The sequence below is a fragment of the Carcharodon carcharias genome, chromosome 18 (assembly GCF_017639515.1).
Source record: "Carcharodon carcharias isolate sCarCar2 chromosome 18, sCarCar2.pri, whole genome shotgun sequence".
NCBI lineage: Eukaryota > Metazoa > Chordata > Chondrichthyes > Lamniformes > Lamnidae > Carcharodon > Carcharodon carcharias.
This window is the reverse complement of record NC_054484.1, coordinates 75,612,957-75,685,045: the sequence shown is the minus strand read 5'-3', so window position 1 is coordinate 75,685,045 and position 72,089 is coordinate 75,612,957. Positions and strand designations below refer to the sequence as shown.

Below are 72,089 nucleotides of genomic sequence, written 5' to 3'. Positions count from 1 at the left end.
CTCTCTACAGGAGGCATATCTGCCCAGGGTATTCAGGGAGCAATTCCCATACCTCAACCTCAGCAAGGAATAGTGCATCTGCTGTCTCCACTTTATCAAGGAGGTGCTCATTGACATCTGCCACCTGTCACAGCCTGAACTGCAGACACAGAGCAGGACAAGGATAACCTTGCCAATGGGAAGGTGACCTTGGCCATGAACTTTTATGTGTCAGGCTTCTCCCAGGTTGGCGCACCTCTCGGTTCGCCATTCAAGAGGCTCTCTATATAAAGAGAGCTTTGCAAACATTTATTTTTTCTGGCTGGAGAGAGGCAGGAGGAGTGAGCACATGGCTTCATCATGATTTCAAACCTCCCCATGGTGCAGGGTGCTATCATTGACTGAACACGTATCATTTTGCAAGTGCTGCAATGTAAACTTTGAGATGTATCACAACTGGAAGGGATTCCACTCCCTCAATGTCTAGCTGGTGTGTGACCAAACTCAATGCATCATGCAATATCCTGCCAAAAGTCAAGGTGCCTTGGTTCTGTGGCAGTCCACTATACCGTCAGTAGTGACTATTGGGTGACAAGGGCATTTCACTGACTTGTGACTCCAATGGGCAGCATGCATATAACAAACACCAAGCTCCCACCTGAAATGTCATTGAGCCCGACCACCAAGATGCTCAAACAATAATTCTGCTGTTTGGACCTCTCTGGAGGAGCTCTGCAGTACTTGGCAGAGCACGTGTCAATGTGTGAGTGTGTGCTGCACAACCTCCCCATTTAAAGGCACAGTCCTAGCCATTAGGGGATGAGGAGGAGGAGGAGCAAGAGAAGGAGGAGGAAGAATGGAGGAGGAAATCAACATATTCCCTTTCTGGCTGAGCTGTCTATGCTTAACTTATTCAGCTGCGGTGACAGTGAATAGAACCCCCATTCCATATTCACCAACAGTGCCACAATACCTTCCCTGTGTTACAGATCATGGTAGCATCTGTTTGATCACAATGCTGAAATAAAAGCTACCAAAAAACAAACATCCCAAATTAACATTATAAATCAAACCATCTAATATTTCATACAAAAATCAACCAATCATCCTTATGCTTTGCTTAGTGCATGTCTTCCCAATGCCTTACTGGCCTCAGGCTCTTATGCAGTTCTGCCCCAGTGATTACAGCATGTTGGTGGCAGGCTGTTGATTCTCAGTGGAGGAAAATGCACATCGACTTGCAGGATGAACTTGAGCAGTTCTGGCCCCAAAAGTGTCACCATATACACCAGCTGGGCATGGATGGCAGCAGTCTAGACCGGTTGTCAGACAGGCAACAGCATGATTGCTGGCAAAGGGACAATTCTAGGAGCACAAATGTTGTTTTCCAGAGAGAGGGCAGAAGCTTTGTACTCCATGGTGCCACTGACACACCCCAGGGTGGCGCCTCAGGAATCCTAGCAATGCACTAGAGAACAGATTGTTGGACTTCTGCAAGACCCTGCAAACCTCTTTGAACATTGGCATCAACAACTGTGATGGCAGCAGTCTGAGCTTGGATGGTTTCAGCTCTCAGGCCTTGGGTGTTTTCTGCTGGGACCACAAATGTGTTGGTGCAGCTGGCCACCAATTCCATGCTGGACATGGTGTGTTCCATGGTCTAAGCAAAATCTTCTGCCGAGTTGGAATTGGACTCCTCCAGGCTCCTTGACATTGACCGCATGCTTTCTGGCAGGCCTACCAAATGAACCAAGTATTTCAGTGTGTGTAATCAACAGCCTTTTGGCTGTAGGCTGCTCCATCAAAGTTCTCATCTGTATCCTCAGCAGCAAAACATGTATGAAATCTTGTCTTTCAGTGTGTGGGTGTCTCTGTTACCCTTGTCCCCTGCCCTAGCTGCAGTCCACTCATGCCCAATGTTTCATCACATGCAGATCCTGCCTCTAAACTATCATCTAGAGTATGTTAGTGTCAGTATCTCAGTGTGAGAGTGAGTAATTGTGTTTCCTCATCATCACTGTCTTCCTTCTATTCCACCTTATCCTCTTCCCCCATTGCCTGGCCATGTTTACAGTTCTTGGGTACCTGAGAAGAGAAAAGCGAAAGGCTAGGGGAGTGGTGAGAGAAGGTGAGAAAGCAAGGTGTGCTTCTACCATCGGCAGCTAGTAAATCAGAGGAGATTGTGGGATAAGGGGCAAGTGGGATGTGAGAAGAGAGATCATGTGGAACATACCATTATCTTCAATCCTTTCAGTCCCAGTCATGGTTACTTCAATAGTAGCAAGCACCCACTCCTTCTTAGAGGTGAAGACACGCAGGCATAGAGTCAAAGAGGTCATAGACGTCTACAGCACAGAAAAAGGCCCTTCGGCCCATCCAGTCTGCACCGGTCAAACAAGTACCTAACTATTCTAATCCCATTTCCCAGCACTAGACCCATAGCCTTGTATGCCATGGCATCGCAAGTGCACATCCAAATACTTCTTAAGTATGCTCGTCCCCATCCTCTTCCCGCTGCTAGTTGGATGCTGCTGCAGCTTATTGTGAGTCACTTTCACCTACAAGAGAGAGGAAAGTGCATCAGTAAGTGTGGTGCAATGTGCTTGAGCGATGTGGCTGAGGCCGTTGAATACTTGGCAGCATGTGCAAGCCGCAAGGTCAAGTTGTGAAGTTTGCAATAATGCAATGTGTGGAGGTGAGGTGAAGTTATGAATGTTAAGTATGAGGAACGATTGATAGAGATTTTTGGTAGGTGAGTTATCAGTGGTGGTGCATTGGGCATTGTTTGAGGATTTTGGCCAGTTGATGGAATATTGCATTTGAAGATGCAATCACTAACCTTGGCCAATCGTGTGAGCTTTTTGCTGCACTGCATTCAGGTCCTTGGAGCTATATTCCTAACATTGACTGTGACAGCCAGCAGCTCCCATTGCCAACTAAGAAATTGTCTAGAGCGCAGATTGGTGCTTTGTCTCTTGCCTGGCAGATCCTGCATCAAGGGCTCCAGTGTAGCATCAGAGAACCTTGGTACCTGCTGTTTGCCATGTGGTGCCATAATTCAGTGTCCTTCTTGATCACACTCTGTTCTGCATCTCTGGCCTGGATTTTAGCAGTCTCCTAGGGTTGTGCTAAGTTATGGGGAGGACAGAGAAAACAGCTTAGGAAGGCGGAGGTACCATAATGTTGTCTTTCCATTGCAATGCCATGTTACCAAGGGAATGTGGGTGAATGGCTGTCCTGCCCAGAGGCAAATTGAAACATTTAAGTGGCCAATTAAGGGACTCTTCCTGCCTCCACTGGCATTTAGCCAGTGTCGGGTAGGTCCTCTGCCACGTTGGAAATCACCACGCGAACGCTGTGATTAGCCAACTACTCTTGGGGGTGGGCAGTCACCTCTGGCTGCCACTGACAAGATGCATGCCCGAGTCCTGCTGGCCACCAGAGGGTGGCACCTCATGCCCCCCCCCCCACCCCCCCCACCTGCTTTTGAGTTGGTTGGTGGGATCCAACCACCAGCACTAAATTCACCCTCTATTCTGAGCTCAAACCCAACTACAGAAGTTTGCGGAATTTAAATAAGATTTGAAAAATCTGGAATTAAAAAGTTGGTATCAGCATTGGTGACCCTGAAACCACCGGCTTATCATCTAGTTCACTAACGTCCTTTAGGGAAAGAAATCTGATTTCCTTACAGGATCTGGCCTACAAGTGACTCCAGGTCCACAATAACGACTCTTTACTGGTCTCTGAAATTGCTTAACCAACCATTCAGTTGTAACAAACTGCTACAAAAATGTCTAATAAGATAAAACCACATGGACCAACCGACTACGACAGGCACTAGAAAAGTCAAAGGCACACCTCCTTCAACTGATGAATCAGCAATCTTCCATGCTTAACACCACTTAGAAGAAACGCTGACAGTAGACAGGGCACAGAAGGTATCCTGGGTGTGGCACTTCAATGTCCATCACCAAGAGTGGCCACTTGGCTCCATACCATATTTCAGTCTTGGTCCAAACATAGACAAAATTTCAGAATTCCAGGGGTGAGGTGAAAATGACTCCAAGATAGCATTTGACCATGTGTGGCATCAAGGAGCCCTAATAAAATGGCAGTCCATGGGAATCAAGGAAAAACTCTTTACTGGTTATAGTCATACCTAACACAAAGGAAGGTAGTTGTGTTTGTTGGATGTTAATCATCTCACTCACAGGACATCCCTGCAGGAGTTATTCAGGGTGGTATCCTAGGCCCAACTGTCTTCATCTGCATCATCAATGATCTTCCCACCATCTCAAGGCCAGAAGCATGTTCATATCCATTCAAACCCACTTGATATGGAAACAGCTCTTGTCTGCACGCAGCAAGACCTGTACAACATTCAGGTTGGGCTGATAAGTGGCAAGTAACATTCATGCCACACAGGTGTCAGGCAATGACCATCTCCTACATGAGAGAATCTAACCCCCTCTCCTGACATTCAATGATACCTCTATCGGAATACTCTCCACTTGCCTGGGTGAATGCAGCCCCAATAACACTCAAGAAGCTCGACACCATCCAGGGCAATACACTTGATGGGCAGCATCCCATCCACCAACTTAAACATTACCCCCCTCCACCACAAGTGCCACGTGGCTGTAGTGTGTACCATCTTCAAGACACACAGCAGCAGCTCACCAAGGCTGCTTCAAAAGCAGCTTCCAAACCAATGGCTCAACCACCTCGAAGAACAAGGGAAGCAGACACATGGGAACACCACCAACTGGGAGTTCCCCTCCAAGTCACACACCATCCTGACTTGGAAATATATTGCTGTTCCTTCACTGTTGTTGGGTCAAAATCTTGGAACTCTATACCAACACCACATGGATGGAGGGGCTAAAGAAGACAACTTACCTCCATCTTCTCAAAGGCAATTATAGATGGACAATGAATGCTGGTCTTACCAATGATTCTCGCATCCCCTGAACAAACAAAAAAAAATCCCAGTTCCAGCGTCTGCACCAGCCAGAATGTACCTCCCCTTCATGAGATGCAGGTTAGCTTTAAGTGATGTTAACCTCTCATAGTTTTGTGCTCCAGCTTAGGCGTGCAACCCTCAATGCTATCCTTAGCACTTGCTGCACACTACAATCATTTAAATGATTGGAAGAGACAGTGTGGGTTAACTGCACTATGCAATTCCCCTGCCCGTTTTTGGGCCTTATTGAATTTCACAGCCTTCCTTTCTGGAAAAAAACCGGTGTGTGGATTATCTCAATGTGCAAGTGTTCCTGCTGGAATCATGTTCTGAGTAGCATGAGTGTGAACATCACCAATACTGATAATGTAGCAGGCTCAGCCTCCCTTTAAAAATGGAGTCAGGCTTCCAACACTATTAGTGCTGTCTGTTTGGAACTCGCCTCTGGGATGTGGATCCAGGGTTGCTGCAGTTTTTAAATAAATGCAGCAGTTTAAATCTGAGAGCAAACAAAACTGAATTGTGGCACACAGGATCATAAGTGAGAGAGGAGCAATAGGTCCTATGACCCCAGGTTTTCTTCTTCCTCCTTTGAGGTTTCATTAGCCCCAATATGGGGAAGTAATGAGGAGTTGTTTGAGTTTTATAATAGCCTTTCTGGGAACATGTATCAAAAGAGCTTTGGAAGTCGAAGCTAAGCCATGTCATAGAATTTACCACTTCCTCAAAGAAATCAAGGAAATTGTTCACGCAGGATCTTTCTTTACTGAATCCACACCGAGTGGTGTTTACTTTGCTACCACTGTTGTATAGGTGATCCTCAACTTCTATTAATTGGTTCCATTATTCTACATTTAGTTGAAGTATGACCAAAGGGTCTGTAGTTGCTGTGTCTGTTTTTTCATCATTTTGAGTATTAGCCTGTTTTTGGTGTACTGATACCTTATATTAGCCTGTTTTCAATGTACCTCCCAAAGTCCATTGATTCCCTCAGAATGGTTGGCAATGCTTTACAGATCTCCTCTCTAGTCTCACAGCAGTATGGGATAAATACAATCTGTCCCTGTGGTTCTAATTGTTTTAATTGCACTTCTACTTCATTTGTAATGAAGTCATTGACTTTACAATAACTTGGATATCTTTGTGGAGGGCATGATGTACATGTTTTTTTTTTATGAATACTTGGAGTAATCATTCTAAATGTTATCTATTTTGTGCTCATACCGTTTCACTCATGATTGTGTCTTTAGTTTCCATTTAATGACAAGGGAAAGAAAGAACCAAAAAATAAAACTGAGAGAAGATAATTATATATTCAGAAATTGTGAAGCTTTGCTGCTCATACAACATTCAGTACAATTTCTGGGTAGTTCGCAGGATCAAGACTGCACTGCGATGGCCCTACGCCTCTGGTCAGCACTTGTATTTAGCAAAGCCCTGCACTGGCAGCAGAACCTCACAGTTTCCATTACATTCGTAATAGCCTTGCTTGTGCATCAGTGAAACCGATTGGTTCAGGTTGACGGGTCTTTTAGGCAACTCAATGCTTCCCTCTGGTGGTTACGATAGAAACTAACATTGAAATTTAACAGTAACCATGAGCTGGATTCCAGACTCGCCCCCCCACCCCCTGGGGATAGAAGAGGGGGGCAGGAAACAGACGTTGGATTGTTTCCACACCAGGGTTGGGGGGGGTGGGTGGGTGCAGTCACTGACCTGGAATTTTGACTGTGGTGACCCCTTAATTGGCGGGCTCTGTGTGCAGAGTTGGTTCCTGAGTAAGAGAAGTAGCATTCAAACTAAGATGTGGTTAGAACCAACTAATCGACTGATCAGTGGTTACAGCAACAGGCTTACGATCAGTAGCTGCAGGATAAGTTGATTCAAGAGTGGGAAAGGTCGCTGTCTAAGACCTTTCTGCCATGGTGTATCTGAGGGGCTGGGAAAGGTATAGACCCCTCAGGCTGTACGGCTCACAATATATGCATTGAGTACTAACTGTATTATAATTGTAGTGAAGCACCTCAGAGTGTAACATAATGTATGCTGATAATTCCAATACCACTGCACAGTCTGACTGTCTGTAATGACCATATTGAAATGATTGTAATATTCATTGATTGTATTGAAGCACCTCGTGATCCATGTGTAAAAGTTGAATCTGATTGCACTTTTTGTGATGGCCATTTAGAAATGTTTTGTAATGTTCTTCCAGATATTTTATGAATAAAGTGTATTTTTCAAAAAAGAGCTTTACTGTTTGCAAGTTTTTGTATACATTCATGTCCTTTCAGGTTGAAAGGCTTGGGTGGATTGTTCCACACAAAATGAGCCAGTTGTATCAGTTTCTGACATATATTTTATCTATTACCACCAGAATGTCAGAACGTATGATGTAATGATATACACTAGTGCTATGTTCCACCATGTGACCTGTGCATTCACGCTACCCCCAGACATTTACTGCTAATGGCATTTCATAATCATGGGCAGAATTTTCTGCTTGTTGGGCAGGCAGGTGTGCGGGCAGGTGCAGGAACGGGCTGGCTCAGACCTGATTGCCACCCGCGATTGGGTCCGTGCCACCGTGAATCACAGCACCCGAGGACAGCGGGAGTGAACGGGCGGCGGTGGGACTGCAATGACCACCGGGTTCAATGGTGACCCAGCAGCCTGTTTAAAAAAGCTGCTGCAGCCTTTCAAATGCTGTAAATCATGGCTACCGGAAGGAGTCCCCAGAGCACTGCTGGTGAGCAGGCCAGGCAGGGGGGCACTGTGCACACCATTTTTCAGATGATTGCCTTGCTGCCCTCCTCGAGGAGGTGTCAGCACAGCGGGAGGTCCTCATACCCCATGATGGGAGGACAAGGACCCCCCCCCCCCGCTACACATGACCAAACGTGCCTGGGAGGAGGTGGTGGAGGTGGTGAGCTCCCGCGACGTGGTGCGGTGCACATGGATCCCGTGTCACAAGCGCTTCAATGACCTGTTGCGCTCAGGAAGGGTGAGTACCATGTTGGCATTGGTCACTTAACCCAGCAGGTCGGCTTTCCCCCCGGCACCCCCTCGCTCCCCCAAGTCTGAGTGTAGTGACTGCATTGAATTATTGACGGCATGTGTCCTTTGCTGGATGAGCCAGCAGATATTGCCCATGCTGAGGTCACCCTGAGAGGGTGGTGAAGAAATGGGTTCTGCACCCGCAGCATGTGGTACCCTGAGACCCACATGACTGTTTTGGGGACACCTGGAGGAGCTGCACCTAGGCGCAGTGCTGGAACTCCAGGGCATGTCCAAGTCAGGGTGATGCTGGAAGGGAGCTTCAAGGTGGTGTCAGCACTGATCAATCTGCTGTCCTTTGCGCTCCACGTGCTTGTGCCTCCTTGCTATAGAAGGTTAGACCATGTGGTGCCTAATATGATGTAGGCAGCATTTGGCCAAGGGGCCGGGGTGGTGGTGGGCAGGCCTAGCATCTTTGTGTGAGTGTTTGGCAGCAGTGGGGTGAAGAGGCTCTGGAGCCCTGCAATGTCCCACTCTGGTTGAGGTGGGCCGTTCACAAAGAGGGTCCAGGTACAAGTAGCACTAATCAATGCTCGTCTCTCCATTTCAGGAGAAGAATGCTCATAATACCGCCGAGCGGGTGAGGACTGGAGGGCCAGCCCAGTTGGAGATTCTCAGGCACTTAGACCGGGAGGCCCTAGATTTGGAGAGGCGCCATACACCTAGGTCCACCGGTGTCAGCGAGGCTGGGGCGCCACGGGCATGTATGTTTGCCCAGCAGCCATGGTAACGCTGAATGTTCAGTGATTGAAGTTTACAACATGCCTTGACCATTGCTTATGGAAGGGTGAGCACATAATGATCCAGGGGACAGGGATGCATATTGACATTGTCTCCACGTTAACTGATCCAATGTCCTTATTCTTCTTTTCAGCATCATCGGAGCAGGGCCAGGAGGAGGAGGAGCAGAAGGCCCCTCTCACACCTGAGGGGCCTGAAGTCTCACTAGCGTCACACCATCTCTGCCAGGCAGGCACCAGCACAGATACTAGCATGTCAATGGGAATTAGAACATAGGCTAGTGTCCCGGGACACAGTGGTGAGGGCACTTCATAGTCGCCGGAGGAGCTGGCAGAGACAGAGAGTACCCATGGCACCAGCAGTCAGGGGACCAGGCACATGCTCAGTCGGTGCCTGATGATGTGCCTCTGGAGTCGTCTGCGACACAGCAAACGCATGAAATGCGGCCGGGTGTACGGGAGGATCTGGAGGAGATACATGAGGCTATGTTTGCCTTGGTGTCCGTGGTGGAGGAGTCTACGTGGACTATCACCGAAGCAATGAGCCTCGTGGCCGAGCGCCATGCTCCCTCCGTGGAGAAAGTGGCGACTCTCGTAGAGAGGATCCTCCAGGAGACCAATCAGGGTTTCCTGGGGATGCACTCGGACTAGCAAGCCCTCACATCAGCATTGACCTCAGCTGGTCAGTGCCAGTGTGGGAGATGGTCTGGGCACCAAGTTTCCCAGCTCGGTGCCCATCCATCCACGGTGAGCAGGGAAGTCTGAAGCGACCTCATGTCGGCGCAGCAGCTGCCTGTTGTCTCTGCGGGCTCCTCTCAGGGTGCTCTGGATGAGGGCGGCAGCTCCTCTGCCCCTCTGCCAGTGACCATTGCATCCAGTGAGGCTGCGATGACTGGGGAGATGCCAGCTGTGGAACTGGCAGCTCCCTCCCAGGCGGGGCCAGCACAGGCTCCACAGGCCAGAGGACGACCACCAAGGTCATCGAGGCCATCAGGACAGCAGAGTCAGCAGGCTGGCTCAGATGCCACTCCCAGCGAGGGGTCAGCACCAAGACGTAGCCCCCGAAAACATAAACATAGGCACCTTAGGCACATCACGGGTTTATCACTGGTGCTTTTGTGTTGGCTCAGAATGAGGTCTTTATGAGTTGGTATGATTTTTAACACATTTGTCATTTTGTTTTCTTAAGATCCTTTGGTTGTAATATTAAATTCAGACGTGTCACCATGGCTGAGGGTGCCTCTGTTCTTCTGCAGATGGATGGCTTCAAATAATAATGAGTGATTTGTGGGACATTCAGCTTTATTAACAAGGCCCTTAGTTAATGTTCCTATCCAGGCAGATTTTGCACTTAGGTATCAAGTATGGAGCCTGCAGTACAGGCTTGTCCTGAAGGTCCATAAGTGGTGTGCTAGCTGAAGATTTGTTGGATTAAAGCCTCGTGGGTGTCCCTGCCTCCCTGGTGTATGCCCGGGTCAGCGTCTACCCCCTCAGCATTTCTCTGTGCGAGCTCATCCTCGGACTCACTGCTGGACTCATCGTGTGCAGCCACAGACACTGCGTCTACATCTTCAACGTCCACTGTGTCCCCCCTTTCCAGCGCAAGATTGTGGAGAGTGCAGCATGCACCCACTATCAGTAACATATGATCTGGGGGGTACTGGAGTGCATCCCCTGAGCGGTCCAGGCAATGGAAGCGCATCTTGAGAAGACCGATGGTTCTCTCCACCACAGCCCTTGTGGTTCCGTGTCTCCTATCGTACCGCTGCTCAGCTTCTGTTCTTGGGTGGCGGAGAGGCGTCATGAGCCACCTTCTGACAGGATAGCCCTTGTCACCCAGCAGCCATCCTTCCAGCCGAGCTGGAGCTCTGAAGAGTCTCGGCACCTGGGAATGTCTGAGGATGTAGGCATCATGGGAGCTGCCTGGGTACCTTGTACAGACTTGCAGAATCTGCATCCTGTGATCACACACTATCTGCACGTTCATGGAGTGGAAGCCCTTCCTGTTGACGATGGCACTGGGCTCACCTGCTGACGCCTTGATGGCCACATGTGTACAGTCTATTGCACCCTGGACACGGGGGAAGCCAGCAATGGCCGCAAAGCCTCTGGCTCACTGTGTCTGGCTTGCCTGGTCCCAACAGTAGTGGATGAAGGTCAATGCACGTCTGAACAGAGCATCTGTAACCTGCTTGACACAAGTATAGATAGCTGATTGGGAGACACCTCAAAGATCACCCACTGACCCCTGAGAGGAGCCAGAGACATAGAAGTTGAGGGCAGCTGTGACCTTTAGAGCCACTGGCAATGGGGTGTCCACCCACACAGTTAGCGGAGATCTCAGACCCAATCATCTGACAGATATAGTTGACTGTCTCCCTTGAGAGGCGGAGCCTCCTTCAACACTGCACCTCAGACATATTGAGGTAGCTGCTTCGCCGCCTGTCAGCAGGATAGTGGAGTCTTCTGCGGCCCTTCCAGCTTGGACTACCTCTTGGCCCTGCACCCCTTGCGCCAGCGCCTGTACTCCCAAAGGTGGCTCCCCTAGAGGCTGAATGTGCACTCCTGGCCTCCTCCCCCTTCTCGCCTTCCCTTCCTCCTCAGAGGTGGTGCCTCCAGTGGAGAGTTCAGCTCTCATTCCCAGGCTAAGGGAAGGCTTCCTGAAACCGCAGGCACAAAAAAGAATTCTCAATGCAGAATGCTGACCTGAAGGTTGTGAGTCCAGATCAAGCAGCTGGTATGCGCTTGGAAGTATTTCTGCTCACACAGGCAAGTATCAGTAACTTTGAAACATCATTATTTGACACTCACCACCCCACTGAGCCCTCTTATCCTGCCCGTGGATGAGTTTTATACAAATGTGTCCTACCCGCCTGCCCGTTGCACCCATGCGCCGACCTGAAGATTGCACAGACGCCAAAAAATCAGCATCGATTGGCACCTCAAGGACCTTAAGTGGCCCGTTAATTAGTGGCAGGCGCGAGTTGGACATCATTGTGTGCCCGCCCAGCGAAATGTCGTGATGGCGAACGGAGACGTTGGGACGATCGCCCGACATCACCGCGCATCATTTTACGCTGAGGCGTGTGGGGCCCACCCCGGCATGCCAACGGGAAAATTCTGGCCCATGTCACTGACATCCAGGTGTCAAGTGAGCTGGTAAAGTCGGCCATGTGGAGCACGGAATCAGCTTCATTTGCCTCTGAGCATATATAAAAGTGGGCACATTGGGCGAGGTTAATTCCAGTTGCTCCCTATCAGGAAATGGTAAAGATTATTTTAGCAGAAAAGAATGTAAAAAAAAAACGCAATCTAAAGTTCCTAAATAAAATTCTATTCAATTTCACACCGACTGTTCCATGCAGATTTGTCAGGTTGGGGGATTGACAAAAGTAAAATTTTATTCTGGTGATTTATCAAGGTCAGGATTTTGACCTCGTCAGATGGGCACAGCTGGCAGGCCTGGGAACAGTTGTGAAACTGATCACTGCCTGCGATCGGGCCCTGATTGTGATTTCATGCTGCTAGCCAATTAACAGCCAGTGTGAATTGCACACTGGGAACCTCAGCATTGCCTGGGTAGGGTGGGGGGTGAGGGTGAGCACGGACGTTTGCATTCTGAAAGCTCTCTGATGGCACAGTGCTGACTCAGGGAGCTGAAGATTTTTAAAAACATAAATAAAGATTTAAAAAATGTTAAAAACGTGTCTCCTCGTGTGACTCTGTCACATGAGCAGGGACAAGTTATAAATGATATTTCAACATTTTTATTTTATTTTTAATTCCCGTTGGAACCCTCATCTGCCCATGGATGGGGTTTCATAAAAAATCCAAAGGCCGCTTGGCCTTTTCACCCATCTGCCAACTGAACGGTTGGACGGGTAGCGCAAAATCAGATTTAATTAATTGATTAAGGGTCTTAATAAGCCTCTTAATTGTAACCGAGAGTGTGCGATGATGTAGGGATGCTCGCCCGATGTCATCGCGCACTATTTTTCTCTCGTTCAGGTCAGGCGCCTGCCCAATGAAAGCAAAATTCTGCCCCAAGAGATTCTTTCATTGGCCCCACACTAAGGAGAATGGTCATTGCTTCTTAATGCATTATCCAATGTTGCTCATGAAATTTGCTGATAAGCTATGCGCATGCGTACTGAGACATTAAGCAGAATTTTGGCTGGCATGAGGGATGGATTCAAGTGCAGATATGGAGAATGAAATCCCTAAAAAATGGCAGAGATCAGAAACTGACATGATCCCAATCATTTACAGCTTTTACTGGGGCGTAATTGGAGGCACACAGGAAACCTGAGTGGATATGTCGGGGTCTCTAATTTAAATATGTAAAAACCAATTCACTCTGGCTTGAACCCTGAATGCTGGTTTTAACAAGTTTCCCAAGTTCTGTGGAACTTGCCAAGTTCAACAAGGTAAGAGCATGGCAGGGTGATTGCTCTGAAATTGACAGCTTTAAAGAGTGAAACTGCACAATTGCTTCTTAGCTAAGTGTAAGTCTTTTGCCCACAATACTTGTTCTGAGAATGGGATTTCACTGCTTTACAGGCAATTTTCAATGTTTTCAAAGTCACCTCTGTTATCCTGGTCTCTTTCAACTTTAATCCGCATTCCCCTGATGTCAGCATTCACTACAACGTTGGAGGAACTAATGCAACTCTACTTTGGACCTCTGATGAGGAAGTAAGGGGAGATTGTGACATACTGGTAATGTTACTGGACTAGTAATCCAGAGACAAAAACAGAAAATGCTGGAACAATTCAGCATGTCTAGCAGCATCGGTGGAGAGAAAAACAGAGTTAACGTTTCAAATCCGTATGACCCTTCTTCAGAGCTCCACAGATGCTGAGTTTTTCCAGCATCCTGGAGGTTACCATTCACAAGAAACTGAACTGGACTAGTTACATAAATATTGTGGGGTGCAGTATGTGGAAATCAGCAGGAGGTTTCCTTGCTAAGTTTGAGCTGATGTCATGAGACTTCATGGGGTCCAGGATCGATGTTGAGGACTCCCAGGGCGACCCCCTCCTGACTGAGTGGCTTGCTAGGCCATTTCAGAGGGCAGTTAAGAATCAACCAAGAGTCAAAGGTTATTGAGAAAATGAAAGCTCATGGTATGGGGGGTAACATATTGGGATAGAAGATTGGCTGGCTAACAGGAAGCAGAGAGTAGGTATAAATGGGTCTTCTTCAGGTTGGCAAGACATAATGAAGAGCATGCCACAGGGATCAGTGCTGGAACCTCAACTGTTTACACTTGGATAAAGGGATTGAAGGGATGGTTGCCAAATTTGTTGATGACACAAAGGTAGGTAGGAAAGTAAGTTGTGAAGAGGACATAAGGAGGCTATAAAAAGTTATAGATAGGTTAAGTGAGTGGGTAAAGATCTGGCAGATAGCGTATAATGTGGGAAAATGTGAAATTGTCCATTTTGGCAGGAAGAATTAAAGAGAAGCATATTATCTAAATGGTGAGAGATTGCAGAGCTCTGAGGTGCAGAGGGACTTGGGTATCCTAGTGCATGAAACACAAAAGGCTACTATGCAAGTACAGCAAATAATTAGGAAAGTGAATAGAATGTTATCATTTATTGCGAGGGGAATTGAACACAGAAGCAGGGGGGGGGTTATGCTTCAGTCGTACCACATTTGGAGTACTAGGTACAGTACGGCTCACTTTATTTAAGGAAGAATGTAAATGCATTGGAAGCCTTTCAGAGAAGGTTTACCAGACTAATACCAGGAATGGGTGTGCTGTCTTATGAGAAAAAGGTTGGACAGACTAGGCTTGTATCTACTGGAGTTTAGAAGAGTAAGAGGTGGCTTGATTGAAACATATAAGATCCTGAGGGGTCTTGACAGGGTGGATGTGGAGAGGAAGTTTTCTCCTGTAGAAGGATCTAGAACTAGGGGCCACTGTTTAAAAATAAGGAATTGCCCATTTAAAACAGAGATAAGATGAAATTGTTTCACGCAGATGGTCATGAGTCTTTGGAACTCTTTTCCTGAAAAGCTGGTGGAAGCAGGGTCTTTGAATATTTTTAAGGCAGAGGTGGATAGATTCTTGGTAAGCAAGAGGGTGGTAGGTGGGATGTAGATTTTGGATGATCAGCCATGACCTTATTAAGTGTTGGAGCAGGCTTGAGCAGCTGAATGGCCTAATCCTGCTACTTGTTCATATGTACATTGCTGTGGGTCTGGAGTCACATGTCGGCCAGACTGGGTAAGGGGGGCAGGTTTCCTTCCCTAAAAGGGATTAGTGAACCAGATGAATTTTTATGACAATCTACAATGGTTTCATGGTCATTAGATTTTTAATTCCAGATTTCTAGCGAATTCAAATTTGACCATTTGCATTGGTGGAATTTGAACCAGGATCCCCAAAGCATTACCCTGGGTATCTGGATTACTAGTATAGTGACAATGCTACTTTGGTACCGCTGCTGCTGCTGCTTGTCGATACTCCTACCAAGAGGTCTGCTATCATGGCATGTCATGCTCACCTGTCTTGTGCCATCCTCCCACATTCACTGCAGCTCATCTGCAACCACTTTGTCATCCAATTACGCCTAGGTCGACACCTCTTTTTGCCGCCCTCCACTTTGTCCTCCAGAAGAGATCTCCAACTTTTTAGCTCTGATCAAATGGCCAAAGTACTGATGATTTATTTTCCAGATATCATTTTATTTACAAAGCATAGAATATATAGGCTGAGGATCCGCTTTCTCAACATGATGAAGCAACAGTGTCTCAGGAGGCTCAGGCTTTGATGGCAGTTGATTGCTGACATCTTGAGCCTCCCGCAACAAGGCATCCTTTCCAATGGGCCAGGTGAACATGCATTGCTAGCAGCCTTTAAAGGTCACCACAGCACCAAAGGACTTCATCTCTGGCTCCTTCCAGGGATCTACAGGTGACATCTATAGGATTTCACAAACCGCTGCACACAACTACATCTCCCAGGTTTGCCAGGGCTGTCACATGTGTTCACGTAGCTCCTGATGAGGATAGACAGAACCAGAGAGCTTTCAGATTTGTTGCAGTATCTGGATTCTCACAGATACAGGGAGTAATAGACCACACACACGTAGTAATCAAGATGGCCTCAAATCAATAACAATAGGGTAATTATATTAGGTGATTTCAACTTTTCCAACATTAATTGGGTTAGACATAGTGTTAAAGGCTTAGATGGAGTGGATTTCTTGAAATGTGTACAGGAGAACTTTTTAGGTCAATGTGTAAAGGGTCCAACAAGGGGCCACGCATTACTGGACCTAATTCTGGGGAATGAAGGCGGACAGAAGGCTGAGGTGGTGGTGGGGGAGCATTTTAGTGATAGCGACCACAACATGGTACAATTTAAGCTTGTTATGGACAAAGAAATAGACAAGTTGCAAAAAAATGTTTTGGATTGGGGGAGAGCAGATTTTAGTAAAGTAAGGCAGGATCTGGCCAAGGTAGACTGGGAACAGTTACTTGTGGGGGAATCTCCAGAAGAGCAGTGGGGGGTGTTCAAAAAGGAAATTGGGAGTGTGCAGGCTAAACATGTTCCTTCTAGGGTGACAGGAAGGAGTAACAAGCCCAGAGAACCACGGATGACCAGAGATATTCAGGTTACGATGAGAAGGAAAAGAGAGGCTTTTAGCAGGTACAAAGGGAGCAAACCAGCACAGGCATTAGTGGAGTACAGAAAGTGCAGGGTGGAGTTTAAGAAAGCAATTAGCAGAGCAAAGAGGGGATGTGAGAAAGCTCTGGCTGGTAAAAGTAGGGAAAATCCCAAGATATTCTGGGAAGAGGATATTATGGGAACAGGATAACCAGGGAAAGAGTAGGGCCCAAAGGAGCAATCTATGGGTGGGGCCAGAGGACTTCGGTAGGGTATTGAACGAATATTTCACATCCGTCCTCACCCAAGAGAATGAGGATGAAGGTATGGAACTTGAGGAGAGGGACTGCGAGGTTCTTAAGCAAATTGATATAGGGAGTGACAAGGTATTGCAGGTGTTGGCAGGATTAAAAGTGGACAAATCTCCAGGTCCGGATGATTTGTGTCCCAGACTGCTGAGGGAGGCAAGGGAGGAGATCGCAGGGGCTCTGACCCAAATTTTTAATTCCTCTCTGGCCACGGTGGAGGTGCCAGAGGACTGGAGAACAGCTAATGTGGTTCCACTATTTAAGAAGGGTTGTAGAGATAGTCCAGGGAACTACAGGCCAGTGAGTCTCACATCAGTGGTCGGGAAACTATTGGAGAAAATTCTGAAGGAGAGAATCTATCTCCACTTGGAGAGGCAAGGTTTGATCAGGGATAGTCAGCATGGCTTTGTCAGAGGGAGGTCATGCCTAACAAATTTGATTGAATTTATTGAGGTGACCAGGTGTGTAGATGAGGGTAGTGCAGTTGATGTAGTTTATATGGATTTCAGCAAAGCCTTTGACAAGGTCTCCCATGGGAGACTTATAAAGAAGGCAAATGCACATGGGATACAGGGTAATTTGATGAGATGGATTCAAAATTGGTTTAGTTGTAGGAGGCAGAGGGTGATGACAGAAGGCTGCTTTAGTGACTAGAAGCCCATGTCCAGTGGCATACCACAGGGATCTGTGCTCGGTCCCCTATTATTCGTTATTTATATAAACAACATAGATGACTATGTGGGGGGTAGGATTAGTAAGTTTGCGGTGACACAAAGATTGGCTGGGTGGTTAACAGTGAGGTTGAGTACCTTGGGCTACAGGAAGATATAGACGGGATGGCCAAATGGGCAGATAAGTAGCAGATGGAATTTAACCCTGAAAAGTGAGAGGTGATACACTTTGGAAGGAGTAATTTGACAAGGAAGTATTCAATGAATGGCATGACACTAGGAAGTTCTGAGGAACAAAGTGACCTTGGCGTGTGTGTCCATAGATCTCTGAAGACAGAGGGGCATGTTAGTGGGGTGGTGAAAAAGGCATATGGAACACTTGCCTTTATCAATCGAGGCATAGGTTACAAAAGTAGGGAGGTCATGTTGGAGTTGTATAGAACCTTGGTGAGGCCACAGCTGGAGTACTGTGTGCAGTTCTGGTCACCACATTATAGGGAGGATGTGATTGCACTCGAGGCGTGCAGAGGAGATTCACCAGGATGTTGCCTGGGATGAAACATTTAAGTTATGAAGAGAGGTTGGAAAGACTTAGCACATTTGTTTAGATAATATCACCAACTTTAACACCTATGTGTTCTTTTGTTCTATTGTTGTTGACATCTTTTGATGATCTGCTTCTATCACTGCTTGCTTGTCCTTACAACCACACCACCCCCCCCTCCACTTCTCTCTCTCTCTCTCTCCGCTCCCCCCCCCCACCCCACACACACACACACCTTAAACCATCTTATATTTCAACTCTTTCTTGGACTCGAACTCAAGTTCTGTCGAAGGGTCATGAGAACTCGAAACGTCAACTCTTTTCTTCTCCGCCGATGCTGCCAGACCTGCTGAGTTTTTCCAGGTAATTCTGTTTTTGTTTTGGATTTCCAGCATCCGCAGTTTTTTTGTTTTTATCTGTGTTTAATTGACTGCCACTGTTCTTCAAGAAATACCGACCTCCTTGAAGAAGTTTTGTTCTTTTCTGCGACAAGATTTCCGTACCTCTCTTTTGCCTTGCTCACCTTCATTGCTTTCCATTTCCCTCCTGGTGTTTGACAAGGTGTTTACTAAAACCCGCTTTCACAGCCATATCTCCTTTCTCAGTGACTGTCTCCGTCTCCGACTTACCCCACGTGGATTTCAACTGAAATTCCACCCCTCATGTTTTGAACCCGCCCAGGATTACAGGTATCTCTGGGACATAAAACGTTTCTCGGACTGCTGTTCCCATCACATTCTGAAATCTACACTCAGTGCCATGCGCCGCCATATGAACACACTCGACCTCTCCCTCCAGCAGCACCGCCGTACCCTTTTTCAAAGCTGCGCGTGCCCCCAGTTTCATTTTATTCTTTGGCTCATCCGACGCCTTAACAAGAAACTTTTTCTCTTTCTCTCAAGTGCTAAGGAACGCAAGCTCCAACAACTCATCGACACCAACACCCATCTAGGACCGTCCACCCCTGCCCGTCCCTCCGTCCCCACCCCATCTTCCAATCCCAGCCCCAGCCGTGTATTCACTATACCCCCTGACCGTTCAGTGCTCAGCAAAGGACTTAGTTTCATACCCTTACGCCCTCACCTCAATGAATTTCGGGCTCAGCATGATGCTGAACTCTTCTTCCGCCATCTTCGTCTCCGGGCTCACTTCTTTGGGCAGGAGTCCTCTCCCAGTTCAACGGATCCTTTTACCCATCTCCAATATTCTCCCTCCACCTGGACCCCTCCCTCTGGATTCTTACCTTCTCTTGATCTTTTCATTGAGAACTGTCGGCGCGACATTAGTCGTCTCAATTTCTCTGCTCCTCTCACCAATTCTAACCTGTCTCTCTCTGAACTTACTGCACTCCATTCTCTCAGGTCCAATCCTAACATTGTCATCAAACCCGCTGACAAGGGTGGTGCTGTTGTTGTCTGGCGCACTGACCTCTACCTCGCGGAGGCTTAGCGTCAACTCGCAGACAATTCCTCCTACCTCTCCCTGGACAATGACCCCACCACTGAACATCAAGCCATTGTTTCCAGGACTGTCACTAACCTCATCTCCTCTGGGGATCTTCCTCCCACAGCTTCCAACCTGATAGTCGCCCAACCTCGGACGGCCCGCTTCTATCTCCTACCCAAAATCCACAAACAGAACTGCCCCGGTAGACCGATCGTCTCAGATTGCTCCTGCCCCACAGAACTCATTTCTCGTTATCTTGACTCCCTTCTCTCTCCCCTTGTCCAGTCCCTTCCCACCTACATCCGTGATTCCTCTGACACCTTACGTCACATCAACAATTTCCAGTTCCCTGGCCCCAACCGCTTCCTCTTCACCATGGACGTCCAATCCCTCTACACTCCATCCCCCACCAGGATAGTCTGAGGGTCTTTAGCTTCTTCCTCGAACAGAGGCCCGAACAATCCGCATCCACCACTACTCTCTTCCGTCTGGCTGACCTTGTTCTCACGCTGAACAATTTCTCCTTCAACTCATCTCACTTCCTCCAAATAAAAGGTGTGGCTATGGGTACCCGCATGGGCCCCAGCTATGCCTATCTCTTTATGGGGTATGTGGAACATTCCTTGTTCCAGTCCTACTCCGGCCCCCTTCCACAACTCTTTCTCCGGTACATCGATGATTACTTCGGTGCTGCTTCATGCTCTCGTCGGGACTTAGAAAAATTTATTAATTTTGCTTCCAATCTCCACCCCTTCATCATTTTCACGTGGTCCATCTCTGACACTTCCCTTCCCTTCCTTGACCTCTCTGTCTCAATCTCTGGTGATAGACTGTCCACCAATATCCATTACAAACCCACCGACTCCCACAGCTACCTCGACTACAGCTCCTCACGCCCCGCTTCCTGTAAGCACTCCATCCCATTCTCTCAGTTCCTTCACCTCCGTCGCATCTGTTCTGATGATGCTACCTTCAAAAACAGTTCCTCTCACATGTCCTCCTAGTTCCTTAACCGAGGTTTTCCAGGTTGACAGGGCCCTCAACTGTGTCCGGCCCATCTCCCGCGCATCCGCCCTCATGCCTTCTCCTCCCTCCCAGAAACATGATAGGGTCCCCCTTGTCCTCACTTATCACCCCACCAGCCTCCGCATTCAAAGGATCATCCTCCGCCATTTCTGCCAACTCCAGCAAGATGCCACCACCAAACACATCTTCCCTTCACCCCCACTATCGGCATTCCGTAGGGATCGCTCCCTCCGGGACACCCTGGTCCACTCCTCCATCACCCCCTACTCCTCAACCCCCTCCTATGGCACCACCCCATGCCCACGCAAAAGATGCAACACCTGCCCCTTCACTTCCTCTCTCCTCACCGTCCAAGGGCCCAAACACTCCTTTCAAGTGAAGCAGCATTTCACTTGCATTTCCCCCAACTTAGTCTACTGCATTCGTTGCTCCCAATGTGGTCTCCTCTACATTGGAGAGACCAAACGTAAACTGGGCAACCGCTTTGCAGAACACCTGCGGTCTGTCCGCAAGAATGACCCAAACCTCCCTGTCACTTGCCATTTTAACACTCCACCCTGCTCTCTTGCCCACATGTCTGTCCTTGGCTTGCTGCATTGTTCCAGTGAAGCCCAACGCAAACTGGAGGAACAATACCTCATCTTCCGACTAGGCACTTTACAGCCTTCCGGACTGAATATTGAATTCAACAACTTTAGGTCTTGAGCTCCCTCCTCCATCCCCACCCCCTTTCTGTTTCCCCCTTCCTTTTTTTTCCAATAAATTATATAGATTTTTCTTTTCCCACTATTTTTAAATATTTTAAAATCTTTTATGCTCCCTCCACCCCCACTAGAGCTATACCTTGAGTGCCCTACCATCCATTCTTAATTAGCACATTCGTTTAGATAATATCACCAACTTTAACACCTGTGTTCTTTTGTTCTATTGTTGTTGACATCTTTTGATGATCTGCTTCTATCACTGCTTGTTTGTCCCTACAACCACACCCCCCTCCACTTCTCTCTCTCTCTCTCTCTCCGCCCCCCCAACGCCCCCCACACCTTAAACCATCTTATATTTCAACTCTTTCTTGGACTCGAACTCAAGTTCTGTCGAAGGGTCATGAGGACTCGAAACGTCAACTCTTTTCTTCTCCGCCGATGCTGCCAGACCTGCTGAGTTTTTCCAGGTAATTCTGTTTTTGTTTTGTAAAGACTTGGGTTGTTTTTGTTGGAGCAGAGAAAACTGAGGGGCGACCTGATCGAGGTGTACAAGATTATGAGGGGCACTGACAGGGTGGATAGGGAGCAGCTGTTCCCCTTAGTTGAAGGGTCAGTCACAAGGGGACAGGAGGCTTAGGGGGGATTGAGGAAAAACTTATTTACGCAGAGAGTGGAATGTGCTGCCTGGGAGGGTGATGGAGGTGGGTTGCCTCACGTCCTTTAAAAAGTACCTGGATGAGCACATGGCACGTCATAACATTCAAGGCTATGGGCCAAGTGCTGGTAAATGGGGATTCTCCCCAGTTCTCACCTATGGCTCGTTTGCTGCTCCAGCCTGAGAGCAGGGAGAGTAGGGTGCTGGTGTGGACTGCTCCTGCTGGTCAATACTACTGCTGACTGCTGGATTATTCCTACTCTTCTGACTGCCTGCCTGCTTCAAGAGGTCTGCTTTTTTTTTCATCATCCTTCATCGTCCTCCATTGATTGGGGACTTGTAGCCAGAAAGGCCTTCTGTGAGGCCTGCAGAGGGAAGGAGAGAGGAAGAGCTGCTGCTGCTGTTTGCTGTTGCTACAGGACAGGGAGGCCAGTACTGAGTTTGAAACATCTTAGGTGGGCATCTGGATTTGCATTTGTTCAGGTCGGGGCTGAACAAGAACTGTGTTTTGTGGGGTGGGCAGAAATCTTCCCCAGAGGCTTGGGGGAGAAAAAGGGTGTGTGTGTGCGACTGTGTGTAAAATCTTGCCACCCCTACCCCCACTATTCCATCACTGCTCATCAGGCCTAAGCCCAGGTAGCTGGTGCTGCCTGGTGAAGAGGGACAGGCCTCACTCCTGTGTTCCAGGTAGTACCGGCTGCCTTAAGACGTCACCCTTCCCCCACCGGAAGATCATCAAAGCCCCCACCCATCATCCATTTCCCATCAAGGCACCCACTTACACCTTTCCCTTTCTCTCCTGTGCCTCCCTGTCCTCTACCCCTATCCCTCCTCTCCTCTAACATCTGGGGGGAGATTAATCCACGTTTCTCCCCCTCTCCCTCATGGAGGAGATTAAATAAATATTAAAAACCATATTTCTTGGGGTGGGTGTGGCTCAGCCCCTATGGCAATTACAACTGGGTCACCTGTAGCCGGGCCTTCCCGGACAGATGTGGAGGCGATGCTGTCACTGGTGGCGGGGCCCCCCAGAAAAACCCAAGCAGGGGTAGCTGATTCTGCGGCTTCTGCTGCCCCGTCACCTTTCCGCCCCGTCACCAAGGCCTTGGGGGTGAAGAGCTATACTCACCCCGAGGTGATGATTGAGGCCTGCGTCAGGGCTATGGCTGGGGTTGTTGGCCCCTCAGCCATAGTCGCCACCTCAAAAATGTTTGGCAAAGCCATCTTTTTTCTGAGGTCCAAGCGAGCAGTGCACCTGGTCCTGGAACCTTTCTGGCAGTGGACACCCTTGAGGCCACCACCCAGAGACCTATAATTTCCAACGTCCCGTCCTTTGTCCCTGGAGAGCTCCTCCTCCCCCACCTCCATCAACTGGGGGAGGTCAAGTCCGGGGCTGCGCCAATCTCGCTTGGCTTCAATGATGCGGCCCTCCGCCACATGTACTCCTTCCGGCACCAGGTTTTCGTCCACCTGGCCCAGGATGAGTGCCTGGAGGGGGCCTTTTCCATTGATTTTGAGGGGGCCACCTACTGGGTCTTTTGGATCGCGGATGGCATGCGGTGCCAAGTCTGTAAGGAGGGGTGGCATGTGCAGAAGAATTGCCCCGCCTCCAAGTCCGCCAACACCAACCAAGCGGCCACGGCTGGCACCGCTGCTCCTTTCCCTGCCACTACTCCATCTCCCTCCCCGCAAGGGGAGGCGTCACTGGCAGCCACTGCTATCTTGGCTGCCGGTGAGGCGGGGGGGACAGCCGTCGCGCCTTAAGAAGGCGGGGAGGAAGACCTGCAACCCGGGGATGGTCCCGAGACTCCCCAGACCCCCCAATCCACCCAGGTCCACCAAACCCCTGAAGACACTGGTTTGGGGGAAATACAAACATCCGGCCCTGGTGTCATCTCCGCGTGTGGTCCCGGGCCCGTGTGCGCCTCATCGCCATGTGCTGGGCCTGGCGTTGTCCCTGCGTGGGTTCCTGGGGCCAGCGGGGCTGAGATTCGTGACCCTGAGTCGGTAGAACAACCCAAACCCCAGAGGGTGGGGTGTCCAGGAGGGCTGGACGAGGTGGAGGGGGCCTCGCAAATGGAGGTCTCCCCAGCCCCGAGCCTGCCCCGGAAGAGACGTCACCCCTCGGAGGAGGAGGGTGACACCCCGGCTGAAGAGGTTGGGCGTGTCCCCTCCCGTGGTGAAGAGGTGGTGGCATCTCAGCCCTGTGACTCCTCGCTCTGCCCTCTGGGGGAACCCCAAACTCCAGTAAACCCTGACCCTACTGTCTCCCCCATCACCTTGCTGCAGTCCCCTCAGCAGGGCTGGTTGGGGGTGGCTGAGGGTACCACCCTTGAGGAGGTGCTCCACACAGACCCACTTAATACCCCCGAGATTTCATCTGGCCTGTCAGTGGACTGCAGCGCCCCATTATTAGCCCCAACAACCAGGTCATCGGGTGGCGGTGTCGAAGAAGGCCTTCCTGCTCCCTCCCAACCTTTAGCACCGGGCATCCTTGTTTTAGCCCAGGAGCTCCTTTTGAGCTCGCCGGATGACCCTGGGGGGGGGCGGGGGGAGCGGGTATCTGAGATGCTGCCACCCTTTGACCCAAAGCCCACAGCAGAGACCAGAGAGGACCCCTCTGGCCTTGATGCTGGGGGTGGGATCGAGGTGGAGCTGACTGGCAGCTCTGAACTAGCCCCGTGCTCAATACGGGGGGGGAGGGTTTGGAAGCTGGAGGTGACGACCCGGAGGAGGACCGAGTTTCAGTGGTGAGCACCGGGAACGACTTAAGAGTTGTTGTCGGGTGAGGTGATGGATCCCCTGGTGACCCCGCTGACCCTCCCCTCATTCTCCGCACGGGAACTCCAGGACTTTCTAGCGAGTCATCGTGGTTATCATGACAGAGTCCAGTTGGCAACAGACCGACGGTATTCTTTTCTGGTGTTCTGGTCCACTTGTGAGGCCCTCAAGGCCCCCGAGCTGGACAGGAATGCCTGGCGGAGGGTCCATATGGTTCTCGCTGGGCTCCTGAAGGAGAGGAAGGATTAAAAAAAAGTCCCATCTTTATTTTAATTCTGGTGAAGGTTGCACATACTTCTGACAATGAAGATTGCCATACCCAGCCTCAACATCCACGGCAGCAGGGATGCACAGCGCAGGTTCCAGAACTTCTCAGTCCACTGGGACGGGAAGTACATGGTGTGCTTCCTGCAGGAAACCCATACCATTCTGGGAGACAAAGCTACGTGGCTCCTGATGTGGCGAGGAGGGGTCTACATGAGTCACCTAGCCTCCAATTCTGGCGGGGTGGCTATTTTGTGGGCCCCACATTTTCAGCCAGAGATCTTGGGTGTCAAGGAGCCGGTGCCAGGCCGGTTGCTGCACCTCACTGTGCGCCTAGTGGGTGCAGCGTTTCACTTTGTGAATGTGTACACTCCCCTGGGCAAGCGAGCTTCTTTGAGGAAGTGTCCACTCATCTCGGCTCCATTGACGCAGGCGGGTGCATCGTCCTCAGGGGGGATTTCAACTGCACCCTCGGGGCCCGGGACAGTCACGATGCCCAGCACCGCTCGCTAGGTGTGAGTAAGTTGCGGGACCTGGTCGGGTCCTTCGACTTGGTGGACGTCTGGCGACATCTCCATCCTGACTCCAGCGTTTTAACTTTTGTGTCACCTGGAGTCAGAGCATCCAGACTCGACCGTCTTTACGGTGCCAACGTGTTCGTGTCCTGCATTCTGTCAGCTTCTGTGCAGTAGGTGCCGTGCACAGGGACCACCGTCTGGTGTGGGCGGAGCTCATTTCATTCTGCACTCAGACAGGGTCCACGTGCTGGCCCTTTCACAACCTGCTGCTGGAGGACGAGCGGTTCCTGGACTCATTCAGTTGTTTCTCGGCCGGCTGGAGAAGGAAGCGGGGAGGCTTCCCCTCCTTGGAGCAATGGTGGGACGTGGGCAAGACTCATGTCCGCATTTTCCGACAGGAGTAAGCGAGGGGTCGACAAAGAGGCAGAAATCCAGGGTTGAGGAGTTGGAGAAGGAAGTGCTCGACCTGGAGGCACGTCTCCGTCAGCTCGACCCGGACCTGGCCCTGCAGCTGGTGTATGATAAGAAGCAGGGTGCGCTGCGGGACCTGCAGCTCGTCGGGTCCTGGGGCACGTTCATGAGGTCGCAGATCTCCTCCGGGACCTGGACCATGGCTCCCCCTTCTTCTACTCACTGTAAAAAAGGCACGGGGTCCATCAGCAGCTCCTTACACTGCTGGCCGACGACGGATCCCTTGTCTCGGATCCAGAGGGCATCAGGGCCATTGCCTGAGAATATTACACTGCCCTGTTCTCTCTGGATCCATCCAGCGAGGATGCTCACAGAGTTTTGTGGGAGGACCTGCCACAGGTCGGCCCAGAGGGCGCTGGACAGCTTGACTCCCCTATAAGTCTGGGGGAGCTGACTGGCACCCTCGACAGTCTCTCTCTCCAGGGGTAAGACCCTGGGGCTGGATGGGCTGACCATGGAGTTCTTCAGGGCATTCTGGGATGTCCTGGGGAGTGACTTCACGGGGGTCCTGGGGGAGAGTATTGCAACCGGGGAGATGCCCCTTTCGTGGCGCAGGGCCGTGATTGCCCTGCTGCCGAAGAAAGGGGATCTCCGCCTTCTTAAAAACTGGCGCCCGGTCTCCCTCCTCAGCATGGATTATAAATTTTTTGCCAGGGCCATGTCTTCTCAGCTTGGCACCGTGCTGGACCACATGATCCACCCCGACCAGTCTTATAGCGTCCCGGACTGCACCATTCATGATAATATCCATCTGGTCCAGGACATCATTCATTATTCCCAGAGGGCTGGTGTGTTGAACACCTTCCTGTCTCTTGATCAGGAGAAGGCGTTCAACAGGGTGGATCACGAATATTTATTCGGAACTCTGCGAGAATTTGGGTTTGGGACGCATTTTCTCACCCGGATCTGACTTCTGTACACTGCTGCAGAGTGTCTAGTGAAGGTTAACGGGTCCTTGATGGAGCCCCTTAGCTTTGGGAGAGGGGTATGTCAGGGCTGCCCCTGTCTGGCCAGTTGTATTCTATTTGCGTGGAGCTTTTCCTGTGTCTCTTGCGGAGGAGGTTGTCGGGATTGGTTCTGCGCGGGCCGGGCATCGGGGTGGTCCTTTCGGCTTGCGCCGATGACGTGCTCCTTATGTTTAGTGACCCGGCTGACCTGCGGAGGATGCGCGAGTGCCAGGAGGTCTACTCTGCCGCATCTTCTGCCAGGATCAACTGGGGTAAATGTTCTGGACTCCTGGTCGGTCAGTGGCAGATGGATCCCCTACCCGAGGAGATCAGGCCCTTCACCTGGAGCAGGACCTAGGGGTCCATCTCTGCCCTGCTGAGGAATCCTGGCCAGCGAATTGGCAGGAACTGGAGACGAAAGTCACTGCTTGCCTGTGGCTCTGGACAGGGCTACTCTGACTGCTGTCTTACCAGGGTCGAGTTCTGGTCATAAACCAGCTGACTGCCGCCATGTTGTGGTACCGGCTGGTCACTTTGACCCCTTCCCCGGACTTTGTCATGAAAATCCAGAGAATGCTCATCAACTTCTTCTGGGACAAAAGATTGCACTGGGTCGCTGCTGAGTTTCTGAGTCTCGTGCTTAGGGAGGGCGGTCAGGCACTGGTGTGCCTTCGCACCCAGGTGGTGACTTTCCGATTTCAAGCCCTGCAGCGATACCTTTACATCAATCCCCCTCCGAGATGGTGTGCCCTGGCGACGTATTTCTTCCGCCAGGTACACGGCCTGAATTATGACGTGCAGCTCCTGTTTGTAGAACTGAGGGACCTTCATGGCTCCTTGCAGGTGTTGCCCGTCGTTTACCAGGACCTAATCAAAATCTGGAACATGGTCACATCACGACGCAGCTCTCCCCCATCAGGAGTAGCAGCCAATGTCACAGAGCCGCTGCTCAGGAATCTGCCCCTCCGCCCTTTTCAGTGGCTGGCGGAGAGGAGGGCTGTGGCTGCCGGGGTGACCAGGATCAGGGACGTGCTGGGCAGTGGAGGAGTGGGCTGGATGCTTCCTCAGAGTTGGTGGGTTGCGCGTCTCTGGGCCTCCGGCTCATGGCCGATGCCATTCGTGACCTTAGGACAGTTGTGCTTGGTAAAGATGTCATACTGGGTCTCAAGGTGGCTCAGGTGCGCGGTGGTCTTCCATCTGAGTGTTCCCCTGTTCAGACGGAATTCCACATTGGCCCCAAGCCCCAAACCCTCCCTCAGGTGCCGGTGCCCCGCAGTATGAGCCGCCTTGCGGAAATGCCCTCCATGTCCTTTAGCACGGCGTGGAGGGGTTTCCTGTATGGGCTGCTGCTGCACATCCTTCACTTCCTTGCCCTCGCCGACCGCCCGGACACACCCTGGCGTGCCTTGTTGCCGTCTGGTGGTGGAGATCCCCATTAGGGGGCCCTGTACGGAGGTGTCCTCCCGCTTTCCATCAGGGACCTGGGGTGGAGGGTGTTGCATGCAGCAGTCACCTTTAATCGTAGGATATGTCGACTCCCAAGACACCTGCCCTTTTTGTGGTGTTGTGGAGTCCGTAGACCATGTTTATATAGGGTGTTGTAGACTGCACTCCCTTTTCAGTTACTTAAAAAACCTTTTATTAATGTTTTGTTTGCACTTCAGCCCCACGCTCCTGATCTATGGACACCCGGTGCGGAGGGGGGCCGGGAAGGAGGAGGACCTGCTGCTGGGCCTGACCAAGTTGGCCATTAACAGGTCCAGGCAGCGGGCAATCAAGGGGGTCGTCCCGCCCGACTGTTTGGCCCTCTTCCACGGCTACGTTCGTGGCCGGGTGTCCTGGAGAGGGAGCACACGATGTCTGCTGGCACCCTCGAGGCCTTCCGTGCCCTGTGAGCACTGGGGGAGGGGTGGGGGGGGGGGGCTGGGGTGCTTTATCGACCCCCTAAATCACATTTTGATTTGATGTTTGTAAGTTTCCTTTAAACTTTGTCCTTGCTTTTATAGCTGACTTAACTTAGGGGCTGTGTTTATTTTATCCCTCATTCTGTTTTTAATTATATAATGTTCCTCGCCTAGGGGAGGGAAGGGGGGGAAGAGAGGTAGAAATAACCTCCCCTCTTTTACACAGGAAAGGAGAGGAGGGAGAGTAGTAAGGGACAGGGGGGGCACAGGAGGGAAGGGGGAAAGTCCAGGTGGGTGTCCTTGATGGAAGGGGACGTTGGGTGGGGGCCTGATGGTCTTCAGGCAGGGGGAGGCGATGTCTTCACCAGTTAAACTGCTGATCTTACCGGGAAAGGGCTGGGTGGGGGAGGGGTTGCAGAAAGGTGGTTTTAACCACACACACACACCCCCCTCTCTTCCTTCCCCAAACCTTCCTGCAGTCTTCTTTCCTCCCCATACAAAACACAGTCTTTAAATGCCCCTACCTTAACACAACAAAATCCTCAGACACCCACCTAGGATGTTGTTTTGGGACTAGCCTCCTGGCCTTCCTGTCCTGTAGCAGCAACAAAAGCTGTTTCCTTCTCTCCCTCTCTCTCCTTTGGCCCACAGGGGCAGAGGCAGCAGCAACCCCAAAAGTAGCAGCAGGGAACAGGTTGGAAAACTGAGAAGCTGCAACACCAACACACACCTTCTCTCCTCAGTCATTTAGTTTAATTGTTTGACTCTGAAAGAGGTCAGGTGTTTCTCACGTGTTGCTGCAGACTCCATGGGTCTCTTCTGCACTGTGATTTTGTGAAATTAACCAGAAGTCTCTGTCATTAAGCAGGTGCTGCTGCAGTGACCAGAAGGGTCATGAGGACTCGAAACGTCAACTCTTTTCTTCTCCGCCGATGCTGCTAGACATGCTGAGTTTTTCCAGGTAATTCTGTTTTTGCATTGACCAGTTGTTTATTTCACTACTGGGGAGATGTTACCGAGAGGAGCAGAGAGCCTGGCTATTTGGAGCAGGAAGAGGAAGAGATGACTCACGGACCCGGGCAGCCCAATTGGCAAGGTGTCTATGGGTGGATTTCCTGAAAGGCGATAACCGCTGTTGTGTGTCGAAAGCGTGGACTCCTGTGATAGAAATACACAACGATTAACGCTGAGGGCTACACCCTACCTTTTTCACAATATCCGTCACTTTTTTTTGGTTTCGCTTTCTCAGTCGATCCCGCGGTTTTCCCTTGTTGATTGGTTGTTGGCTCCACTATCCGAGCCCCGGGCTATCGGTGAAGCTGTGACCGAAACTCCCTTCCTGTGGCGTGAACGATGAGGTCGTTCAGTGTTGCCGCCGCCGCCTTCCTCCTCAATTTCGGTAAGTTGGTGCAATCGAGAAATGTCCCCCTCCGGGCTGGGCTTAGAAAAGCTGCTGTCTAAAGAACCGAGGCTGGAGCGGATTTAACCGGGTCCAGGTGAGCCTGGTCTGCCCAGTTTCTTTCTGGCTTTGGTAAAACATCCAATGGCTTCATATCCAGTTGTGTTTGTGTGTTTTTCTCTTGCTCAAAGCGCAATGATGTCAATAGACATTTTAGTCGCTCGGAAATTGGTTTATGCTCTTTGTGCCACTATTCCAGATCTTTCTCTCTCTCCCATTTGGGCTCCTCAGCTGTTCCTGCCCTAGCTCAACATTGCACTCAGTGCTTGGCTCGGGTGGCGGAGGCCCTTATTCTGACTAAAAAACCATCCCTTTTGTCGGATAACATAAGCCTTTTAATATAAAAGCAAAATACTGTGGATTCTGGAATTCTGAAACAAAAAGCAGAAAATGCTGGAAAATCTCCACAGGCCTGGCAGCATCTGTGGAGAGAGAAACAAAGTTAACATTTTGAGTAGGTATGAACCTTCAAAGCATAAACTTTTTACTGTCCAGGCTTCCGTAGCTTTAGTTACTGTCTGTACATAACACCAATTTGAAAATATTTTTGACATCCCTAGTTTGAAAACTGATTAACAACAGTAAATTAAGAGGATCTCTATTAACAAAGCAAAGCCAATTTTCTTCCTCTGTAGGATAAGTTGTGATCAACTGTTCTATAGAACAATTTTGTTAATTACTTAATGACCTTAAACGGGCAGCATGACAATCGAGTGGAATATGTACAAATGTTCCAGGAAGTATCCTGTTTAATTTCTTTCCCATTAATGCTACAAGGACTGAAATTTAATATTTAAAACCTGTACCAATGAAAAGATATCCATTCATTTCTATCATCTGATAAGCAACAAAAAAATGTTAAATAATTTTGCCAGTGAGTAGTGCCACAGAAACCAAACTAGTAGTGTGTTGGGTTTGTGTGAATAGCGATAGTTTAGTTTGGTCCAAAAAAAACACAATTCTGAAAACATTCAGTAGATCAGGCAAGTAATTTGATTTTGCATGTGACATAAGAACAAGATGTTTGGAGACTGCAGGAGTCAGACCTTCTGAAGCACTTTTGGGCTACCTAATATAAGGAGGGATACCAATGAATCACAGAGGAGAAAAACACAGCGTATAAAATACTTTCAGTTTGACATTTGGAGGACAGTCACAAAGAGGTGGTTTGAAAGCAACCCAGACTATCGAGTTGTAAAAGAATAGTACTTGGACAGATTAATGGCTAATGATAAAAACAAAAACAGAATTACCCGGAAAAACTCAGCAGGTCTGGCAGCATCGGCGGAGAAGAGAAGAGTTGATGTTTCGAGTCCTCATGACCCTTCAACAGGGATAAGCATTGGCTTGAACACTGGAACAATTCCTCTGCTCTTCAAAATATTGGTGCAGGTTTTTTTTGTCCATGCTAGAGGGTAGCTGAGGCCTCTCAGTTTAATGTCTCAACTGAGATACTGACTCAGTGTTAGACTAGATTGTGTTTTTTTTCCATCCATTCATTCATGGCATGTAGGCATTGTTTGTTACTCATTCCTTAGTGCCCTGGAGAAGGTGGTAGAGAGCCATCTTGCATCGCTGCAGTCCATAAGGTGTAGGTACACTCAAGGTTCTGTTAGGGAGGGCCTTTGAGAATTTTGGCCCAGTGACAATGAAGGGACATTGATGGGACTTGCAGGGGAACTTGTGGGTGGTGGTGATCGCTTCTGTCCTTCTAGGTGGTTTTCGGACATAGGTGTTGAAGTTGTTTTTAATTCATTCATGGAATGTGGATGTTGCTGACTAAACCAGTATTTATTGCCCATTCCTAATTTCCCTTGAGAAGGTGGTGGTGAGCTGCCTTCTTGAACAGCTGCAGTCCACATGGTGTAGGTACACCAACAGTGCTGTTAAGGAGTGACTTTCAGGATGTTGACCCAGTGAAAGAACAATGATATATTTCCAAGTTAGGATGGCAAATGGCTTGGAGGAGAAGTTCTAAGTGGTGGTGATCCCATGTGTCTGCTGCCTTTGTCGTTTTAGTGGTTGTGGGTTTGGAAGGTGCTGTCCAAGGAGCCTAGGTGAGTTCCTGCTGTGCATCTTTGTGGATAGTACACACTGTTGCTACTGTGCGTCGGTGGTGGAGGGAATGAATCTTTATGGATGGGGTGCCATTCAAGCAGACTGCTTTGTCCTGGATGGTGTCAAGCTTCTTGAGTGTTATTGGAGCTGCACTCATCCAGGCAAGTGGAGAGTATTCCATCACAGTCCTGACTTACACCTTGTAGTTGATGGACATGTTTTACGGAGCCAGGAGGTGAGTTATCGCCACAGGATTCCTAGCCTCTGACCTGCTCTTGTAGCCTCTGTATTTCTATTGCTAGTCCAGTTTAGTTTCTGGTCAAAGGTAACCCCCAGATAGTGGGGGATTCAGCAGTGGTAATGCCATTGAATGTTAGGGGGAGATGGTCATTGCCTGACACCTGTGCAGCATGAATGTTACTTGCCGCATGTCAGCCCAAGCCTGGATATTGTCCAAGTCTTGATGCATTTGGACATGAACTGCTTCAGTATCTGAGGAGTTGTGAATGGTGCTGAACATTGTACAATCATCAACGAACATCCCCCAATTTTGACTTTCTGATATAAAGATGATCACTGATGAAGCAGCAGAAGATGGTTGGGCCTAGGATACTACCCTCAGGAACGCCAACAGTGATGTCCTGGAACTGGGATGATTGACCTCCGACAACCACAACCACCGTCTTTTCTGCTAGGTGTGACTCCATGTGGCCTTAGCAAGTTACAGTGCAGCTTGTAAATGGTACACATTGCTGCCACTGTGCTATGATGATGGAGGCAGTGAATGCTTAAGGTGGTGGATGGGGTGAAAATCCAGTGGGATGCTGGACGATGTTGAATTTGAGTGTTCCTGGAGCTGTAGTCATTCAGGCGAGTGGAGAATATGCCATCTCACTCCTGACTTGTGCCTTGTAGATGGTGGACAGGCTTTGGGGAGTCAGGAGGTAAGTTACTTGCCACAGGATTCCTAGCCTTTGACCTGCTCTTATAGCCACAATATTTATATAACTAGTTCAGTTTCTTGTGAGTGGTAATCTCCAGGATGTTGATTGGAGATTCTGCGATGGTAATGTATTGAATGTTAAAGGGAGATGGTTAGATTCTCTCTTATTGGAGATAATCATTGCCTGGCACTTGTGTAGCATGAATATTACTTACCACTTATCCCAAGCCTGAATTTTTTCCAGGCCTTGCTGCAAGCAGGCCAGATATCTTCATCTGAAAAGTTGTGATTAGTACTGAACTCTGTGCAATCATCAGCAAACTTCCTCACTTCTGACCTTAGGAACTCCTGCAGCAATGTCCTGAAGCTGAGGTGATTGGCCTCCAACAAACACTAGTAAACAGATCACCAAGCCAGATGGAGAAGTATGAAACTAGATGTAAATCCTTTTCAAACGAATTAGGAGCAGAAGTAGGCCACTCGGCCCCTCGATCTTGCTCTGTCATACATTCAGATCAGCCATGATCTTATTGAAACCTCAAACCCACATTCCTGTCTACCCCCGATAACCTTTCAACCCCTTGTTGATCAAGAATCTATCTAGCTCTGCCCTAAAAATATTCAAAGACTCTGCTTTCACTGCCTTTTGAGGAAGAGAGTTCCAAAGACTCTTGACCCTCCGATAGATGAGAAGAATTTTTTTCTGTCTTAGATGGGTGACTCCTTATTTTTAAACAGTGACCCCTAGTCCTAGATTCTTCCACAAGAGGAAACATCCTCTTCACATCCACCCTGTCAAGACCCCTCAAGATCTTAAAGGTTTCAATTAAGTCACCTCTTACTCTTCCAAATTCCAGTGGATATACAAGCCTAACCTGTCCAGCCTTTCCTCATAAGACAACTTGCCCATTTTTGGCTTTAGTCTAGTAAAACTTCTCTAAACTACTTCTAATCCATTGACATCTTCCTTTAAATAAGGAGACCAGTACTGTACACAATACTCCAGATGTGGTCTCACCAATGCCCTGTACAACTGAGGCATAACCTCCCTCACTTTTGTAATCAATTCCCCTTGCAATAAATGATAACATTCAATTAGCTTTCCTAATTACTTGCTGTACCTGCATATTAACTTTTTGTGATTCATGCACCAGGACACCCAGTTCCTCTGAATCTGAGCTCTTCAATCTCACCATTTAGATAATAAGCTTTTTTAATCTACCTGCCAAATCTACTTTTGCCCACATAATTCTCCATTTGCCAGATCTTTGCCCACTCACTTAACCTATCTATGTCCCTTTGTAGCCTCCTTATGTCCTCTTCAGTTTACTTTCCTATCTTCCTAACTACCTTTATGTTGTCAGCAAATTTAGCAACCGTTCCTTCAGTCCCTCCATTCAAGTCATTTATTATAATTTGAGGCCCCAACACTGATGTGGCGCACCACTCGTTACATCCTGCCAGCCGGAAAAAGACCCATTTATGCCAACTTTCCTGTTAGCTAGCCAATGTTCTATCCATGCCAATATGTTACCCCCTACATCATTTATTTTCTGCAATAACCTTTGTGGCACTTTATCAAATGCCTTCTGGAAATCGAAGTAAAGTTCCCCTTTACCCACATCGCATGAGACTCATTTTCTTGATATTCATTTATTTACAGAATACAGCGTTACATATGTCTGCCTATTAACCCAGTGTCTCAGCAGTCTCTGCTCTAAGTACTTAATTAGACAATGCCTTTCTATTGTATATTTTGGCAATATAGTTAACATACCATTAACAACCACAACCTTCCTTTCTCCGAGATATGACTCTAGCCAGTGGCAAGTTTACCCCCAATTCCCATTGACTTCAATTCTACCAACTGGCCGGATTAGATTTGTCCTCCATTTTGTGGATGGAATATAACTAGGAAATTCATTAATTTATTTTATGAGTGTAACTTGGAAATTTTCCAGGTTGTTTGTTAGATCCGCAATGTTGCAGATTAGCTTGGCTAGGCTGCAGCTAGTTCTGATGCACAGGCTTTAACACTGGCAAGTTGCCAGGATCCATAACTTTAGCTGTATCCAGTGCACTCAGTTGTTTCTTTATCACATGGAAGTGAATCGAATTGGCTGAAGACTGGCATCTGCGATGTTGGGGAACCGTGTTTTCTCTAATTGTTGTTTGCTCTGCACGCTTGGCCTGTTGCAGTGTGCAGTCCCTTTTAAGATTGATGTGCATCCATGCATGTGTGCGTCTTAAAGGAACATTGTTTGTGCATGACTTGTTTGTTTCCTATGCAGCACATTGCTGAATGGGCATGCATTTGTGAAGCTTAAAGGAAACAATGTTGGGGGCCTCAGCCAAGAGGTCAAGTTAGATCATCCACAATGCACTGCTGGCAAAGTTGGTTACTGACATTTCAGCGTTGTCCTCCTCACTGGTGTGCTGGGCCCTGTGATCATTGTGGATGGGGATGATTGTGGAACCACCTCTTCCCCTTCTTTAATTGGCCACAACCATTTACGACTGGATGTGGTGGAACAGCAGAACTTTTTGATCTAATCTGTTGATTGGGATTGCTTAGTTCTGTCTACAACATGCTGCTTCTGCTGTTTAGCATACATATTGTCCTTGGTAGCTTCTCCAGATTGGATCTTGTTTTTAGGTATGCCTGGTGGTGTGCCTAGCATGCTCTCTCCTGCACTCTTCATTGGACTTGGGTTGATCCCCTGCCTTGATGATAATGGTAGAGTGTGGGATGTGCCAGGCCATTTGTTTGAATGCAATTCTACTGTGGCTGATGGCCCACACCTAATGGCTGATCACCTAATGGATGCCTTGTTTTGAGCTGCTGCATTTGTTCTGAATTTCACATTAGCACGGTGCCACACAAAATGATGGAGTGTGTCCTGAGTGTGAAGACAGAACTTTATGTCCACAATGACTGTGTGATTGTCACTTCTATCAGTACTGTCATAAACAGATGCATCTGCAACAGGTAGCTGGGATGGGTGAGGTCAAGTAGGCTTTTGCCTTGTCTTGTTTCTCTCACCACAGGCCCAGTCTGGCAGATATATCCTCCAGGGCTCAGTGAGTAGTGGTGCTACTGAATCACTGTTGGTGATGGGCATTGAAGTCCCCCACCCAGAATAGGTTCTGTGCTCTTGCTACACTCAGTGCTTCTTCCAACTGGTATTCAGCATGGAGTACTGATTCATTGAGTTGAGGTAGGGTAATCAGCAGCATGTTTCCTTGCCCATGTTTGACCTCATGCAATGAGACTTTGAAACTTCATGGGATCCAGAGCCAATGTTGAGAACTCTCAGGGCAACTCCCTCAGATGGTATACCATTGTGTGCCACCCACAGCTTTTCTATCCTACCAATGGGGTGGGATATACCCAGGGAATGTGATAGGGGTATCTAGGAATTTGGCTGTAAGGTATGATTCAGTGAAAATGACTGTCAGGCTGTTGCTTGACTAGTATGTGGGTCAGCTCTCCCAAATTGGCACAAGTCCCCAGGTGTTAGTGAGGAGAACTTTGCAAGGGTGGGTGGGTAGGGTGTGCCTTTTTCATGTCTGGTGGAGGACTAATCTGTGTGCCCAGTTTAATTCTTCTAACTTTTCTTTAGCAGTTTGATACAACTAAGTGGCTTCTAGGCAATATCTGAGGGCAGTTAAATATCAACCACATTTCTGTGGATCAGACAGGATGTAGGCCAGACAGGATGTAGGCCAGACAGGATGAGGATGGTAGAGTTCCTTCCCTAAAGGACATCGGAAAACCAGATGGGTTTTTATGACCATCAGTTACGAGGTCACTATTACTGAGACTAACATTGTATTCCAGATTTATTCAATTTAAATTCTGCAGGTGGGATTTGAACTCCTAACTCCAGACTGTCACTCCAGGTCTCTAGATTATTAGTCCAGTAACATTCCTGAAGCCCGACTGTTTCCCCCTTACCTTCACCCTTCCACCCAACAACAGGTGTGAAGAACTTACGGACCTTTTCTTCCAGGACAAGATAGCCCTCTTGACTGGCACCCTATCCACCACCTTAAATATTCATTCCCTCTGCCACTGACAAACAGGAGCAGCAGTGTGTACCATCTACAAGATGCACTGCAGCAACTCACCAAGGCTCCTTCAACAGCACCTCCCAAACCCGCAACCTCTACCATCTAGAAGGACAAGGGCAGCAGATACATAGGAAGACCACTACCTACAAGTTCCCCTCTAAGCCACACACCATCCTGACTGGGAACTATATCGCCATTCCTTCACTGTTGCTGGGTCAAAATCCTGAAACATCCATTCCTAACAACACTGTGGGTCACTGAGTGATAACATCCAGAAAAGAGAACATTAGAGTAGCAGAGCCTGGTGATGACAAAACTATATTTGAATATTTTAGAGAGACAGGGCAGTATTGCAAAGGTCAAAGTGAATGGTCATTGGGTGGGAGACAACATGGTATCTAAAGTTAAACCTTGGGATGAAGCAGGATGCCAATGTTCTGAACATTGTTTACTTGAATAATCTGTAAGTGTGGCTTCCAGCAATACCACTGGTCCTAATTACAAGAAATGGATAATGCATTTTCTTTTTCAGCTTAGATTACAATTGGTCTCTGCTTTGATTTGTTTTGGAGGATTCTTAGTTTTGGTTGCTCTCCAGTGTGCACGTGGCTGGGATCAGTGTTGGCTCTCATTCTAACCGTTTCCACTCCCACTATCCAGATGTATAGTTTCTGTTCTGAATGCATGTGCCTCATGCTACTAAGTCCCCAGGGGAGTTTTTGGGGAAATTTCATACCACAAAATTATAGTCACTAGTGTGAAGGTGCTGGGCCTGTTACTCATCCACTAATTTAATTTGTTGGCATGCAAAAATGCCCTTTTGAATAAAATGTTTTTTTCCACTGCTTTGAAGGCGTGGGACAAGCAAACATCTTTTAATACACTAGTGAGCATGTTATATATGGAGGAGGCAAAATTCAAGCTGTCACAGGTTGTATTTTGGGGGCACTTGGCCTACCGTGATGTATTTGAGACCTGGAACAGAACTCCAGTTCTCTGGGTTGTAAGTAATGCAGAAGTTAGGGCAAAGTACCCTTCTGGAACAGAAGAAACAGGAGCTGATTGAACTCCTCTGCCATTCAATACAATCATGGCTGACCTTGGACCAAAAATCTGTCTATCCCAGCCTTGAATGTATTCAGCAATGGAGCATCTACAACCCTCTGGGGCAGAGAATTCCAAAGATTCACAATCCTTTGAATGAAGAAATTTCTCCTCCTAAGTCCTAAATGATTGGCCCCTTATTCAGAGACTGCGCTTCCACGTTTTAGATTCCCCAACTAGCGGAAACAATCTCTGTGCCTACCCTGTCAAGCCTCTTCAGAATCTCATGTTTAATGGGATCACTGCTCATCCTTCCAAAATCCAGAGAATATAGGCTCGGTTTACTCAGCCCCTCATCATAAGGTAACTCCTTCATCCCAGGGACCAACTTAGTGAACATTTGCTGTACTCCCTCCAACGCAAGTATACCCTTCCTTAAATATGGAGAACACAATTGCACGCAGTATTCCAAATGTGGTCCCACCAAAGTTGTGTACAATTGTAGCACAACATCTTTAATCCTGTACCCCAATCCCCTTCTGTCGTTTTAAATGCACTGGACTTCTGGTTATAAATGGTATAATTTGTTGGTTGGTGCTCACTTGCAGGCCCTTGGATTTCAGAGAGATCAACATTTGTGGGAAATTAATTGTATTTTGTAATTAAAACAAATTGAAGTTTATTACATATTGCTGTCTTCCATTCTACTCAAGGAAAATGAACTCCAACCATTTGCCATTAATATCTGAAATTTTTCTATAATATCTCACTATTACCTTTGATTTTCTTATTTGTTACAAAACTTGATAAATGGAGGTTGTGTAAATGTTTTCAGTGTCCCTATTCCCAACGGGTTTTTGATTTACATGTCTGTGGGTTTAGTAAGTAATTACGCCACCTGTATCACTGTTAGTTTTCTATTTCCTGTTAATCTAAAATCATCTTCACGATACCATCTGAGAGATTTTATTTTGAGTATTAGATCAGAGGCCAGGGGAGAATAAGCGATCATTTCCAAGTGTTTTTTTATTTACAATTTGAACAAAGCTGGAATAAAGATTTTTTCAGGTGTTGCAAGTCAGCTTTCTAACTGTGTCATTTATAAACACACGAAGTAAAAAGCACTCCACGTTGGAGGTGACATTTTTTCATTTGATTAAAATAGCATGTAATCGGCAAAAAATCCTTAATTGTCATTTCTTCTTAGAATTATTAACATGAAGATCTAGCTTCACATCTACCAAACCTACCAGTTCTGTAAATAATGGGAGCCTTGTGTAAAAAAAAAAATGCACATTTATATAGAATCTTTCACAATCCCAGAACTCTTTACAGCAATTAGATAATAACCAGATGATTTATTTTTAACATTGATTGAGGGATAATTATTGATCAGGATAATGGGGAGAATTCCCCTTTGAGTTCGCGATGTATTCCACCTAACAAAAATCAATCTTGCGCAGAGCAGCAAAGAAAAGATCCTTTCCGCTGGTGTCACTCATCTTCTGACCTCATTACAGCTTTGGTTCAAACATCGACAAAAGAGCTGAACTCCTGAGGTGAGAGTGACTGCCCTTGACATCAAAGCATTTGACCGAGTGTGGCATCAAGGAGCCCTAGCAAAACTGGAGTCTATGGGAATCAGGGGGAAAACTCTCCAATGATTGGATCATACCTAGCACAAAGGAAGAAAGTTGTGGTTGTTGGGGGTCAATCATCTTAGTTCTAGGACATCACTTCAGGAGTTCCTCAGGGTAGTGTCCTCGGCCCAACCATCTTCAGCTGCTTCATCAATGACCGTCTTTCCATTATAAGGTCAGAAGTGGGGATGTTCGCTGACGATTGCACGATGTTCAACACTATTCGCGACTCCTCAGATACTGAAGCAGCCCATGTCCAAATGCAGCAAGACCTGTAAGGTATCCAGGCTTGGGCTGACATGAGGCAAGTAACATTCACACCACACAAGTGCCAGGCAATGACCATCTCCAACAGATGAGAATCTAACCATCACCTCTTAACACTCAATGGCATTACCATTATTGAATCCCCCCCAATATCAACATCCTGGAGGGGTTACCATTGACCAGAAACTGAATTAGACTAGCCATATAAATACTGTGGCTACAAGAGCAGGTCAGAGGCTAGGAATCCTGCAGCAAGTAACTCACCCCCTGACTCCCCACAAAGCCTGTCCACCATCTACAAGGCACAAGTCAGGAGTGTGATGGAATACTTCCCACTTGCCTGGTTGAGTGCAGCTCCAACAACACTCAAAACTTGACACCATCCAAGACAAAGCCTGCTTGATTCGCGCCACATCCACAAACATTCACTCCCTCCACCACCGATGCACACTAGCAGCAGTGTGTACCATCTACAACATGCACTGCAGAGACTCATCAAGGCTATTTAGGCAGCACCTTCCAGATCCATGACTGCTACCATCTAGAAGGGCAATGGCAGCAGATAAATGGGAACACCACTATCTGGAAGTTCCTCTCCAAGCCAGTCACCATTCTGACTTGGAAATATATCGCTGTTCCTTCACTTCAGTTTGTCAAAATCCTAGAACTCCCTCCCTAACAATCTGTGGGTGTACCTACACCACATGGACTGCAGTGGTTCAAGAAGGCAGCTCACCTTCATTTTCTCAAGGGCAATTAGGGATGGGCAATAAATGCTGGCCTAGCCAGTGACGCCCACATTCCGTAAATGAATTTTTTAAAAATGCATGTTGCTCTATTTGGTGGAGGGCAATGGAAGAGGTTTTATTACTTTCTACATAAGATAAATACCTAAAGGGAGCATACAGCTTTTCACATGCTATTTTGTCACTGGACTATTTATGCAGTAAACAGGCATTGTCTTCTTTCACCCTAAATCCCAGAACTACACACCCACTTCCTCAGCAATGTTTCTGAACACTTTTTTTAAAAGCGAAGCAACTTGCATTCCACTAATTCTACTGATTCCCACTGGTGGAGTAGGCAATGTGCTGTATCCTGTACAACGTTCACAGTCTTCTCCTTGTGTGTAGGCTACCCAGCATGGGACTATTTTGAGATTTTTCAGATTCTGCACGACTGTGGGCCCATGTGGATTGCCTTCACCGCTACCATTAACACCCTCTTTGATTTGGATCCATGACATCTCCTCTCCTTAGCCCCCAGCTGTCACAGACCTTCTATCCCGCTTTACCTGCTCTACCCACCATCCGTTCCCACCACCACCACCAACGACCCCCCCCCCCCCAGCCAAATGGTATAAATTCCATCACATTTCTACTCTTTAGCTCTGAAGGAGAGTTATACAGACTTGAAATGTTAACTCTGCTTCTCTCTCCACAGATGCTGTCAGATCTGAGTTTTTCCAGCATTTTCTCTTTCATTTCTGTTTTCCAGTATTTTGCTTTTATCTCCATGTCAACACCTTTGTAACAAGACGCTAATTTTAATCCTCAATTAATCTGAGCTTGGTTGAGGGATAGGAAACCACAATAAAGAATAAAAACTTAGATACTCGGATTATTTCTACTGAAGCAGAAAAACTGAAGGGAAAATTTTCTTGGAGCCTTTTAAAATGCAGAAGTGTTACGATTAATTGGGGAATAATTTCCTATAGATAAAAACAAAAACTGTGGATGCTGGAAATCCAAAACAAAAACAGAATTACCTAGAAAAACTCAGCAGGTCTGGCAGCATCGGCGGAGAAGAAAAGAGTTGACGTTTCGAGTCCTCATGACCCTTCAACAGAACTGAGTGAATCTAAGGAGAGGGGTGAAATATAAGCTGGTTTAAGGTGTGTGGTGGGGAGAAGTGGGGGGGTGGTGTGGTTGTAGGGACAAGCAAGCAGTGACAGGAGCAGATAATCAAAAGATGTAGTAAACGCCTTGTCAAACACCAGGAGAGAAATGGAAAGCAATGAAGGTGAACAAGGCAAAAAAGCGAGATATGGAAATCTTGTCACAGAGAGGAACAAAACTTCTCTCTTTTGCCTTGTTCACCTTCATTGCTTTCCATTTCTCTCCTGGTGTTTGACAAGGTGTTTACTACATCTTTTGATTATCTGCTCCTATCACTGCTTGCTTGTCCCTACAACCACACCACCCCCTCCACTTCTCCCCACACCTTAAACCAGCTTATGTTTCACCCCTCTCCTTAGATTCACTCAGTTCTGTTGAATGGTCACGAGGACTCGAAACGTCAACTCTTTTCTTCTCCGCCGATGCTGCCAGACCTGCTGAGTTTTTCCAGGTAATTCTGTTTGTTTTTAATAATTTCCTATAGTTTAATGAAGGGTTGTAAATTTTAAATTATCTGAAGTAAAATTTTAGAAAACATTCTTTATATAGCCAGTTGGAACTTGGAATTTTTTTTGAAGCCAGGAATGCTTGAGGTAGTTATTATTGTGTCTTTAAAGGAAAAAATAAACATTTGAAATGGAGCAGGATACAGGGTTATGGAGTGGGATTAGTTTTGCATTGCTGTAGAAACGCCATCACCTGATGGATCAAATGGCCTCCTCCTGTGTTGTAAATTTCTGTGCATCTGTGATTTTCTATCATAGATTACAGCCAGCCAAGAAGTGTTTGTTTTGGCCTGACTGTAGTGGGATATGACAGGCTAAGTGACAGTGATTTTTAGCTACCGCTAATTCAGGAGAGAAGTTTCCTGCTTTATTATAAATGCAGGCAGTAAGGCAGTGTGAAAAGGGTTCAAGGTTCTAGCTTGGCCTGTAGACCTGTCCATATGTTACACTTTGTAATCCTTACACATTTGCAACCTCGAACTATAAAGTTCAGTTCCATACATGACTTCAGTACTGCTTGCATATCTGGGGATGCTGCTCCATCAACTCTCACTCTTGATACAAATTGAGGAAACATTGATGCCTGCTTGATCTTTTTCATCTCTAACTTTCAAGTAAGCTCTTTCACTTTTCCCTCCTTTTTTATCCCTTGTTAATGGTATTATTCTTCCCATCTGTATGGAAATGATAACCAAGCTGACACCGTATAATCCTTACTTCTTAATTTACCTTGTCTTAGCACCTACTTTTTCCAACTCTTGCAGCCCATCAATATTTCTAAATATGAAACAAAATAAACAGTTTATTAAAATACTAAAAGACAATTCTTTGTTCCCAACCAGAAGTAAATAGTAATTTAAGACTTGGAATGTCTGCCTACAACTTCCGTACTTCTAATCAAGCAGACACAGTTGAAGATAATAAAAATAACAGAGCACACAATCGGTGTAGGAGATTGTGAGTGGCCTGAAATATAAATCCTAAGCATAGGTTTCTATTATTATGAGGAGTCAATTCAGCAATATTCAGGGTAATGTGATTAGGTTAATAACAATAAAAAACATATGGTTATATAAGCTTTTATAGCTTCATATATTTTTGCCTGGAGAATGAGAGTTTAACTTCATGAATAATTATTGGCGTATATAATTTCATTGATTTGATAGTACAAAGTACTTAGTTATTTTTTCAAACCCTTCTGCTCTTGCTGGTAAATGAAAGGGTTCATTTAAGATTGTGTCAATTTCAAGTACTGGCACTTTTTTTTAAAGCTGCAAAAATCATGCAATTTGTTAGTGTTCCTGGTCCACTATCAGGATAGGCCTTGGGCCAAAACAAATGGTAACTTCTCTAAATAATTTGGTAATTTTCATATAACTGAGCTTATGCAAGCTTGCCAATGGTATCTTGGAATTGAACTTGCAGTGAAAACAAGAATTCCAGAGCAACGATAGGCTCAGCTGATCACAAAACTGCTGGACGGGGGGATCAAATCTGCAAATGAGTAGAATGTAAATGATTTTGCTGAGAGGGAAGTATGTGTTCACTTGGTAGGTAAAATGGTGAAGTGGCCTTTAGAGAATTTCACTGATTCCATAAGATCTCGAGTCAGGAAAATGCTATGAATAAGAAATACTGCCATTAAGCCAAGTCTCTACTGAGTCTAAAGAGAACACTTTTCAGTGATAATAGGGTTATATGGATGGTCCTATTTATTCAGATAATTGCTTTAATTATCTCTTTGGCCAGTCTCCAGTCATAAACTTGAGCTCATTGAAATCTCAGCTGCTTATAGCTATCCCACATCAAGTTCTATTTGTTCATTATCCCTGTCTTCACTGGCCTATATGGGCACCTGATCCCTAAATGTCTCAAATGCAAAATTCTCATTGTGTTTCAGGCCTCCTGTGGCTTCACCTCTCTGTTTCAGTCCTACAAACCCGCCCAATCTGAACTCTTCATTCCTCTGATTTAAGCATCTTTTGCATTTTTCCTCCCTTCACCTCAGGTGCTGTACCTATAGCTACTTTGGTCTCATGCTGTGCAATTCTCTCCCTACACCCATTTCTCCATCTCTCTCCCCTTCTTTAAGACCAAAGCACATTGCTTTTATCATGGTGAAACGGCCCACGCAGCTTCACAAGAGCACTAATAAACAATTTGACACCAGATACTAGGAGATATTAGGGCAGGTGACCAAATGCTTGGCTGAGCAGGTGAGTTTTGAGGAGCAAAAGGAAATAAAGGTGGAGAAGCAGAGATGTTTTGGGAGGGATTCAGAGCTCCAGGTCTAGGCAGCTGAAAGAACTGCTGCCAGAGGTGGAGCAATTAAAATCGAGGCATTGCAAGATGCTAGAATTGGAGAAGTGCATAGACCTTGGAAAGATGCAGGATTGGAAGAAGTAGCAGACATAGGGCCACGGAGGGTTTTAATAAGGATGAGAATTTTAAAATGGAGACATTGCTGGACTAGGAGCCAATGTAGGTTAGTGTGTGCAAGGGTGATCGGTGAACAGTAGTGCAATTTAGTATATGGCCATGAGAGTTTTAGATGAACTCAGGTTTATAGAGGGCGTGGGATCGAAGACAAAGATTATCCAAAAAGTCTCTGCTCATGGACCAAGTTTCTGACCATCCCTCCTAATATCTCCTCCTTTGTGTCAAACTCCATTTTTCCCCATGACTCTGAAGTGCCTTGGATGCTAGGTTGAGGAGACTATATAAATGGAAGTTGTCATAATAGTGATAGTCCTATCTGCCTAATAGATCATGTCTAAAGTAAAGCAGTAATTTTAGATCAGGGGAAGCAGTGATACCCATTTTCTTCCTAAACGCATGCACAATCCAAGTTTACCAAGAGTGGGCAAGTTAAGTTAGCAATAATACTGTGGTGATGAATCCCTGGAGTTTGTATGTGATGGTTTTTAGTATTTTTTAGACCAGTACATCGAGGAACCAACTAGGAACAGGCTATCCTAGATTTGGTTTTGTGCAATGAGAAGGGGTTAGTTAATTTTGTTGTGTGGGGTCCTTTTAGGGAACAGTGACCATAACATGATAGAATTCTTCCTTAGGCTGGAAAATGAAGTAGTCCCATCCAAAACCAGGGTCCTAAATCGAAACAAAGGAAACTACAAAGGTATGAGGTGTGAGTTAGCTAAGATAGATTGGGGAAATACATTAAAAGGCATGATGGTAGAAAGGTAATGGCTAATATTTAAGGAACAAATGTATGCATTGCAATAGTTATATATTCTTTTCTGGCACAGAAACACAACAGGAAAAAATGGTTCAACCATGGCTAACAAAACAAATTGGTAAGGATAGTATTAGATCCAAAGAGGAGTCATATAAAGTTGCTAGAAAAAGTTGCAAGCCTGAGGATTGGGAGCAGTTTAGAATTCAGCAAAGGAGGACCAAGAGATTATTTAAGAGGGGAAAAATAGTGTATGAAAGTAAACTTGCAAGGAACATAAAGGAGGACTGTAAAAGCTTCTATAATATGTAAGAAGAAAAAGATTGGTGAAGACAAATATACGTCCCTTACAGTCCGAAACAGGAGAATTTATAATAGAGAACAAGGAAATGGCAGGGCAGTTAAACAACTATTTTAGTTCTGCCTTCATGAAGGGAGACACAAATTACTTCCCAGAAACACTAGGGAATCAAGGGTTGAGTGAGAAGGAGGAATTGAAGAAACTAGTATTACTAAAAGAAAACAGTGCTGAAGAAATTAATAAGTCTAAAGCCAATAAATTCCCAGGGCCTGATAATCTACATCCCAGGGCACTAAAGGAGGTGGCCATGGAAATAGTGGATGCGTTGGTTTTCATCTTCCAAATTTCTGTAAATCCTGGAACAGTCATGGCAGATTGGAAGGTGCTAAAAATAACCCCACTATTTTTCTAAAAAAAAGGGAGGGAAAAAAACAGGGAATTGCAGACCGATTAGCCTCATATCAGTGGTAGGGAAAATGCTGGAGTCTATTATAAAGGATGTGATAACAGGACACTTAGAAAATATCAGCCGGATTAGACAAAGTCAACATGGATTTATGAAAAGGAAATCATGTTTGACAAACCTACTGGAGTTTTTTGAGGGCGTAACTAGCAGAATACACGAGGGAGAACCAGTGGATGTGGTGCTTTTGAATTTTCAGAGTTTTTGAAAGCCCCACATAAGAGATTAGTGTGAAAAATTAAAGCACATGGGATTGGGGGAGTAATATATTGGCATGGATTGAGAATTGGCTGGCAGACAGGAACAGAGAGTTCTTTTTCGGAGAGGCAGGTGGTGACTAGTTGGGCCCCAGCTATTCACAATACATATCAATGATTTGGATGAGGGAACCAAATGTAATATTTCCAAGTTTGCTGATGACACAAAACTAGATGAGAATGTGAGCGGTGAGGAGGATGTTAAGAGGCTTAAAGGCGATTTAGACCAGTTGGGTGGATAAATACATGACAGATGCAGTATAACGTGGGTAAGTGTGAAGTTAGTCACTTTGGTAGGAAAGTGGAATGGCAGACTATTATTTAAATGGTGATAGATTGGGAAATGTTGATGTACACCAATCACTGAAAGCAAGCAAGCAGGCGAAGCAAGCAGTTAAGAAGGCAAATGGTATGTTGGCCTTCATTGCGAGAGGATTTGTGTACGGGAGCAAGGATGTCTTACTGCAGCTGTACAGGGCCTTGGTGAGACCACACCTGGAGTATTGTGTGCAGTTTTTGTCTCCTTATCTAAGAAAGGATATACTTGCCATCAAGGGAGTGTCACAAAGGTTCACCAGACTGATTCCTGAGATGGCAGCATTGTTTTATGAGGAGGGATTGAGCTGACTAGACCTGTATTCACTGGAGTTTAGAAGAATGAGAGGCGACCTCATTGAAATGTATAAAATTCTGACAGGGCTGGACATACTGGATGCAGGGATGATGCTTCTTCTGGCTGGGGGGGTCTAGAACAAGGGGTCACAGTCTCAGGATATGGGGAAGGCCAATTAGGACTGAGATGAGGAGAAACTTCTTCACTCGGACGGTGCTGAATCTGCAGGAATTCTCTGCCACAGAAGGCTGTAGATGCCAAGTCAATGAATATATTTAAGAAGGAAATAGATTTGTAGACTCTAAAGGCACCAAGGGTTATGGGGGGAAAGCAGGAGTATGGCATCCAAATAGAGGATCCGCCATGATCATATTGAATGACAGAGCAGCCTTGAAGGGCCGAATGACCTATTCCTTCTATTTTCTATGTCTTACTATTTGTGGATGACATGAGTTTGAATCAAGCTCTTAAATTCATTCTTTCTGTGACGTACCTGTTTAGCCCGATTCTAGCCGGTGCTCAAGTTTGACAACTGCTGTATTTTCGGCCTGCCTGGATCTTAGAACTAATTAAAAAGCTGGAATGTTTATTTGTGAAATGTGAACATTACATGGTAGCGTAGACCCTTTTCTCTCTTACCTGCATGCATAATCTGTGAATGTCTTTGCGAACACTGATTAAAACAACTTCAAATTTAGTGTTTCTTTTATATAATGGCTTCCAGCTGCCAAATAATATGGTCGAGCTTTTGTTTTCAAAAAGTTGTCTTAGTTTTACTCGTTTAAGAAAAATCTATAATATTTCTCTTTTTTTCTTTCCTCCCTCCAGTTTTTACATGTAACTCAACAAAATTTGAAACCATTTTTGGATTATTGCATGGAGATGTGTATCTCCCTTTCGTAAAACCTGCTAACACATCTGAAATTGTGTGCAAGCTCGATGGCAACAAGGTATTTGAATGGGAAGGTGGAGAGACACAATATTTTGGAACATTTTTGAGAAATACTGAGCTCCAAGAAAAGAATGTTTTCATGCAGAGATTGCAGAAGAATAATACTGGCCACTACATTCTAGAGTTCACACTATCTGATGGAAAAATTACAAAAACAAATATCTCCCTAATAGTACTTGGTGAGTAATCTGTTTTATGATGGTCTAAATCTTGCTGCATCCAATAAACATACACCCGGTTCAGATCACAAGGGGAAACCTGGTACACCTCTAAATGTAAGATGCTCACACACTTGGGTAAATGGCTATCACTGCTATACCTGAGAATAACTGAGGCAGGCCTGGAAATTTCTTATACTGTATAAATGCCTCCTTATCCCTTGGATTCAGCTAAATGAGCCAATTAAAATTAAAATTTCTTGTACTACTATGAACTGCTGCATCAGTCACTATTGCTCCCAAAATTTTACTGACTGGGGAATTTATTGGCCTTTTGTTACTTGATAACCCCAAGCAGAAGGAATAGTCTTTCCCTGTTGACACTATCAGAATCCTTCATGATACTGAAAACCTCTATAAAATCCAGTCTGATCCTTCTCTGCTCCAGTAAAAATAGCCCGTTTCTCAAGTTTCCCCTTCATAATAATTTACCATCCCTGGCTCTATCCTGGTGAATTCATTCTGTAGTCTTTATAACTTTATTGTATTTTGTATAGTAGGGCACCCAAAGTGAACATGCTATACCAACTGTGTCCTAACCATTGCCTTCTACCAATTTATTGTTGCTCTTTTCTTTTCTCTTGTATTTTATGCTCCTATTTATAAATAAAACCTATTAGCCTAGTTTATAGTTTTACCGACCTGTACTTAAACTTTCAGAACCATTCTAAAAGCCCCAGTGAAATCTGCTCCAGTGGAAAAAGCCCTAGGGCTGGATTTTTCAAAACTGGGTCAGAAATCTGACACTTGGACAGCTCCAGACTCCATGTCTCAGCTATTTAACTCTGGGGATGCTATTTTTAAATGCAAATAGCCCAACTGGGTAGGAGGCTAGCAAGGCACTCAATTTGTGGTGCCAAGCACTACCAGGAGGCAAAGGCAGGTGGCAGCCACAATGGGCGTGCTGCCGCCTTGCTGATTAGAGCAGGCAACTCTTCAGATGGCCAGAATGTCAAGCGTGGCTGAACATGGCCATGGAGGATAGCTTAGGAGCAGATCATATGCCAGTGCTAGTTGACCCCATATGTTTTGAATAAATATCAACCACACTGGAACTTGCTTGGGTCCAATGGTGTAAACTTTTGGGATTGCCCACAAATACACTGAAAATTAAGGTGCCAAACAGACTGGCCCCTTAACAAGCTCCTAAAGGAGCTTCGGGGGCTGTTAATTGACCAAGTTTCCCTCTCCCTCCCTGCTGGCCCTTTGAAAATTGCAAACTGTCCCAGAGGCATTGAGATACCGAGATGACCTCCGGGACCATGATTTTGAATTCCCGCCCACACCGGATCCCGACCCCATGGCCCTTTGAAGATCCAGTCCCCAGTATCTGAAATTTGTCATCATAATATTTGCACTCTTCACCTTTTCAGTGCACCAATTCTTCGTTTTTCCCTTCCAAAATGTTTTCTCTCCTGCTTCTCTAGCTGAGTGTCATCTTGCTGTTGTCTGTTTTTCTGAAATCTTTACAGTCTCCCCTTGTTTAACAAATTTCCTGCTACTGCCTTATCAGATTTCAATATTGTGCACCCTATGCCCAAGTTCAGCTCATCCAGCTGAAGAGCTGGAACTTCTACAAAGAGAATTGGTGGAATGGTATCCTTCAATCCTTCCTGTAGATCAGGATATCAAGGTGCAGTATGACTGGAGAGAACACTTTTTTTTGGATGTTGATCTGACAGTGTGCTGTTTCCTGAAACATATATAATACCTGAAAATTATCAAGACAATTTACGAATGATTTTAGAGAATGTTATTTTACTCAAAGTATGAATACTTTTTTTACATTTCTTTTAAATTGTAGAACGGCTCACAATTCCAAAAATTATCTGCACTGGAAATGTCTCCATGGTTCTTCTCATGTGTGATCTAAATGACACCGGTTCCTTTACTACTACTAAATGGGAGTATCAAAAAAAACAAGTAATCACACAAGATAGCCTAGCCTTATCTAATGAGAACAAGCACTTAACAATACTCAACTCTAAAATGTTTCCTGAAGAATTTGTGTGTATCGTGAACCAACCAGGAAATAGCAATCAGAGTGATCCTTTTCTTGTACAGAACTGCTTTGAAACAAAAGGTGAGATTTTTCTAATAAAACATTTATTTATTTGTAGAACTTCAAATTCTTGAGGAATATAGATATTTTTGCAACAATTCACAAATAATTTCCTTTTTAATAAGGTGGCAGTGTGGTATCAATAGAAACTTTGGTGGTTTTACTACGAAGTTATGCTTATAACCGTCAGTAGGAAAAGCATTGGTTCAGTTCCCTTGGGCTGTGTTGAAGTTGATGAACTTGTTCCAAAGTTTTTTCCTAATGTGACGTAATGCCAAGCAGCTGATGTGTTATTGAAATCATTTTCACTCCAGTCTTGCCCTCAATCTACTTCTCTGCAGCATGCTAATAGCTGGATTATTTCATTGAAAGCCACACAGAACTGGCAGTTTATCAAATTCTAAATAATGATTGGAGGTGGCCTGTTGCTTTCTATTGGATCTTAGAGTCCTGTTGAAACAATGATATATTTGGATGTGCCTTCTTTCTTGTAGAGCTCATTAGTATTGTGCAGAACTTGTGGAGTAAAGTATTTTAGGTGCCTGCAGTGCAAAGTTGGATTAGTAAATTGTAGAGAAACATACTAATAGAGAAGAAACTTCTTTACCAGAAAGTGGTTAGAATGTAGAATTTGTTACCACATGGAGTAGTTAAGGCGAATCAAATGATGTCTTTAAGGGGAAGATACATAAATACATGAGGGAGAAAGGAGTAGAATGTTATGCTGATAGCCTACTTCATCTAAAGCTATGATCTAAACATGTGAAGAAACTTATGTGGAGCATAAACACTGGCATAGACTAGTTAGGCCAAATTGCATGTTTCTGTGTTGAAATTCTAAGTAATAACTAGTAATAGCTAGGACAAAATGTACTAATCGTAAGCCAGAGTATCACTTGCAATGGCTTCCCTTCCCACTCCTGCATAGTTACCTCTGGTGTTCACAGGGATCTATTGGTAACCCCTCCAATTTCTGATCTACATGCTGCCCTCCCCCAGTTGCATTTTCTGAAGGCACGGCATTTGTTTCCACATGTACATTGACGCCCAGCTTTGTTTCCACCACTTCTCTCAACTCCTCCACTATTGCTAAATTATCAGATTGATTATCCAATATCCAGTACTGGATGAGCAGAAATTTGCTCCAATTAAATACTTGGAAGGCTGAAGCCATTGTCTTTGGTCCCTACTCAAAACTCTGTTCTTTAGCTGCAGACTTGATCCTTCTCCCTGGCAGCAGTGTGAGATTAAACCAGCCTGTTTGCAACTTGGGTGTCACGTTTGACCCCAAGATGAGTTTTGCACCTCATATTCACTCCAATGCTAAGACCATCTATTTCCACCTCTGTAACATTGCACAATTTCACCCCAGTCTCAGCCTTTCTGTTGCTGAAACCCTCATTCTTGACTTTGCTAGTTCTACGATTGACTGTTCCAATGTGCTTCTGGCTGGTCTCCCACATTCTACTGTGCGTAAATTTGATCAACCAAAACTTTGCTGCTTGTATCTTAACTTGCAGCAAGTCCTATTCTCTTATCGCCCCTGTGCTCACTGACCTACATTGGCTCCCAGTCAAGCAATGTCTTGGTTCTAAAATTCTTATCCTTGTTTTCAAATCCCTCCATGGCCTCACCCCTCGCTGTCTCTGTAATCTCCTCCAGCCCTGCAATTCTCAGATCCTCTAATATTGACCTCTTGAGCATCCCTGGTTGAATTGCTCCACCATTGTGCTCTTAAATAAATGAAATCGAGCCTGTGTAGTTTCTAGCACTGCATATACACATGGAACATGTACTCCTTGTCATTAGAAAAAGAGATAATTTAAAGGGGCCCCCTTTACAATGGGCCACTGGGACTGCAGAACTGGGCAAAGGAAAGGGAAAAATATGGCCACAGGGATTTTACCCAGTAGTTCCCTAAAAAATACTACACCACTTAAATCCCAAGGAGGACTGTCTGCCCAATGTAATTGTAAATAAAACAACCAAAAGTAATTTAAATCTAATCTAATTAAAATATGTATATTTTACCACTGTGGCATTGAGCCTCACTGATGATGGGAGAATTAAGTCCCCCACCTAGTGCACTGTGCACCTATTTTGCAAGGTGCAATTTAAAGGGAGCAAGGCAATGGAGCTACAAGTATACACAAACCTAATTCAAAAGGAATACTTATGGAAATCGGTTCTCAAGTTTGAGGATACAGATGAGGTTCTGCTCCCAGCAAAAAACTTGTCATGAAGCTTCTGTGCATCATGATATTTTCCAGTCTTCCAGAGGGTACGGCTGCCAAATTAGCCAATTCATACCCATTCGAAGCAAGTGACTGGCTCTCTGTTTTCAGGATGAAATACTTTCCTAGTAGAACAGAGACACAACGTTGAAGACAACAGAAAACTCCTACCACCTAACTAGCTTATGAAAAGTCCAGAGCTTTCCAGAAATTGAATGTGTGTGGTCATCAAGGCTCCATGCTTCAACATTAATGAATACATGAGACTGCTCCATAAATGTTCACATGGTTTCTGATCACAGAAATCGAATCTTGTACTTTAGTGCCTGTCATCCACAGTGCAGCCATGCTGCAGCAGTCCCTGCATTATTTCATCTTGCTAAAGGAATGAATAGATGACACTTGGGAGACAGAGGCTACCATTTGCACCGATGACTGATTTCTTACATCATCTAAATGCGTGTAATGAAATTCAGGGAAATGAGTATTCAGTAGGATGAGAGTGAAACCTATTAGGTAAAAAGAAGGAATTCGATCTGGAGGAACTAATTTACAAGCAAGGAGATTGGAGCAGAATTTTGTGATCAAGAGCTCCTTCTAGTGATGGACATGTCCAGCCATTGATCAACTTCATTTCTGCACCAAATTGACATTCCATAGGTCCTGTGTGTGCTAAACTGTCATGTTGCAGTCTAGTTGTGTTCCAGTGTCTGCTGCTCTGTTTAAATTGTGTTCTAACCAAAGAAAAAACTGAACTAAAATGGTGAGGTTAGAGGAAATTAGAACAAAAATTCTATGTGGCATTCGTCAGACACAATCTATGCAGTAAATCTGTAGCCATTGCTTTAGGAAGTTGCCTTAGGTGGTGGGTTGTAGTGCACAAAGAAAGGTCTGTAGTTGATAGCATTTTGATGGAGGGATGAATGGGAAGATGTAGACAGGACTCATAATGCAGTGGTCAGGCACACACAGCAAGAGACAGGCTCTTGCATGAAACAACTTTTACAACTAACAGGTTGTTCACCAAAAGCATATCGGACTGCTGCTTTCTGAATTTAGAAATCTGAGCAGGAGTAGGCAATATGGCCCCTTGGACTTGCTCTGCCATTCAGTGAGATCATAGCTGATATTCTACCTCAGCTCCACTTCCCCACCCTATCCCCATATCTCTAATTCCCTTTGAGCAGCTCCATGATGTGGCCATTGTAATGTAAGAGGTGCACAACCATGATCTTCAATCCTGGCTGGATTATATTATATATATTATGAATCAATGCAAATGAAGATAAGGGGTGTTAATGACTTTCACTGCCTCATGGTAATCATAAACAATTAAAGTACTTAAGCATAATATATGTGGAAGCCATTGTGGGTAGCAACCATGTTTAGTACTGTGCATTTTTGGAAGAAGTGGCTGACTTTTACTTACCTATTGTGATCATTAAACTTGTTTTCTACAGCAACAACAACTTATAGTGCCCTCAAAGTAATAAAATATCCCAAGGAGTGTTATAAAGCAAAATTAACCATATACAGCATTTTAAGGAGTGTCTTAAAGGAGGAAAGAGAGGTAGACAGGCAGAGAGGTTTAGGAAGGGAATTCTGCAGCTAGGGGTCCAGGCAACTGAAGGCACCATTGCCAATGGTGGAGTGATTAAATTCAGGGATGCTTAAGAGACCAGAATTAGAGGAACATAGATATCTCAAGAGGGTTGTGAGACGGGAAAAGATTACAGAGAGAGGGAGGTGTGAAGCCATGGAGGAACGTGAAAACAAGGGTGAGAATTTCAAAATTGAATGATGTGAGCATTGTTGGGGATGCTGGGTGGTGTGAGGGTTCGTGCATGGTTGGAGTGTGCAGAGAGGTGTTTATTGTCTGGAGTACAGTGGGGTGCAGTGAGCATTTTAGGAGTGAAGTTGGTGGTTTAGACCTTCCCGATACTGCTGCCACTAAGTTAGATTTGTATGCTCTTGTCCAGCTCTACCCTTTAATTATGCTTTCCTGGGGACCACACTGGTCTTGAGTCTTCAGGTACAGTGCTACAGGGCATCAATTACCCATGGAAATGTCATGAGCTCAGAGAATTGTGACCAAGTGGACACTCCAAGTGAAGGAGGGGTGGGGGGGTTAGAGGACAATTGGTCATAGCTATGTGAATGTCCTTCGCCTGAGATTAGCAGATGGAGAAGGATGGGGTAAAAATCGGTGTAAGCAGTGGGCATCAAGCCTAAGTCTGACACTAAAGTCAGTGTCGGCGACATTCTCGGAATGGCCTGGGAAGTTTAAACTTCCCAGGTAAATAACATGCATGTGCACAGGTGGGAGACTTCTTCTGGGTGCCAGTGGTGGCAAACCTCTGAACATTCACCACTGTTGCCACTGGAAGATTTGGGCCAATAACTTCTGTGTTAATCTGACTGAAAAAAATGACCTGATTTTTTTTTTCTTTTTTTCTTAGAAATGTTTCATCGCCATCATTACTTAGTGGTTTCTATTTGCGTTTTTGTCGTTCTTGCCTGTGTTTGCACCTACCTGTGTTTTCTAAAGCCAAAGCAAGGTAGGTATCTGTCTTCATTGCCACCTCAAATGAATGGTAATTGGTGACAAAGCTAATCATCTTTCATGCCAGTAATGCAGTTTTCTATCTATCTTGTATATTAAAAAATGTCCTGTCAGTGATTCCATTCTAAATTCTTGTGTTTCACATTGATAAAGGAAACTGCCCATTTAAATTCCATCACCCTATAATTACACCGTCATAACAGTGGCAGTGCTTTGTTTCATCTTCCAGCTCCAGACTGGACACTGCAGAGAAACCTTGTTTCTGTTGACTGTTATTTAACCATAAATGATATAAAATAAAAGTCTCATATGAACAGATGCATATGATATGTTTCCTTTAAAATTGGAACTGAGTTAGATTTGTATGCCTTTGTCTAGCTCTGCCCTCTAATCATGTTTTACCTGGAGACCACACTTGGTCACCTGTGGAAATGTCATAAGCTCACAACAGAGAATGGAGACCAGTGGACACTCTAGGTGAAGGGGTGGGGCTTAGAGGATGATTGAACTTGAGCATGCAGATATCATTCAGTGTCCATCTCAAAGTCATCTGTCCTGTTTCTTTGCATTTTCATTATAAATTGTGTTGACCACATAATGAAAACTGCCTGTGTAAGTTTGTCACATGGTGATGCTGCAGTGTCTGCACTACCGGTAGAGTATTATTACAGTCCAAGTTTGTACAGAAGGTTTCCATTATAAATGTGGACATAGAAATTTAGAGTGGAAAAGTTGACAGGAAATGCATGAACATGCCCTTTTGATACAGATATTTCTGCAATATATACATTTCCTAGTGGATATAATATACATCTCCTAGTGCACCTTGCACAATGGCATTCTATTAGTTTTCCTAATTACCTGCGTACTAGCCTGTTGTGATGCATGCACTCAGACACCCAGATCCCTCTGAATCTGAGCTCTACAACCTTTTGCTATTTAGATAATTTTTTTATTCTTCCTGCCAAAATGGACAATTTCACATTTGCCCACATTATAGTCCAGACCTTTATCCACTCATTTAACCCATCTATGTCCCTTTATAGCTGCTTTAGGCCCTCTTCAAAATTTACTTTCCTACCTATCTTTGTGTCATCAGTAAATTTAGCAACCATATCTTCCGTGCCTTCATCGAAGTAATTTATATAAATTATAAGAAGTTGAGGTCCCAGCACTGATCCCTGTGGCACACCATTCGTTACATCATTCCAACCAGAAAAAGACCCATTTATGACAATTGTCTGTCATTTGTTAGCTAGCCAGTCTTCTAACCAGGCCAATATGTGAACCCCTACACCATGATCTTTTATTTTCCACAATAACCTTGATGTGGCAGCTTATCAAATGTCTTCTGGAAATTTAAGTAAAGGTTCCCGTTTATCCACGGCACATGTGACTCCTTCAAAGAACTCCAATAAATTGGTTAAACATGATTTCCCTTGTACAAAACCATGTTGACTCTGCCTGATTATCTTGAACTTTTCTATGTGCCCTGCTATAACATCTTTTAATAATAACTTCTAACATTTTCCCCATGACAGATGTTAGGCTAATTGCCTGTTGTTTCCTGCTCTCTGCCTCCCTCCCTTTTTGAATAAAGGAGCTTATATTTGCTTCTTTCCAATCGAGCGGAACCTTCCCCCAAATCTGGGGAGTTTTGGAATATTAAAACCCAACGCATCACTATCTCACTAGTCACATCTTTTAAGATGCTAGGATGAAGCCCATCAGGACCCAACGATTTGTCAGCCCGCAGCTGCAACAATTTAATCAATACCAATTCCCCGATGATTGTAATTTTCCAGAGTTCCTCCCGCCCTTCCATTTCCTGATTTATAGCTTTTTCTGGGATGTTACTTGTATCATCTATAGTGAAGACTGATGCAAAATACCGATTCAATTCATCTGCCATTTCCTTACTTCCCATTATTAATTCCCAAGACTCACTTTCTATAGGATCAATGCTCACTTTAACTCTTTTCTTATTTAACTATCTATAGAAACTCTTACCATCCATCTTTGTATTACTAGCTAGCTTTCTTTTGCACTGTAATTTTTCCTTCCTTATTAATCCTTTTGTCATTCTTTGTTCTTTATGTCCAGTCCAATCTTCTGACCTGCCACGCGTATTTGTGCAATTATATGTCTTTTCTTTAAGTTTGATACTGTCTTTAACTTTTTTCGTTAACCATGGATAGTGGGTCCCCGCCTTGGAATTTTTCTTTCTCATTGGAATGTATCTATTCTGAGGTGTTCTGCAATATCCCCTCAAATGTCTGCCACTGCATCTCTATTGACCTATCTCTTAATCTCATTTTGCTAGTTCACTTTAGCTAGCTCTGTTTTCATGCCCTCCATAATTGCCCTTATTTAAGTCTAAAATACTAGTCTTGAACCCACTCTTCTGTCCCTTTTTTAAATGAATGTAAAATTTGATCATATTATGATTACTGCTACCTAGGGGTGCCTTCACTGAGGTTTATCAATTAATCCTGCCTTATTGCACAATACCAAGTCTGATATAGCCTGCTCTCTTGCTTGGCTCCAGAGCATGCTGTTCTAAGAAACTATCCCAAAAACATTTTATAAATTCCTCATCTATGCTACCTTTACCCATCTGATTTTTCCAGTCTGTATATAGATTAAAATCCCTTATGATTATGACTGTACCTTTTCTGACAAACTGCCATTACCTTTTCCTTTATATTCTGTCCTACTGTTTAGTTACAATTAGGGAGACTGTACACCACTCCCACAAGTGACTTCTTGCCTTTAGCATTTCTCATCTGAGCCCAAACTGCTTCTACATCCTGCTTTCCTGAATTTAGGGCCTCCTTCTCTAATGTGCTAATACCATCATTAATTAAGAGCCGCCCCTCCACCTTTTTCCTATCTTCCTGTCCTTCCTAAATGTCATGTACCCTTCAATATTCAGGTCTCAATCTATGTCCTCCTGTTGCCATGCCACGGTAATGGCTATCAGATCATAGTGTATTCAGATGCAGAGCCTTTAGTTTTGTATTTTTTTATTATCTTTGTAGCATCTAGCCTTATCCTGTTGATTTACTCTTAGATTTGAAATCTCTGTCCCTCACTTTCACAGTCTATTTATCATTTCCCATATTAGTACCTTTCTCTCTTACCTTGTCTCTACTCTTTGGTTTACCACATCTTCCCAAATTTGATCCCTTGCGCCCACCATTTAGTTTAGAACCTCTACTTCCCTAGCTACGCAGCTCACTAGAAACCAGCCCTAGCGTAGTTCAGGTGTAGACCCTCCCAGCCCCTTTTTTCCCCAGTACTGGTGCCAGTGCCCTGTGCATCAGAACCCTCTTCTCCCACACCAGTCTTTGAACCATGCATTCATTTCTCTAATCTTATTTGCCCTATGTCAATTTGCATGTGGCATAGATCCAGACATTATTATCTTTGTTCTTAATTTAGTACCTAGCTCCTCATACTGACTATGCAGAGCCTCCTTCCTCATCCTGCCTATGTCATTGGTATCTACATGGACCACCTTTCTGCTCCCCTCACTTGATTGGCTTCCTGTATCACAGCACCACGGTCATTCAGCTCATCCACCCTGCAGCCGTACCGCCAACCCCCCCCCCCCCATCCAAACAAGCTAAAAGAGCCTCAAACCTGCAGGGCAACTCAGAGACTGACACTCCTGCACTCCTGTCCTCTGGGTACACTTAGCTCCTTTGGCTGCTTTCACACCCTCCTGTCCCTGACTACCTTCCAAATCAGAAGACCCTATCCTAAGGGGTGTGACCGCCTCCTGGTACAATGTGTCCAGGTAACTTTCCCCCTCCCTCATATGTCAGAGTGACTGTGCTCAGCCTCCGGTTCAATTACTGAGCCGAAGCTCCTCAAGCCATGGTCAATTACTGCAGATGTGGTTGCCCTGAATCACACTGGTATCGAGGTGCACCAACATGCTGCAGCCATGACACATCACCTATCCTGCCATCCTTATGTGTTTTAATTAATTACTTAATTATTTTATTCAATTGTTTTCTTTTGTGTTTTATTAATCTTACCACAAATTCCTGTACTATTTTAAATCTTAGGAATAGATTAGGCCTTAACAACTTACCGGATACTCACCAAACAGCTAGCATCTTCCCCAATTCCTTTACGGTCAAAAAGTTAGAAAAAGCAAAAGCATAACTTCCTTGTTTTGGTTCTCGATGCCCTTACACTTCTCTCATACACTTTCTTAATCACCTTTTATCAACTTGTCCTGCCACCTTCAACAATTTGTGACACTCTTCACCAATCTCTCCCCCAAAAAGCAGGTCTCTCTGCCCTAGAACCCTCTGCAGAATAGTACCATTTAGATTATATTGCCTCTCCACTGTTGTTATCCCAAAGTGGATCACTTCATATTTAACTGCATTCAATTGCATCTGCCATATTTTTGCCCACCTTTGACTGAGCCTATATCCTCATGAAGTCTGCCACTATGCTTTTTTTAATTCATTCATGGAACGTATGTGTCACTGACAAGACCAGCATTTATTTCTCACCCCTAATTAGCCTTGAGAAGATGGCAGCGTGCTGCCTTCTTGAACTGCTGCAATCCGTGTGGTGTAGTTACATTCACAGCGTTGATAGGAAATTAACCTAGTGACCATGAACGAACAGTGATATGTTTCCAAGTCATGTGACTTGGAAGGAACTTTGCGTATGGGAACACCACCACCTGCCTGTTGCCCTTGTTCTCTAGGTGGTAGAGGTCACAGATTTGGAAGGTGCTATTGAAGGTGCTTTGACGAGTTCTATCATATAGATGGTACACATTGCTGCCATGGTGCCCCTTATCACCAATTACTGCATCGACAAGTTTGATATCATCCTCAACTTTGAAATTGTACAAAATCGATATAGGGAAAACAATGAGTGAATCTGTGAAACTACTTTTGTAATAAGGGGAAAGTGGCTTTTAATTTGTACATTTCTCCCCATCTCCCATTTAGAGTTATAGAGTTATACAGCACTGAAACAGGCCCTTTGATCCATTATGTCCATGTCGGCCATCACACAAGGTGGACAGCAAATTGTCGATATGTAACAACATTCACAAATCTAATCTCTAGGTAACATCTTCCAGCAGCTGCTGTCTAAATCTCAAGACTTTTCTCAACAATATTGTGGCAAATGTGACGTCCATGGCAGAAGGACATTTTGATCATAATGCTCTATGTCTTAACATCCAATGTCACGTTCTGTTTTTAGCAGATGAATTTTATCCCATTTTCCAGCACTTGGCCCATAGCCTTCCATTTAAGATGGAGATGATTTTATTTTTCTTCTGAGGGTCGTTAGTCTGTGGAATTCTCTTCCCCAGTGAGCAGTGGAGGCAGGGTCATTAAATATTTTTAAAGCTGAGGTAGATAGATCCTTGATTAACAAGGGGATCACAGGTTATGGAGGGTAGACAGGAAAGTAGAGTTGAGGCCACAGTCAAATCAGCCATGATCTTAACAAATGGTGAAGCAGGCTCAAAGGGCCGAACAGCCTACTCCTGCTCCTAATTCGTATGTATGTAGCAAAGAGCAATGAAATAAATTGTCTGTTTGATTGTTGGTTTTAGTAATGGCGATTGAGGAAGAATGTTGGTCAGGGTTCCAGAAGGGCTCCCTGACTCTTTGTGCCATGGAATCCTTTAAATGCTTTGATGTCTCATTCAAAAGACATCAGCTCTTTGACTGATTCGCACTCTCAGAATGCTGCACAGAGGTATCAGCCTAGATAACGTGCTCATGTTTTGGGAATGGAGCTTAAATGCACAATTTTCTGAGGTGGAGAACGCGTTCACTACCACAAACTTAAAATAAATGTCCAGTATCTTACATTGGGACCTAGAAATTTTGGAGGTGTGACCTTTAGCCTGATCACAGCTCTCCAGGACCAGGCTGAAAAGGGGTGAATGGCTTCTTGCTTTTTTTGACTGTCTTCAGTGAAGCATCTTCTCAATGAATGCCCAAACAGTTCAACTTTCTGCTGGTGGAAGGGCTTCAAGTCTACATTGTTACTCAGCACAATAGAGGGTAGTTAGTCTTACTGCATTTCTCTTTGCCAAGGCTTCTTACATGATGTTGTTAGCACACTTGGTACATGACATTGGACGTTAAGACATAGAGCATTATGATCAAAATGTCCTTCTACCATGGACGTCATATTTGCCATATCTTTGTTGAGAAAAGTCTTGAGATTTAGACACCAGCTGCTGGGAGATGTTACCTGGAGACTAGATCTGTGAATGCTGTTACATATCCACAATTTGCTGTCCACCTTGATTGAGTTCCATTGATATTAAGTACTGCTAAAGCTCCACAACGCAAACTATTCAAATTACTGCTATGATTAGAGGGGAAGTGACAATGCTAAGTGTTATAGTGTTCATCATTTTCTAAGGAATGGTTCATATTCTATTGTGTGCTACTAAGTATTAGATCTATGCTTTAGTCTGTTTAAATGTCAACTTTAATTATGGTAGAATTATTTATCTCTCAAAGGATATTACCAAAGTCAAATTAACTGGTCATTTATCTTACCTCACTTTATGGGGCCTTATTGTCTCATTTGCCCACATAACAGTGACTACAAAAGTAATTAATTGTCTCTGAAGCTATGATGGCAATTGGCCTCAAGATATTTGGGCTCAGAAAGGAAAACATAGTCCAAAACCCCATTGCTGAAAGCTATTCTTGCTGATTGCTATTCATTAACTCATGTTGCAGTTGCACTTGAAAACACCTGCTAAAAACAGAACATGACTGAAATGTGATGGCCTCCACTGTTAAATAATCTGCCCATATAATATCCCTCCCTGCCCTGGCCTTTTAGCTTGCATCTTTCTCTAATTTCTCTTTGATTTCCCCTGCTTCCTTCTCCAAGTTCATCTGTGCATGAGACCCACCTTCTGTTCACTTGACTCAATTCCCACTAAATTGCTGACCACCCAGCTCCTTTTACTGGTCCCATGTTATCTGATATTGTTGACGGTTCTGTATCATCAGGTACTGTCTCCCTCTCTCAAATTTGAAGTACCGACCCTTGATCACTCCCTCTTTGCGAACTACCACACCTTCTCTAACCTCCCTTTCTTCTCCAAATCCTTGAACATGTTGCCTTCCAAATCCTTACCCATCTCCCCTGAAGATCTATGTTTGAATCTCTACAGTTGGCCTTTCATTCCTGCCACAATACTGAAATGGTTCAGTCATTGTGACAAAAGGTGAACTGTCCCTCTTCGTTCTCCCCAAGTTGTCTTCAGCCTTTGACATGTTTGACCATACCATCCAACGCCGATGCCTTTCCATTATCATTCAGTTGGATGGAATTGCACTCACCTGGTTCCATTCTTAGTGAATATAAAAACAAAGTGCTGGAAAAACCCAGCAGGTCTGGCAGCATCTGTGCAAAGAGAAACAGAGTTATCGTTTCAAGTCCAATATGACTTAAAAACTGATTTTTATCCTTTCTTATCTTTCCAGTCATAGCCAGATAATTATCTGCAATGACTTCTTATCCTGCTCTTGCACTGCTTTCTCTTGTGTTCCCCTAAAAATCTACCCTTGGCCTCCTCCTATTTTCATCTACATGCTGCCCCTTGGTGACATTATCTGAAAAAGGTGTTAGGTCCCCCAGCTCTCTCTCGAACACCTTTGTCGATCCTTGCACTGTTGCTACATTGCTACTTGTCCAACATCCAGTACTGCATGACCAGAAATTTCTTCCAACTAAATATTGAGAAGACTGAACACATTGTCTTAAATCCAGTCCCCGCCACTGATATTGTTCTCTAGCCACCTGACTCCAGCCCTGTCTCTGGTAACTGTCTGTGGTTATCTGATGGTTTGCAACTTTGGTGTCATGTTTAACCCCAAAATAATCATCTGACCATATATCCATGTCATCACTAAGACTGCCTATTTCCATCTCTCTAACACTGCCCAACACTTACATTGCTAAAACCCTTAGCCACGCCTTTGTTATTTCTGGATATGAATATCCCTCTGCCCTTCTGGCCAGCCTCCCATGTCCTAGGTTCCATAAATATTAGGCCATACAAAAGTTTGCTGCCTAACTTGCGCCACGCCCCATTCACCCCTGTGATCCCAGTTAACCAATGCCTCAGTTTTTAAATGCTGATCCTTGTTTTCACATTCCTCCATGGCCTCGCCCCTCCCTATCTCTTGTAATTTCCTCCAATCCTACAAACCTCTGAGATATCTGCACTCTTTGAATTCTGTCCTCTTGAACATCTTGATTTTTGTTTTTATCAGACTACTATTGGCAATCATGCCTTTAGCTCTGGAATTCCTACCTCCCTTTTCTACTGCAAGACACTCCTTAAATCCTATCTCTATGACCAAGCTTTTAATTATCAACCCAAACCTCTTATTGGGTACGGTGTCAAATTTTATTTGATAATACTCCTGTGAAGCGCCATGGGACATTTTACTATGTCAAAGGTGCTGTATAAATGCAAATTGTTGTTGACATCTAGACTCACATATGAAGAAAGATTATTTGATGAAATACCAGAAAACAACTAATGTTCTACAGTACGGATTCGCACCTTCAAAAGTGGAGAAATTTTTTTGAGGAAAAAGTCATCCTGCCCAGGAGTATTTGCATATCTGCTCCCCATTCAATCCATCAACTATGTTAACTTTTTTTTAAGAGAAAAAAATAAATGTCAAACATTTTCTAGAACTGGGATTTACTGCATTTTGTGTGGAATGCTGCTCACTCTTCTTTATTTGGCTACAGATGAACCTGCGAAGATTAGTGAAGGCAATGCCAATAGTGATGGCCCTAAAGATTCAGATAATACATCAGCCAATGAAGGTGATTTTAAAATGGAGAATGAAAGACAAAAATCCAGGGAGGAATGTCCTCCGATGAATAGCTGTTGAATGCATTGTTACTGACTGTTTTTGGATAAGTTTTTGGTGAGAACAACAGCTAATTTGATGACTGTAATGTGTTCCCCATCCTTACCATTTTTTAAACAAATTCTTTCACGTGTGCATCACTAGCTAGGCCAGTATTTCATTGCCCTTGAGGAGGCGGTGGTGAGCCTTGAACTGCTGCAGCCCATGTGGTGCAGGTAGGCCAAGTGGCCCAAACTGAGCACCAGTGAGCAGGTTATTGCTGAGTAAGTGCCAATTGGCAGCACTATCGACGACCCCTTCCATCACTTTACAGATGATGAAAAGACTGATGGGATGGTAATTGGCCAGGTTGGATTTGTCCTGCTTTTGTGGACGGGTACATTCCAGTGTTGTAGCTGTACTGGAACAACTTGGCTAAGGACATTGCTAGTTCTGGTCCACAAGTCTTCAGGACTATTATTGGAATGTTGTCAGGGCCCATAGCCTTTGCAGTTGGAGAAGGGGATATTTGTGTAGCCTCCTCATCCAATTAGTTATTTAATTGTCCACCACCATTCATGACAGGATTTGGCAGCACTGCAGAGCTAAGATCTGATCCACTGATTAAAGAAAAGGGCTCACTGTGCTGCTAGTGCCTGAACAGTAGTCTAGTCATTTTGTGACATCTACTATTAATGCAGGCCTACTAGGGTAAAGGATTGGAATATGCATTTATGCCCTCCTTTGTTAATAAATAAACAGACTTAAAAATATGAGCTACTATTCCATGAATAGACTTTAAAAAATAAATGTACCACCCAATGCGGCTCTTAAGTTATACAGATCCAAAAGTCTCAGCTTTAGTTTTGAGCCTGTGTTGAGTTGATTTATCACAGCAGTGATAGAGTTCAGGTTGCTGTAATTGGCTTCAGAGTTCTTAAGTTAAGGGATGGAAATTAGGTTCTCAAATCAGTGAATGTTAGATGAGACAGAAGAGAGGCATTGGCACTCAGATCAACACCAACACAGACAGCACTTTCAGGTGATTATAAAAGACTTTAAGGGATGGGAAACACATTTTTTGGACATCCTCAGTGTGGCATCCATGAACATGAACTTCAGTGTTTAATCCCAGTATTTATCTTTTTAAACAAAAAGGGATAAACATGTCATAATTGGATTTTTAAACAGCAGTAAATCCATGACTACCAGTCAAAGGAGGGAACTTAAGAGTCCAATCATGGACCCATGACCCTGAGTCAATATCGCCCTTGAATTCAGGGACAGGCCACAAAATAATTATGAGTCCACATATGTAATTATTGCTGTGCTTTTGAGTGGAGAAGATTCTTCGTCTGTTCTCTAATCAAGTAATCTTCAACTCTTCACTATATGTTTAATATTGGACTCAAATTCATCACATGGAGACTATACCAGCATACTTAAATAGTTAGCTCCTGATATGCTAAGGTAGCCATTCCATTTTATGTGTAAGACTCCTGAGATTTGTGATTACAACAGCATTAGTGCTGAATGCCAAAACCAATTGCTGCATTTGGACATTAACAGTCCACCAACCAGTCGCTTCCTATTTCACACAAGCGTTTCAGTGATTACTCTTGCTTTCTGTCAGTGAAATTCATTCCTTTGAGGATTGAAAATGGATTTCAAGCCAAAACAAAAACTATTTTTAAAGAAGTGTTACAATAGTAAAATGCTATTGCATTTTAAAAGAAATGATCTGCATCTTATATCAATTAATTATGTAAATTATTTTATTTTACTTTAAAAACAAAACAAAGCTATCTGCATTACATTTTTAAATCGCTCCCACTTGCAGTGGTCAATATAGCTGCAGTGTATCTTGTTCCATGTCTAGTTCTTATATCCTGCTCCACCCAAATGAAGCTTCAAGGAGGGTGACTTTTCTTTTCTCTGATTTGACCTTTTTATAGGCCTTAACCTTGTAGAAATCACTTAAACATCTGAAAATGCTAGAAACACACTAAAGGTCCACCAGCACCTAACAATATAAAAGACATTTTTGATATTTTGGGCCTAGGTCCTTAATCAATTTCAAAGAAGGGTCTGCACCTAAAATGTTAACCTACATTTTCAGAATTTTAACTTTTTATGCCCTTGAAGTTTTGAATTCAATATAATAATTATGTTTAACTTATGAAATATTTTTGTAAAACTTTTTTTAAACTTGTTCTACTTTTATTTTTAAACATTGATTTGAAGATCTTCAAAGCTCAAAACCAAAGAGTGGAAATGGCCTCTATTTTCTGTCTGTGGGCAGTTAGCATAAAATAGCTGAAATTAAATATTTAATATTTAAACGATTGGATGATAGAAGTGTTAGGATGTGGCAGATGATGTGTGCCAGGCAGACCAAATCCACAAGAGAAACTTGGCCCCGCTATCACAATGGTTTTGCAATTTGTATTTATTATGAGAAGATGTGTGCACTGAATTCAGAAGTAAGAATCCATTAAGGCTTTTAGAGATTTTAAAAATTAAATTAAAATATTTATTAAAATATTTCAAGCACATACATAAGACCATAATTATTTAATACTATAACAAAAATTCCTAATTAGCCTGACTCTGAGTCAAGGCAATAGTCCAAAATAGATATTAGATATTAAAAAAAACCAACAAGTTAATACAGTACCCACTTGACGGTGGAATTCCAAATGGCTTTCTCCAACTTTAGTTACTGGACACAGCAGACTTGTGTACAAATTGCTGGAGACTTCTTCAAAGCTGTTTCTCTCACTCCTGTTAGATCTTACATGGCCCCAACATAGCTTTTCATTCTCCTTTTATATATGTTTCTGTCTCTTTAATAATCAAATTCCATTGTTCCATATGTCTATGGAACTGTGCCTTTCCGATTTAATATACAAAAACTTTCATTTTGCCAATATTGTCAGTAACCTTTGGGGGGAAAAACACGTTGTTTAGTCTTGCTTATCTGGCTAGTTGTAAACAGACAAACATCCCTTTGAAATCCAAACAATCACTTATCTAAAAATGCAAATTCTCTTCACACCTTTCATGCTCAGACAGCATCCATGTTTACTCATTAGCAGTTTAAGTACATTTCTACACCTAGCTTCTTTTGATAATTTCAAGCTTGCAGTCTACCTGACTCCAAATGTAATTAATTCACACATAACTATCTACACTCACACCCATAAACTTACTTGACAATAAACCCCAAAAAATTATGAAAATTATTATACATTCATAACAGAAGGAATTGGTGATAATGTATAATTTCATATCTACACATTATAAATTTCTTAAAGCAGAAACCTAGGATAAAATGGCAGATTTATTTTTCCATTTTGTTGTAGAAGTTATGCAGTGCACATTTTTTTTTTAAGTGTCCTCCAATACAATGGAATGCAATTGAAGTCTTTGGCAGTTTACAACTGGCAGATAGCATGAGTAAAAAATAGCTTTGACTGAGGCACAGAGGGTTATCACAGCATTTCTTTTTGAAGTACAGTATTAATTTGCTGTTTGTTATTAAATGCTGTTGCTGGAAAAAAAATTGCACAGCAAAATGCCTAGTGTTTCCTGCTTTGCTTGTACAATATTATTTTGAGTTTTTATAATGCATACATAGGCTTGGAACGCTTGCTGCTCTTTCTGGTGCTGATTACTACCTCTATTCTCAAGCCAAAACCATCTGGCATTGCAGAAGCTGGGCTCAAATGAAGGCATGTAATGTGTCATCATTCTTCAGTAACTGGGTATTTTGCATCAAAGTTAACTAATAGCTGTTTTGTGATATCTGAAAAACAGTTCAGTAGCATCTCAAAAGCAATAAACACAAAAAAAGTAAGCAATTGTCAGAAAACCTACAATCATAAGAGAAAAGCTGTAAAAGCATAGCATTGATGAATTATTTTTTAGCCAAAAAGAACTTATACTGAGCCATTTTGGATGCAATTGAAGTTCAAGATTCAGTTACAGGATCCCTGTTACAAAGTGCCCAAAAACACAGAATACATTACAAGCATCAATCGATAATACAGTGAATGAGTTCAGGGACAGGAATGCATGTACTGTTTCCAGCATTTTCTGTGTTATTACATATGAGCCTGCTTGCTAAACACTGCCAAACCTAAATATGCTGTGTTTATTGAATTACCAACTGTATAATAAAGAGTGCAATGTGTGTGCAGAGTTGGTATTTTTATTTGTGTTTCAGTGAATATGGTGTCTTGTGTGTATTTTATGTTTGTGTCCCATATGTTTTCTGGTGCACTTTTCACTTTTAAACCATGTTCTCTACATAGCCTAGTTAATAATGACTACATAGATGAGGGAAAAGAAACTATGGGTGATCACACTAGCATCTAGCCAGAGTAAAATGGGCAGCAGTTACTGTTATATTTCACTGACTGTATAAGGAGGAAAACAATGGAAAACTTTTTCAGAAATAGCAAATTATATGACGTACTAAGTACATGGCAGGAAACATAGCCCTTCCTCAATGTGCTCCGTCAGCCACTGTTATTCATGATATAGTATTAAGATAACAGTTGCAAAGTCCTCAGAGTATGCAAGAAGAATTCTTTGTACGTGGTGACTAATCAGGGTAGAAAGTGGACCTTTTCCCCCAGTCTGAAGAGCACTTACACCAATTATATGAACACTCAGATTTCACAAGTATGTCCACCAAATGCAAATCACACTTCAATTTTGAAAGTTGAGTTATCTCCAGTCGGGTTGATCTGTTGTAAGGATATTTTATATATCTTCCATATGCAGCGTATTGTAGCTGTCTTGGAATAAAATTTCATTAATAGAACATTCTAACACTAAAGAGGATCACTGAAAAGTACACAATGCACATGACTCTCAAACTTACAAATCAGCATAAAATCAAAAAACTGTGGATGCTGGAAATCCAAAACAAAAATACCTGGAAAAACTCAGCAGGTCTGGCAGCATCTGTGGAGAGGAGCATGGTTAACGTTTTGAGTCTGCATGACTCTTCAACAGAATAAGGAAAAATAGAAAAGGGGTGAAATATAAGCTGGTTTAAGGGGGTGGGGTGGGTGGGACAAGAAGAGCTGAATAGAGGGCCAGTGATAGGTGGAGATAACCAAAAGATGTCACAGACAAAAGGACAAAGAGGTGTTGAAGGTGGTGATATTATCTAAAGGAATGTGCTAATTAAGGGTAGAAAGCAGGACGAGCAAGGTACAGGTAGCCCTAGTGGGGGTGGGTTGGGGTGAAGGAATCGAAGAAGGCTAAAAGGTAGCGATAAAACAATGGATGGAAATACATTTAAAAATAATGGAAAGAGGTGGGAAAAGAAAAATCTATATAAATTATTGGAAAAAAAAAGGAGGGGGAAAATCAGAAAGGTGTGGGGATGGAGGAGAGAGTTCATGATCTAAAATTGTTGCACTCAATATTCAGTCCGGAAGGCTGTAAAGTGCCTAGTCAGAAGATGAGGTGCTGTTCCTGCAGTTTGCATTGAGCTTCACTAGAACAATGCAGCAAGCCAAGGACAGACATGTGGGCATGAGAGCAGGGTGGAGTGTTGAAATGGCAAGCGACAGGGAGGTCTGGGTCATGCTTGCGGACAGACCAAATGTGAAATTCCTAATTAGCCTGACTGAGTTTTGTCTGTGACATCTTTTGGTTATCTCCACCTATCACTGGCCCTCTATTCAGCTCTACTTGTCCCACCCACCCCCCTCCTTAAACCAGCTTATATTTCACCCCTTTTCTATTTTTCCTTAGTTCTGTTGAAGAGTCATGTGGACTCAAAACGTTAACTGTATTCCTCTCCACAGATGCTGCCAGACCTGCTGAGTTTTTCCAGGTATTTTTTTTTTTTTCAAATCAGCATGCTTGGTAGAAAGTCATGCAGGATTTGGTGTAAAAACAACAATCCAAACTCCACCCTTGCAGCACATTGGAGGTTAAGAGCTAAGAGACTCTGCCGCAGGAGTTGTAATATTAATCTTGTAATGGTGATGGAATCAAACGTAATGCCTATGTACCCAAAATTGATAACAAGTCAATGCTTTAACGCAATAGAACTGCACAAGACAAGTCCGTGAAAGGAAAGAAAATTCTTGCATTTATATAATGCTTTTCATGACCATTCTACATCTCAAAGTGCGAATGAAGAAGTACTTTTATTTTTGAACTGTTATAGTATAGGAAATGCAAAGCTAATTTTCAGTCAGCAAGTTCCATCAAAACCTGGCCACTAAGATCCAATCTATACTCTGTATTGTGTTAGCCATAGTTCAGTTGCTGGCATTCCCACCTTTTAGTCAAAAGGTGGTGGGTTCAAGATCCACTCCAGGACTTCAGCAAAACTATCTAGGCTAACACTGCAGTACAGAGGGACTGATGATCAGTCTTATCATGTGCTGTACATAGCTAGTTGACTTGACTGCTGCTACATGCTTCCCAGCTGAGGGAAGAGAAACCATGGGTCACCACACTAGCATACAGCCAGAGCAAAGTGGGCAGGAGTTATTATTTTGTTTCATAAGCTTTAGTCACAGAGAAAATAACGGAAAGCCATTCTTTCAGAAATATCAAAATTACATGTACTAATGCTGCTGCAGGAAACTTAGCCCTACCTCAGTGTGCTGGGTCAGACACTGCTATTAATGATATAAATGTTAAGATTGCAATTGTAGAGCCCTGAGACAATTAGTTTCCATGGCAGTGATATAGGAAGAACTCTACATGTGGATGAGAGGTGACGCTAAACCAAGGACCCATTTGCGCTCTCAGGTTAAAAAAGTCCCATGGTACTATTTTAAAGAGAGCAGAAGTATCATCGCCAGTTGGCTGGTCAATATTTGCTCCTCAATCAATATCATAAAAACAGATTATCTGATCATTATCACATTGCTGTTTGTGGGATCTTTCTGTGCACAAATTGGCTGCTGCTTTTTCTACAATAGTGATTATGTTTAAAAAGTACCTAATTGGCTGTAAGGAACTTTGGGACATCGTGTGGCTGTAAGGAACTTTGGGACATCATGTGGCCATGAAAGGTGCTATATAAATACAAATCTTTATTTGCTTTTTTCCACTGAGGAGCTGCTGTGAAATAGAAAGGAAGGATGGATCCCACTTACCAGAGCATGCATATGCAAACATGTCACTCCAGCTATTACATGACAGTAGGCTGACTTGCTGCGACTAAACACAGATATTTTGGAGTAGATAGGAAGACATGGCATTAAACTAATTGTGCATTCATAAGAGAACATTTATCTGCACAACAGTTAGTTTACCTACTAAAGGAACTTCTAAATATGTTAAACAAAAATAGGATCATAAGTAGGCCATTCGGTCCCTCAAGCCTGCTCTGTCATTCAGTAAGATCATGCCTGAGGTGTTTTGAATTCCACATTCCCATCTATCCCTGCTAATCTTTGATACCCTTGTCTAACAAGAATCTATCTACCTCTACCTTAAAAATATTCAATGACCCCGCCTCCACCACCTGAGGCAGAGAGTTCCATAGTTGCACAACCCTCTGAAAGAAAAATGTCCTCCTCATCTCTGTCATATAAAGGCGGCCCCTATGTTTAAAACAGTGCCCCCCCCCTCCCAAGTTCTGGACTCACCCACAACATCCTTTCCACCTCCACCTTATCAAGACTGTTCAGGATCTTATATACTGCAATCAAGTCCCTTGATTCTCACTCAGGGGATTAGCATTCCAACATAGGTGCTGGAAATCTGAAATAAAAACAGAAAATGCAGGAAATTGAAGTTGCAGCTTGAGCTTTGACTCTCTCTCTCTCCACAAACACTGCCAGGCGTGCTAAGTGTTG

The 72,089-nt window shown here is 44.6% G+C and overlaps 1 protein-coding gene across 1 annotated transcript; it reads left to right on the top strand.

The window, feature by feature from the left end:
- The first annotated feature begins 29,401 nt into the window (after positions 1 to 29,401).
- LOC121290723 lies at positions 29,402 to 68,446 on the top strand. Its single transcript, XM_041211565.1, has 5 exons — positions 29,402 to 30,002; positions 48,151 to 48,453; positions 50,297 to 50,575; positions 55,248 to 55,346; positions 64,142 to 68,446. The coding sequence occupies exons 1-5, from the start codon at positions 29,957 to 29,959 to the stop codon at positions 64,285 to 64,287; spliced, it is 873 nt and encodes a 290-aa protein (XP_041067499.1). The 5' UTR covers positions 29,402 to 29,956; the 3' UTR covers positions 64,288 to 68,446.
- The last annotated feature ends 3,643 nt before the right edge of the window (positions 68,447 to 72,089 follow it).

Bases quoted from the DNA above. Each gene is read 5' to 3' on its own strand.
- LOC121290723 (XM_041211565.1), top strand. From the start codon at position 29,957: ATGAGGTCGTTCAGTGTTGCCGCCGCCGCCTTCCTCCTCAATTTCG. The intron at 30,003-48,150 runs GTAAGTTGGTGC...TCCTCCCTCCAG, and splicing joins CGCCTTCCTCCTCAATTTCG to TTTTTACATGTAACTCAACA. The intron at 55,347-64,141 runs GTAGGTATCTGT...ATTTGGCTACAG, and splicing joins TTTTCTAAAGCCAAAGCAAG to ATGAACCTGCGAAGATTAGT.